Source organism: Papaver somniferum, unplaced genomic scaffold, assembly GCF_003573695.1.
Source record: "Papaver somniferum cultivar HN1 unplaced genomic scaffold, ASM357369v1 unplaced-scaffold_41, whole genome shotgun sequence".
NCBI classification, from domain to species: Eukaryota; Viridiplantae; Streptophyta; class Magnoliopsida; order Ranunculales; family Papaveraceae; genus Papaver; species Papaver somniferum.
Window position 1 is genome coordinate 1,201,681 of NW_020646638.1, and position 72,089 is coordinate 1,273,769.

Consider the following 72,089-nt stretch of genomic DNA (forward strand, 5'->3'; position numbering starts at 1 on the left):
ATTGGTCGATGGAAAGAGGGTCGGCAAGGTATGGGCCCGACCACACCTCATGTGCATGTGGCGGATTTAGAGCGACCTGATTGGTCAGTGGAAAAGAGGAGGGCCGTCAAGCAGCATGGGGGCGTGCCAATCTGCAGGTGGCGCCGACTGGCCTATGGCACGACCACACATCCCTTTGTTGCTGCTCCTATTTTCCGCGACTCCTCTTTTATTCCTTGTTTTCTGATTTTGGGTAGGACTTTGCGCCTACTAATCCATGGCGAATCAATTGCATAGTTTGCCTAGGTTTAGTTTCGACCAGCAGGGTCTGATATACTGCGCGGGGCGCAAAAAACCTATTTTTTTGTAAATTAATTAGATTGGTGTTTGAATCTTGTGAATTATCACAAAATTGATTGAACTCTGCGTGTTGACACATAGTTTTTAGATTTATTGCCAGAGAGCAGCATGCTTTCCGACTGAGTACTTTTATGCAAACCTTAACCTTGATACTTCGGTAAATTCATGCTACTCAGTTGCGAGCGAACACTAATTGTCATGTTATATCAATATAAAGGGTTCAACCGGGGAGCATAGCACAGAAGGTATTTAATGAATTCTATATTAATGAATAATACAAGCAAGGTGTCAAAATTTAAAGATTATCTGGGATTGTTGCTACATGCACCATTCTGGATAAATTTCATGTAAACATATTGAATTGCTCAATTAATGCGCCAATGAAGAGGTTGTGTACTCATCACTTTTACATGGCTCTTTCTCTTTGCAAAATGACAGCATATTAGATGCAGGGTTGTACAATTTTAACCCTGAACTAAAAACCACCATCAATACAACTACTCTTGAAAAAGACTGATCCTGTATTTTCCACCACCTCAATTAATGTATTAAACTTACTAGGAGAAACAAAATTCTTACCACCATCCCCTTGAATATTTAACTTTCTTGCTTTAGGAGCTTTACCTGAGACATCTTTCCAATCATCATTACCTCCAACTTCAGTATGAATATTTGTTAAAACTTGAGCAGTAACAGCTTCATCCAATTTTACTGGTGATGCTGGAACAAAAGTTACACCCACATTAGAATTTAAGTTTGGAATACTAGTACTTACATCAAGTAGTTTCTCCACTGATAAAGTTGGAAATTCCTGAGGAGACTCCAAAATTCCAGTGAAACCACTATTCTTCTCCTTATTAGAATCATTTAGGAAATTAAGTGGTGTAATGTTATTAACAACATCATCCACTTTTATAACTTCAACAATTTGATGTGTATTAGAGCATATATCAAATCTCACTGAATGTTGATGCTGAGCCTTTTTAGGAGTATATCTCCATTGTTGCTGAGGAACTGATTGAGGATTCTCTTTCTGAGTTTGTTCCTTTATCTTAATACGACATTCAGCTACATAATGCCCAATCATATTACAGTGATTACAGAATTTGGAAATCTTATTAAACCGAACTGCTTGCTCAAATTTCCCATACTTAGTTTCAACCCAGATTTTATTCGGAACAGATCAATCTCAACCAGTATACTGTCATAAAATCCTACTTCATTCTTCAGTGTGGTTTCATCAACACGAATAGGTCTCCCAATCCGACTTCCTATTGCCATTAGAATATTTTCTTTCCAATACTTAATACATAATCCTGGAAATATCACCTAAACAAAAGCACTATATGTTTTTTGCAACTCTGATTTGAAATCCCTTTCCCAGAATCGAAGCCTTAAAGTCTGTGACTCAACCTCCCAATAACCTTCATCAATCATCTTCATATCTTCTCCATTTTAAAGCTTGATTATAAAGAAACCCTTCCCAATCGGAATGAATTGAAAATTACCCTTTAACTTCCATTGTTTCCTCGGATTTGATTCAACTACAGGAAATTTAATCTTTACTAGATCTAGTCTACCAATTAAAATGTATCTCAATTCATATAAACTTTCATCAATCACAGCATCAGGAATAAAAACTGAAGTACTAGCATTAATGTTACTAGAAAGGTTTTCCGATCTGAGATTTCGTAAAATCTCAGAATCAGACTGAATATTAGAATTATCCGACATTATTAAGCCAGGTTCAATTACTAAACTAAATCATTGAAATACCTTAAAGAATAAATGCAGAACACTTAACAATCTTCACCTGAATTCAATGGAAATGATGAACACAAGACCATTTTCAAATAATTAAATTCGCCGAGTCAATCTCCCGAGTCGCAGAGCGTAACTCGACCGAGTCCTTTAGGTTTCAATTTTTCATGGTTAGGCTTTTTAAATGGTTTCACTACTTGAGTAATCTGATTAGTATTATGACAGTACATATTACCAAGTATTAATGGGAGAAAGTAGAACAACAGTTAGATGATATTAGCACATGCAATATGGGTTTTTGATTATACAATTTGGGTTCTGTTTAATTTTGTCAAATTTTATCAATTTCTACTCTTTTAATAGTTAGGGTTTTGATTTACAAGGAAGGCCTTTTAGGACTCAGTATGTTTATGGATACTTTGTGATCTACATCGAATGAGGCTAGAGATATATAGGGTTGTTGATTTTGTAGGTTAAGTCTTGATACTACAGTACAAGTGATTTCTGATTCTCCTCCTGGTGCTAGAGTCTTATGTTGTTTCTGTCTTTGATGTTGGTTAATGATTTTATTAAGCACTTCTTTGTTGTCCCTGTTGTTTTTATTAGTGGTAAACTTATTAGTGCCGTGGATAGAGTTATGGCTATTAATAATACTCTTGTTCCTCAACTTAAAGAAGTTGGTGCTCTTTGGCTGATCGGTTCTAGTCTAGAATTGCAGCATATTTGCATATTTTGTTTCTGTTTTTAGTATGATGAGTTATGTTTTCAATTGCAACATGCTAATCACTTGAGTTGCTAAATGGGACATCTACGGGAACATTTTGAGAAACTTGATTCTACAAGAGCAAAGTGTAGGCACTGCTCAAAGGTATATGTTGTTGATGCCAAGCGAAATGCCAACTGATATGAGATTTTATATACAACAATGCCCAATCATTCGAGTAATGAAGCGTAGATTCAACCAAAAAGGGAAAGAGGAATTAAAGGGAGCTTGATATTCATTGTCGCAGTCTCGCATACTTATGGATGCAAGTGGAGTATAACTGTGGAATTGTTACTGTTATTTAGTATTGAACTTTACTGTATTTTAATGTTGAACTTGCATCTTAAGTGCTTTAACTTGTTTTAAACTTGTCTTAAGAACATAAGTGGTTAATGTAGATGAATGTTAGGTTGCAGGTTATGAGTTTGTGACTTCTTGAATGAAGTTGTCAGAATTCTTAGATGAATGCTAGGTTGCAGGTCTTGTACCGGACCGGTCTTACAGGTACATGTACATGTACAGGTCCTCAAAATGAGGTACCGGTAAAATCCAGGTACAGGGACCGGTTCCAACAGAAAATCGGGCCGTACCGGCTCATGTGCAGCCTTAGCATCAGGTCATAGACTTACTAACGATGCATGGAGAATAAATTTTGATATTTCAGTCACGTAACTGGGTCAAAAGCCAGATTGAATGTAAGAACATATCATGGACTAGATTCAATGAAGCAAGGCTCAACATGAATTATCGTTGTTCTCATGTTTAATTTAGTGGCTGCAATATACATAGGACTCGGAACTAGAGTCCCAACACTATAATCAAAAAGTATCAAAAAGAATGAAAGTCCAAGTAATAACGTTCAAGACACAAACTAAGTATAGTTTGATCCAAACCCCATATTGTGCACAATATCTGTCTATTTTTAAAGACATGAGACATGAATGCACTTTTCAACACAATTAAGTTGTATTGAGGTGAGGTAAGGCTCAGTGAGCTCACCAATAGATTCATGCATGATTTTGTCAACATCCATTTTCATTGATCATTTAGATCTAGATATATTCTTTCCATTGGGTTAATCTATTCCCTTAAAATCATGCAAACCTTTAGGAGAAGAAGGAATAACCTTACATACCTTGGATGTGTTTGACTTTTGGGAGAATTGAAGCACATTCGTCAGTCGACTAGCCCTCCGTTGTAGTTTGTTAATATACCTTACCTTTTGTTTGTACTTAAAGCACTGTTTGATTTCGTGACTTTCAGTGGTACAGTAAGGACATGTTAGGTTGGAGAGGGATTCGGGAACATCACCTATTTCTACAGACAGACACAATTGAGATGGTCCTGAAACAATAACAAAGTTTTTATTGATGAGTGAAAAATACATTATTTCCTCAATCGAGTTTGATGAAGGATCATCAAGCAAGTTATAAGGGTTGACGTGACTACTGCCACATAATCAAAATTGATAACTTCAACTATGTTTGAAACATGTTCCTCTCCTGACTTATATTGATCAGATTTTTCATCAAGAGTCGCAGTAAGACCCTTATTGCCAGTGTATCTTCTGCGATTTTGGCATTCATTAGCGAAGTGACCAAACCCTCTATACTTAAGCACCGAGTCATATCCTCATCATCACTATCGTTATCCATATTTTTAGGAGGAACACGATTCTGTGGCTTGTCTGATGATGAGGGGCATTATCTGAAGAACCATTTATTTCTCTTCCTAAGAAGATCTCTAAACTGTCTTGCAATTAGTGATACTGAATTGTCAATATTTTCATCAATTAATTTATCAACAAGACTCTTTTCAGAGGTGCCAACACTTTCACTTTTATCAAGTACTTCGGTGTTTTTAAGTGCTCGAAAGGAAATGGAATTTCCAGCTTTGGTTTGTTGTTCATGATCAAAAATCTTTAACTTTCCGATGAGGTTGTTCCTGGAAAGTGTAGTAAGATCATTTCCTTCAGAGATAGCATGATTCTTGGACTCATATGGAGCTGGTAAAGATCTCATAATTTTTATCACAATATCCCTTTAATTAATAGTCCTTCCTAGCGCATGGCATGCATTTACTATTTCAGACAACTTGTGATTTAATTCCTCAAACGAATCTTTGTCATCCATACAAAGGTTTTACCAGCCAGAAGTTAGGTTTTGAAGCGTTACTTCCTTTTCTGTGGTGTTCCCTTCAAATACGGTTTCTGAGATATCCCAAGCATCCTTCGACGTAGTGCACGTAGATACATGATGTTAAAGGTTTTGGCTTATGCCATGAATGATAGCGTTTAGTCCATCAAAGTTGTGTTTAATATTACTGATTTCATCATCACTATATTCAACTATGTCATTTGCAACAGTTGATGTGCCTCGTGTAACCATTGGAGCATCATACCCCTTTATGACAAGAACCCATATTTTGAAAGCACGAGCTTGTAAGAGGAGCATATAACAATTTTCCACCATAAGTAATTTGTGCCATAGAAGGTTGGTGGTACGTTAATTGAGATTGCACTCTTGTATAAAGATTCAGATAGCCACAAACACATACTTGTCTGAAGGTGTTTACCTGATCTGATATCAATTGAAAAGTAGAGGGTACCAAGCATACCATTAACTTTTTCGTTCAGCAACATGTATGGACAAAACTTAATACAATTGCAAGTAGACCAACTTAATGATCCTTGACAATATGAATATAGAGTTTATATCTCTATCTCTTCTCAATCAGAAAGCCTAGACAGAAGAGTCCGTGAACCTGATGTTAAGAAGAGTACCTGGACGATCTCAAAAAATCAATATCCAACATCAATCTAGTCGTATCCAAATAATCAGATATGGAATTCTGTCAAGTATGAAACTTGTTATCTATCTTTCAAGATAAAATTCTACAAGAATGAGTCTCGTAATTGATTAAAATTAATATGGGCTTATCTACTAGAATTTAATATGTCCTACTTGTGATATTCTTATTATAAAAATAAACAATATAATGCGAAAAAGGAAAATACACAAGACACCATCAGTTTTGTTAACGGGGAAACCACAACTGGAGAAAAACCCCGGGACCTTGTTCAGATTTGAACACCAAATTGTATCAAGCCGATACAGATACTAGCCTACTATCAGACTTCAGGCTGGAATGTAGTTGAGACCGAATTCACCTTCCAAGCAATTCAGATGCAGTCATGCTCCTAACGTCTCTTGAACCTCGCAAGGCTCTACGCAATTGATTCTCTTAGCTGACGTTTGTAATAACTTAAGAGTTTTTTCAGCCTAAGTGATGACTTTTGATACCAATCTGCCTCTAACATATAAGCCTATTTTATTTACCTTTAGATCGAATGGATCAAGGCTTGGAAATGTGTTTACAATAACAAAGCTTGCAAACCTCACAAATCCAGAACACTTACACTCGATTAGTTGAGAACCCTGGATTATTAACCACCACTCAAGAACAATCGTGAACCATCAATTAAAAATAGTTTTCATATATCTATCTTGAGGAATCACAAAGTTTGAGGTGAAACGAACTTTGTAATTTCTATTTATCTTGTTCCTGAAAGAGATTACTAAAACTCCGATAACAAAAAGAACAAGATCATGATACACAAATTATCAAGGTAAACATAGTCGGACCTGGATTCATGAATCCCTAAATGAAGTCTTTCGATGGTAGACCTAATTATGTTTTCTCAGAGGAAACTTAGGCCAATAGAGGACGACTCTAGCGATCAACTAGGACAAAGAAGTGTCATGGACTAAATTTCCCAGTTGAATGAGTATCTCTATCTATAGATATTCAAGACTGACGGTTGCTTAAAATTCAAGCTAAGATAACTTTGGAATAAAGCAAACATTTTCTCTGTTTAGATGAAACTCTAGTGGGGGTTTCAAGTAAGAATGTGAGAAACTTGTCTTGAAATCACATAGAAGAAGATACATTATGGTCCGAGTTCTGGAACCGTGTATAATGATAGTTCTTGGAAAATTTTGCAAGCAATATTGTGTTCATTTAAACAATTAAGACATGAATCATGATGCACATACGCAAGGTGTTTTAGTGATTATAGATGACTTATAGGTGTTTACGAGAGTCATAGCAATGCTAAACATATTTATGAAAATATCCTTTGAGCATCTGCTAATACGTACTCAAAATGTTTGTGAAACGGTTCGTGAATCGTTAGCTAGTTCGTGAATTCAGGGCGCTACGGTTGGTGAACTGTTTAGCAATTCTCGAATGCATATGTTTACGATATGTGAACGGTCGTCTATTTCACCATTTCAGGTTACCATAATTCATGAACTGTCCCTTTCAGACTCCAGGGATCGCGAACTGGGTTTGTGAACCTACCTATATTCCGGAACTTCAGATATCCATGGTTTGTGAGATGGTTCGACAACATACTCTGAATCCATATTTCAGTATTTCTGATATACTCTTTTTTGATGTTGAAACATTCTCATTTTTCATAGATGTAAAATATCATTGCTTAGGAAATTTTCAGATGTCCATATGACACAAAAATAGTTCCTGAACAGTAAATTGTTTCGAACTAAGATTTCTAAGGACCAATGAACATCCATTGCTTAAATCATATTTCGAGATGTTTAACAAGACAAACTTGACTCAAAATTTCTTCTTTGAATATTAAATCTACTAGAAGTTATACGACATAGTCTCATAAAGATAGAATGATATTGCGTATGAGTAAGTAGGATTGTTCTGTCTTCAGATACCTCTTTGTTGATGAAGTTCTCCAAATTTCTTCGTCGATCTTAAGTCTTCAAGGGTTATTTAGTGATGTCTGATACTCAACTACTAACCTCTATACCTAGTCCGAGACTTGACTTTAGTATATTGAAAATAAAGATATAGTTTTGTTCATCTAACATTGACAACAAGATTAAAATAGCAAAGCTTGCAAGTTCGACCGAGCAGTGCTTTAATAGTACCCTCTCATTTTTACTAACTATGTTTTTCACCTTAAGAAGCGCATATATTGTCTGAAGCAGGCACCAAGGCAATGGTTTGCTAAATTTAGTTTATTATTTTTTCTTATGGATTTAACAAAACTGTTATTGATCATCTTTGTTATGTATGTTTCTGATAGGTTGGTTTCATTACTATATGTTGATGATATCATTTTGATTGGGAGTTCAGATTCTTGAATGCATATTTTGATTACCGCTCTTAAATCCGGGTTTGCAATGAACGAGATATGAGATTTTAGTTTTTTTTTTTGGATGGAAGCTGTAAGACACTCATATTTAATAGTATTATATAAAAAGAATACACACTAGAATAATATCTAACCTTGATATTCGTTTTAGAGTGAACTATGTTAGTCAGTTCATGCATGCTCTTACTGATTTCCATGTGCTTCTAGTTAAGAGAATACTAGGACATCTAAAAGGTGTAATTAGTTTGGGAATTACTCTTAGAACTGGTGATCTGACAATGCTCAAAGCATATACCGAATCATATTGGGTTGGTTACCATGACACAAGAAGATCAACTTCGAGTTATGATGTCTTTCTTGGTTCTTCTTTAGTGACTTGGTCCTCCAAGAAGAAGTCTATAGTGTCTAAGTTCATCTGCTGAAAATGGTAATCTTGGATATTGTAGCTACTTTTGTGCTTCAATAGATATCTTATGTTTTAAGAAATTACATATTTCTAACAATTGGTTGTCAGACTTTTGTGTGATAGTGCTAATACCATCTATTTGACTGCTAATGTGTTTCATGCCAGGACAAAGCACATAGAAGTGGACTACTATTACCGGCCTAGTCAGCGACACGCCATGATGGGGCAACACTGCAATAAGTTACCTAGCAAACTAAGCTACATTATCCAACGATGAAGCAACATGATGGCTAAGACGAGAAAGGATATTTGGCATGTGCAACATTAAGTGATAGTGTTTCATATCCTTGATCCAAAGTTATCCCGTCTTAAAGAAGGGATTAAGGATGCAATGAAAGTCATTGAGTGATTTAGGCATTGGACTAAGGCTTGGGCAATGCATATGCAATAGAAGTGTTGCCAAACGCGACATTTTGACTATTGCCAGACAAAAAGAATGCAAGTGATGCATTTACCATAAGGAGCTGAGCCAAGCAGCATACCAAGGCATGAATGGTATGACTTTACTCATATGATGGCATGAAAATGAGTTTAGTGCATGGCCAGGATAATTATAGAGACATGATAGCGGTACACTGGCTCAGGCCAAAACAATTATAGCGCAATGATGATGGTACATAGGCTCAGGATGATAGCTACGAGTTGTATGCCCATCACACGCATGCCAGAGCAAGGAGTTTGATTGGAAAGGTTATAAATAGGTTCTATAACCATGTTTGGAAAATCCTAACCACCAGGTACATGGGTGGCATCAATTGGCATGAAAACACAGAAGTCGGCAGTTAAAAAGCGTATTGGCGGTTAGAGAAACTACCTATGGAAAAATGGTTGTCCATAGGTTGTGCAAACGGTTGCATACGATTTTGTCCTGATCTTTAGCAATATTAGTAGCCTAGAGACTAATAAGTTTGGTGTTGTTCAACTGTGGGAGAACCACTTAATTGTATAGAGAGTTAGTCATTCACCAAAGAGGGTAAATGGCCTGTTTAATCCATGTGATAGACTGTTTTATGTAATCTTCCTTAATGCAATACAAGAGAATGTTATGTTATAACTTTGTGTTTCTTGTGTTACTGTTGTTGTATTTTTATTTAACTATATTAATGCATTGCAAACCCGAATTATAGGAAAAAGAAGAAAGATTTTTGTTGCGTAAGATCTTAACAGTGAAGGCATATGCATCCTTCAATACAAGTGTGCAAGACTGAGCACTTGTGGGTAAAGTTGATCATCGAACCACATAGTATTGCCGGTCATGTTCCAATGAGAATGAAAGCAGCGAATTGGGCGTGTAACAACCACCATAATGTTAAAGAGTTGGAGGTGGCTGGATTCTTGCAGGTGACTCATGTTTACAATGATGAACGGTTAGATGATTGTTCACAAAGGGGCCATGATATCACGTCTTCTCCAAATTTCTTCAACAGTTGCTAGGGACTACTTCTTTTGATTCACTTACTTCTTCAGCTGGTACTTCTGATTCTCCTACTTAGTTGTTTGTTTGTTCTTGTCAGAGAGAGTGTTTTTTGCAGGGTATGATTTTATTTCCTTCTACAATCTGCATGTATCATTTTGCAAGGGTATATTAAGAACAATCAGTCATAGCCAGTCTTCTTTGATTTGACTGTTGGCTTAGTCTTAGTATTTCTTAGCCAACTGTCCTTTTATAAGTTGTACTCGTACTATTTGTATTTTGTCCTAATAGTATCGTAAGAACATAACTATTACTACCGATTCATTTTTATGTTCACCATGAGTCTGTTCTGTATGTAACATTTTTATTACTATTATATATAATTATTTTTTTCGAGAAAAAAAAGAAAGAAATAAAAGGTCCTCCTTTTTCATCTCATCTCATTATGTAATACGAAGTATGTTAATTAATTGTTTTGGAAGGCTCTTAACAATCATCTTCTACGATAATATAGGTAATTCAAGTGAAAGATCAACGATGAAACTAGCCGAATTCGGGGAACAAATTACTACTAATAATGCATTTTAAAAAGATGGTCATCCCCAATTCTGAATCGAGGTTAAACAGAACAATTCAAACATGAACAAATAAGTTGAGCTTTCTAATAAAAATTGTACTAGGGGGTGAGCATGGGTCGATTTTCACCTCAGTCGTATCCAATCCAATTTATTACAGATTTCAAATTTGGCATCCGCATCCAATCCAACATCCAACGAGTTTACATCCAATGGATGTACAGATGAACGTATTTGATACATATAATTCAATTAATTTGTTTTATTTAAACTTTATATAATAATGTAGGATCAGAATCTCGCAACGAAAACGTTTCAGCGAAATTATCAATGACACAACACAACAGCGTCACAGAACAATTTCAGGAATGATAAAATAAATGACGTCAGCAAAGATCACGAGAAAGATATGATAGTTCTGCGAAAATTAGAGAGTTTGCGAAATTAACATTTGTAAGGTTGCGAGAATGTCGCAAACCATACCCGAAAATAAAGGACAGATTAGCTGTCATCCACTATGTATTTCTTTATAAATAGTCGTTCGAGTTGTAAAGAAAGGGAGAGATCTTTTTTGAGTAAGAAACAAGTAAATAGGAGAGAGAAAGTTCAGAGCAGAGATCATTCTTGACTTTTTTATCTTTTCTTGTAAGAACATTCAAAGATTTATCAATAAAATTAAGAGTGTAAACCTAAAAATGAGTTGATCAACAATGAAATCATATGAGGGGTGTAGTGTAGGATTTCCTGCAACTACATAATGGCGCAAGAAACAGGGACTGAAGATCGAAAGTTGAAGATTGTTGTTGAAGATATTCAAATCAAGAAAGCGATTAAATAAATCAGTGAATCGGTTAGAAGAAATATGAATATAATTAATGTAGATGACAAAAGATTGGAGTGTAATATGATAACAAAAACGATGATTAATGAATTCCATGAAAACATCAAAGGAAGAATACATAAACGAAATTTTGAAGGAAGGAAAGTTATGGCGGTAAAAAATACATCACCCTTGAAAGATTGGGAAAAGCAAAAAATTACATTCATGGCGGCAGAAATACCAAAAGAAAATTTGAACCACACATTTCCATTGGTTGTCACAGTGCCAATTGTGCGAAAAAAGAGAGAGACAACGACAAAATCCACAAGAGAATGGATATTGAACAGAACTTTAATCGATACAGGAAGTTCAGTGGATATAATATTTTATCATGTATTCCGGGGAATGGGATTTAAAGATGAAGAAATGTCCAGTTCAACATATTTTTTTCACGGCTTTGGAAAATCCATAACAAAACCTAAAGGAGAGATAGTGGTACGAATTCCACTTGGAGAAATCGAAACACATGTGATGTTGTGCGTGGTGGATATGGAATCGCCATATAATATGTTATTAGGAAGACCATGGATACATGCGATAAAAGCTGTGGTATCAACGTTGCATCAATGTATTAAATTCCCCACACCAAATGGAATAGGTGAAATTAGAGGAGATGTTGACAATGCGAAATTATGTCATCAGATTGAAGTAAAGCATTATGAATGACAAGCAAAAAAGAAACAATTTCGCAGAAAGTTGGCAAAGGAAGCAAAGAAAGAAGAAGAATTTAGAGTATATATGATAAGGGCAAAAGAAGGCAAAGGAATACCCAGCGAAATTTCGGAAGAAGGAGAAGGACCTATGAAAATGATAAAAGAACCAACACCAATGGGAGAACCTAAACCCACTTACACTGCCGCAGAACCAACAAAAGAAATAGACGTTGGGACTATAGAAGAACCTCTAATATTGAGAATTGGAACCAAAATGGATATGGAAGAAGAAGAAAGAACTGGTAACTTGTTGCGAGAATATAAAGATGTTTTCGCAGGAAACATTGATGAGATACTGGGAATAGATCCATCAATTGCATGCCACAAGTTGGAGATTAACAAAAATGTGAGACCATTTAAACAGAGAATAAAAAAAATTGCAACAACTTATCATTCCCAAATAGAAGAAGAATTACAGAAAATGCTTGAGGCGGGAATCATAAGAGAAGCTAAATACCTAGAATGGATAGCGAATATGGTCATTGTCCCAAAAAAAAACAAAGGAATCAGGATTTGCATAGACTTTACTGATTTAAACAAAGCTTGCCCCAAAGATAGTTTTCCGTTACCAGATATTCCTCAAATGGTGGAATCCGCAGCGGGAAATGATAGGGTATCATCTTTAGATGGATACAAAGGGTATAACCAAATCCCTCTCGCTGAAGAAGATCAAGAACATACTGCTTTCTTTGCCCCTAGAGGTTTATATTGTTACACGAAAATGCCATTTTGTTTGCGAAACGCAGGAGCGACATACCAAAGAATGGTAGAGAAGGTGTTCGCAAAATGGATACACAAAACATTAGAAGTATACGTGGATGACATGTTAGTAAAGAGTAAATAAGCTAAAGACCATGTACAAGACCTGAGGGAGATTTTTGAACAAATGCGGTAGTATAACATTAAATTGAATCCTGAGAAGTGTACTATTGGAGTTGCATGGGGAAAATTTTTAGGCTACATTGTATCAAAAGAAGGAATACAGGTTGATCCAGAAAAAGTGCAAGCAGTTCGTGACATGCCAACACCGGCAACAATAAAAGATGTACAGAAGTTGAATAGGATTCTAGCTTCGCTGGGGAGATTCATTTCGCGATCATCAAACAAATGCAAATATTTTTTCGATATACTCAAGAAGGGTGCGAAATTTAAATGGACTGATGAATGTGAAAAAGCTTTTCAAGGAATCAAAGAACATCTTATGAACACAACTATTTTACAAAAAACAGAATCATGAGAAGAATTATTGATCTATCTTGCGACGACGTCGCATGCATTAAGTGTTGTGTTATTGCGAGTAGACGCAGGAGTGGAGAAACCCATTTATTACATTAGCAAAACTTTTAATACTGCTGAGAAGAATTAATCAAAGATTGAAAAGTTAATCTTAGCATTAGTTTATGCATCATTTAAGCTTCGCATATACTTTCAAGCACATAAGATAAAGGTATTAATAAAAGTACCAATTGAATCAGTGATGAAGAATTCTAAAAGATCGGGAAGAGTGGAGAGATGGAATGCACAAGTAGGCCACTTTGATATTAAATATGAAATTTTATCTTCACCAAAATCACAAGTTGTTGCAGATTTCTTGGAAGAATTTCCTTTAGAAGAAGATGAAACAGTAGAAGAAATGATGGATGTAGAAGAAGAACATGGAGATCCAAAAGATTTATTAACAGAACCAAATAGATGGGAGATATTGGTAGATGGATCATCAAATGGAGAAGGAAATGGAGTTGGAATTGTTTTAATTTCTCCAGAAGGAATAAAAATGGCTTTTTCATTCAGATTGGAATTTGTATCCACTAATAATGAAACAGAATATGAAGCTGTGATACATGCATTAAAATTCGCAATAGAAATGAAATTAGAAAATGCCAGGATCACTAGTGATTCGCAGCTAGTTATTCGCCAAATAAAGGGAGAATATACTACAAATGAACCATCCTTGAAGAAATACAAGAAGCTGGTTGAAGAATTGTCAGCGAAAATCCGAAAAATAAAATGGAGGCACATTTTAAGAAAAGATAACAGACTCGCAGATGCTTTTACTTTCATCTCAAGCATGATGACAGATCCAACTGCGAGATGCATAAAAATACAAACACTTCTGTCACCATCAATCAATAAAGAAGAAGAAGACGTGGACGTGATGATAATAGACAATGAAGAAGAACAACAAATGAACAATTTCGCAGACTGGAGAATGGAACTTCATGCATATTTGGCGAAAGGAGAAACACCAAGAAATAGATTGGAAACACACAAGTTAAAAAGCCGTTCGACGAATTATGAATTAAGAGATGGGTTGCTATACCAAAAATCCTTTAATGGACCATCACTCAGATGTTTGACACGAGAGGAAGGAGAAAAGGTGATAAAAATGTTACATAGTGGGGATGCTGGCAATCATAGTGGAGGAAGATCTTTGGCACATAGAGCAAAAATGCAAGGTTATTAATGGCCATATATGCATGAAGATGCAAAACAAATATCAAGACGTTGCGAAGATTTTCAGCGACATGGAAAGAAAATACATGCACCTGGAGCACCATTGTCATCTTCAACTAGTGTATGGCCTTTTGGAAAGTGGGGCTTAGATATTATGGGGCCATTTTTACCAGGATCTGGACAAAGAAGATACTTAATAGTAGCAACAGATTATTTCACGAAATGGACAGAAGTGAAGGCAGTACAGCATATTCGTGACAAAGATATCTTTACATTCATATTCGAAAATATCATTTGCAGATTCGGAATTCCTGCACAGTTGATATCTGATAATGGGAAACAATTTGAAGGACAGAATATAGAAATGCTACTTAATGCATTCAAGATAAAATGTGGAAAATCTACTCCTTTGTATCCACAAGCTAATGGGCAAGTAGAAGCAACAAACAAAACAATTGCAGATATATTAAAGAAGATATTGGAAGGACATCACAGAGCATGGTGCGAACAAGTACATAATGCAGTATGGGCTTATAATACAACTAGAAGAGAAGCTACTGGAATGTCACCTTTTTGTTTAACATACGGAGTTGAAGCGGTGTTACCAACAGAAGTTGTTATTCCGACAACAAAAAGAGAAGCTTGGGAGAAAAATCTTAGTGCGGGCTTGATTTTAAATAAACTTGATGAATTAGAAGAAAGAAGAGAAAAAGCTTTACAACATATTGTAGGATCATAATTTCGCAATGACAATGTTTCAGCGAAGTTATCAATGACACAACATAACAGCGTCGCAGAACAGTTTCAGAAATGATAGAATAAATGACGTCATCTAAGGTCACGAGAAAGATGTGATAGTCTTGCGAAGATTAGAGAGTTTGCGAAATTAACAATTGTAAGGTTGCGAGAATATCACAGATCATATCTGAAAATAAAGGACAGATTAGCTGTCATCCACTATGTATTTTCCTTATAAATAGTCATTCGAGTTGTAAAGAGAGAGAGAGAGATCTTTTTTGAGTAAGAAACAAGTAAATAGGAGAGAGAAAGTTCAGAGCAGAGATCCTTCTTGACTTCTTTATCTTTCTTGTAAGAACATTCACAAATTAATCAATAAAATTAAGAGTGTAAACCTAAAAATGAGCTGATCAACAATGAAATCATATGAGGGGTGTAGTGTAGGATTTCCTGCAACTACATAATGGCGCTAGAAACAGGGACAAGTTGAAGATTATTCTAGAAAAAGCTAAAGATTGATATTGAGATTTGTGAAAATTTAAAGTGATTGATTAAGAATTTTTCATAATTTCTTGCAATACTGTTAGCATTGAAGAAATGGCTAGAAGAAGAAATACATCCGAACAACCGACTACTATTAGAAGAAGCAAAAGAATTGCAGGAAGAGAAAGAAGTGAAATGGGAGAATCTACTAGAATGAGAAATAATAGAGAAAATCAAATTCAATCGCCAATTTAACAAACACTAGTTCAAGAGAGGAATACAGATTATGACAGAGTGAGCGTACACACTTGGCGATCAAATTCAGCAGAAGAAATAGAAGAAGAGCAACAAAATAGAAATTATAAACAGGAAGAGAGAAATCCAGAAGCAGATGAAGGAATAATTCATGGAGGTGAGGAAATTGGAGCGTTAGAAACATTGAGACGAAGAATACATGAAGAAAGAAGAGCTGAGGCAGAAGAACGTGCGAATTTAACAAGGCAAAATCACGAATTAAGGATGGAGAATATAAGATTGCAGAATAGAAGATCGAGAAGTATTACAAAATCATATTCAAGATCGACTAGAAGAGAAATGAGGCGAAATTCACCCACAATCAATGCTGGAAACAATATTCAAGAAGAAGTATCAAATCCTAATGAAGAATATCGTGAAAATAGAGAAAGAACTGATGATCGTTACATTCCACAAAATGAAACTTTTGATGATGGGAAAATTGGAGGAAATCAAGAGAACGGGAAAAATCAGAGACAAAATAACCAAGATGGTGAAGGAAATCAAGAGGAAGGAAGAAGAATTTTACATGTGAGAGAAACTCAAAGAAATCAACAGACAATTAAAGAAGAAATTGAAAGACATAATGCTGAACAAGCACGTTTAATCTGCGAACGTGAAAGATTGAGAGCGGAAATGGAAGAACAAGAGCTTCAGGAGACAATTCGCCAGAACAATCATGACAATCGAGAAAGAAGGCGTATACAAAACCGGAATAACGATAATCTCAATGAGGAGTATGATAGAGTAAAGAGAATGGCTGAAAGACAGCGAATTGAATTGATAGGAAATGAACAAAATTATGGAGGGAAAAATGAACGACATCATCATTTGCGAATTCAAGATAGGGATGAGGAAGAGAATCGCAGAAGAAGACGAGTTGAGGATAATGAAGAAGAGATACAAAATTTCGCGAAAATAGAGAAAGAACTGATGATCGTTACATTCCACAAAATGAAACTTTTGATGATGGGCAAATTGGAGGAAATCAAGAGAACGGGAAAAATCAGAGACAAAATAACCAAGATGGTGAAGGAAATCAAGAGGAAGGAAGAAGAATTTTACATGTGAGAGAAACTCAAATAAATCAACAGACAATTGAAGAAGAAATTGAAAGACATAATGCTGAACAAGCACGTTTAATATGCGAACGTGAAATATTGAGAGTGGAAATGGAAGAACAAGAGCTTCAGGAGACAATTCGCCAGAACAATCATGACAATCAAGAAAGAAGGTGTATACAAAACCAGAATAACGATAATCTCAATGAGGAGTATGATAGAGTAAAGAAAATGGTTGAAAGACAACGAATTGAATTGATAAGAAATGAACAAAATTATGGAGGGGAAAATGAACGACATCATCATTTGCGAATTCAAGATAGGGATGAGGAAGAGAATCGCAGAAGAAGACGAGATGAGGATAATGAATAAGAGATACAAAATTTCGCAAGAGAAGATAGACGTGAACGCAGAAGAAGAGAAGAAAAATTAAAGAGACCAATGGGTCAAGATTCAGGTGTAAATACACAAATCTTGAAAGAATTGGAAGAAATGAGAGGAATGCTAAATAACAGAGGAGAAGTAGGTAGAAGACAATTGGATAAAGCAATAGAAGAAGCTGCGAAAACTCCATTTACAAGGGAAGTACAATTAGGAGGAATACCACCGAAATGCAATTTGCCTGCATTAACCAGCATTTTTGATGGAACAACTTGTGCAATTCAACACATTAAAGCTTATGTGAGGTGCATGTTACAATGGGAAAATCATGATGCGGTATTGTGCAAATATTTCGCATCCAGCTTAACAGGAGAAGCGTTAAAATGGTTTGAAGGATCTCATATTATCATTTATCAATGCTATGTTTGCAACAAACCTGTTGTATGTCCAAATTTTCAGAGTCAAGAATACGATTACAATGACTGAATTGCGAGAACTTCAAGAAGAATACATTGCTCTAGAGGAAAGACAAAATGAAATGGAATCATATCCAGTTGCGAACACCAACTCACAAACAGCGAATGCAAGCTTATTACCCAAGCTAATAAACACAGTGGTGAATACTTCGCAAGTACAACAAGAAAAGGTGACAAGTAACAATCAACAGAAATTGGTAGCTACGGGGAGCCGAGATCAAGAAGAGTATGAAAGAGAAAGAAATTTATACAATCGTGGAGAAAATAACAAGATTCAAAGACTCGATCAACCGCAAGAAACTTATGGAGGTCAAAGACCAAACTTTAATAGAGGACAAGGAGGTCACAAGGTAATATGGGAAGAAATCAAGATGCCACCTCTAAAGGAAAGTGTGGAGAATATATGGGAAGCTATAATTTTGATGGAGAATATACCAACACCATGGAACATGGGAACGGAACCACCTCCAAACCACAGAAGTCATGAATTTTGTTCTTATCATCATTTTCATGGACATACCACAAACGATTGCAGAAATGTAAAGAGAATTATTTTGAGAATGATAGATCAAGGAAAACTACACGACTTTCTGGTAGGGCATCCGCAATCTCAACCATTACCACCACCGCCAGAACATCACAAAGTGAATACAATGAAAAAGAAAGAAACATTCTTCATAGAAGTTGGTGCAAAAGCAAAAAATCTATTCTGTCACTCTATCGTACATTCATATAAGACAATTGAAGATTTTCATGATAATGTTTTGAGTAGAGTGTTCGCAAGAGATAATAATGGAAGAGAAAGTATGAATATTGCGAAAATCTCGCCACTAGAGGAATGGCAGAAACATATTATTTCTTTTACTGCAGAAGAAATTCCCGAAGGAGAAGAGGTGCATGACAATCCATTGGTAATAAAATTAGAAATTAATCCAAAATCGAAAGAAGATGAGGATGATGAAGCTGAAGATTCATGGGCAATCAATAGAATTCTAGTCGATACTGGAAGCTCTGTGAACATCTTATTTTATCATACTTATAAAACCATGGGTGGAAGAGATGATGATCTTATACCATCAACATATAAGATATATGGTTTTAATGGTACTGCTAACAAGCCTAAAGGGGAGGTTACTATGCAAATTCCATTGAAGGGAATATCTTCTAAAATCTCATTTTGTGTCGTTGATGTAGAATCACCCTACAATGCATTAATTGGTCGACCTTGGCTATATGGGATTCTAGGTATAGCTTCAACTTTCCACCAATGCATCAAATTCCCTCACCCCAATGGTATAGGAATCATAAAGGGAGATTGGGTTGAAGGAAAGAGATGTTACGAAACTGAGATCGAATCTTGCGAAGGAAGAGCAAACAAGAAGGAAAACTGGCGACACAAAATCAAAGATATACAAAGAAGTGAGAGGTTGATGGTGGATACAATCGAAAAGAAAGGAGAAGAGATGTTGCGAAATTAATGCTAGCTCAGAATAAAAAGGATGAACAAACCACTAGAAGAGATCCTTCTTGACTTCTTTATCTTTCTTGTAAGAACATTCACAAATTAATCAATAAAATTAAGAGTGTAAACCTAAAAATGAGCTGATCAACAATGAAATCATATGAGGGGTGTAGTATAGGATTTCCTGCAACTACACATATGGAGAATTATCAGCGAAGATTAGCGAAAAAATGGGATGGACCTTACATCATTAAGGAGATAGTTGGAACAGGAGCTTATGGATTAATGGATCAAGAAGGAAGAGATGTTGGTCATAGATTAGACAGACCATGGAACATATTGTACTTAAAAAGATATTATCCGTAAGAAGCTTTGAGAAGTTATGAATTCTGAAAGAATAATTGCAGGATTACTCATATCAAAACAAGATCATGATGTGCGAAATTTCGCATAGATAATCAAAGAACAATGACATAAAAGAAAGGGGCGAACCTTTATGGCGTACACCCTAGTTCGCGAATAAAATTTCGCAAGAGGCAAATGTAAGACCTAAAGTACGTCATATTAGGGGGTACCTGTTACATGGCTCAGGGAAAGGCTACACCGCCACCGGAACCTGAGTCATGGAGATTGGGGTCAATAAAGCCCATCCGGGAGAGGCACCTTGGATTCTCAGCTTAAGCATATGACTTGGGTTGGGCGACTAAGGTAATAAGGACTCTCCCAAGGAGCGCAGATCTGATCAAGGCGCCGAGGTACACGGTTGAGTCAAGAGTGCCAGGGACGTTTGAAGCGTACCTTGCCATTCTTGACAAGTCTTGGCTTATACTGCACTCGTCCTGAAGAAAACCCCACTTAGGGTGCAGTCTCGTAACCATAATCCCTATAGGTAAAAGGGATAAGAGGCTGCGAAAATAACTGGTTGTTGTTAAGACTGGATGGGAGGATCCAACCTTGTATGGTAGAAGTACGCCTCCTTGAAGGGGCAACCAGGGGGAGATAAAGGCGGCACCCTCCATTAGGGAGCTGATAAGTGTCTTAAGACGCAAATGTCATGAGGCTTTCTATTCGCAAGGATATTAAGGCTTGTCATATTTGTGCAACAATCCTGAAGAGGCAATAATACGAAAGAAAAGGATAAGACGAGATCAATGGGTTTTCGCATGAAAGTGCGAAGACGTCCTGCGATTTCGTCGCAAGACGGCAATGTCATGGGACTTTATTTTCGCGAGAATATTTAGGCCTGTCATATTGTCGCAACATTCCTGAAGAGGCCATAATACAAAAGAAAAATTTAAGGCAAGATCAATGGGTTTTTGCATGAAAGTGCAAAGACGTCCTGCGATTTTGTCGCAATGACAAAAGTTGGCATAATAAGACCTTTAATTAGGAAGGAAAAATAAGACCATATGATCAAACAAAATATTTATAAGTATTCGTAACAGATAATTTTTTGCAAGAAAGATAATGAGAGGCAAGTATGGGAATCAGTACACAAGAAGCATTATCTTTCTCATCAACAAAATATTCAAAGGAAAAGTTGACTCCAAAGTTGGTTGAAAAATGTAACTCGCAAAAGTGATAAAAATAAGACAGTTCAAGAAAACAAAGCTAAATAAGAAGCTCAATATTCAGTATTAATTTCAATATCAGGAGATAACAAAAATTCTTCGCCAATATTCTCGCAAGCCTCTCCTTCATTTCGGTTTTGATCTTCGCCTTGACTAGCATCTTGATTATCGCCAACAATTACTTCTTCAGGAGAAATTTCTTTCTCATTCTGATTAACACCAGCAGATGCTTCTTTAGAAGGAATCTCTTCTTCATCTTCTAAGAAATTATCCTCTGCACCGCTTTCGTAATCATAATCACTATCAGCAGGACGAGGAACTTCATCATCATCTACTTCTAAAGGATCAATTGATGTAGGAGGAAGAGAGTTGGACAATAAAATGTCATTTACAAGGATTTCATCCCGGAGATGAACTTGGCGAAGAAGTGCTCTCTGATGATTCATATCTTGGATATCCTTAAAATAAGCAAGATAATCAAGTCTTCTTTCTGCTCGGTCGCGAGAACCAGTAAGGGTAGAGACGAGCAATGCATTTTCTTTGCGAATTTTGGCGTATTTAGCTTCCAAAACAGAAATGGAAGAATGAAGATTCTTCTCAGACTCTGCGAAAGATAGAATACAAAATTTTATTAAGATAAGGAATTCAGAGAGATATGACAAAGAAAAGATAATTAAGGCAGTCAAACTATTATGACTACCTTTCTTTTGCGAAATAAGGTGTTGAATCAAGGATAGACAACTATTCTCCCAACGGTCCATTGCGTCATCAAATTTATCTCCAACTAAACTTTAAGTCAAGACTGAAGATTTTTCTCTTTAGAAATAAGAAAGGCATTTTTCTTCGCAAGAGAAGAATAAGATTCTTCTAATTTGGAATATTGTTCTTTAAGCTGATTCGCCTTTACACTTAAAGCTATTCTACCTTGAATGAGTGTATCTCTTTCAGCGATAGATGACTCTGTTACTTCTTTAAGTTCATTTCTCAAAGAGCGAAGAGATTGCTCTTGGTCATCACATACTTTTTGAAGAATACTAAGTTGTTGCGAAGATATCGCCATCTTGTTTAAATAAGTTCTCTTCTCTTGAGACAAGGTTTTATTCTCATCTGATAAACTTTTCATCCCTAAATTAGCTTTAGTTAAAGAATAAGAAAGACGAGATACTTCATTACTTAATAAATCTTGTCTTTGAATTAATTGGGTATTTTCATTGGTAAGATTATTTATATGATCAAGAGAATATGAATAGAGGTTATCTAATTGGTTATATTGATCCATCAAGATTTCTTTATCAACAAGGGATTCTTCAACAGAAGATTCAAATTGATATCTCTCCATTATTCGTTTCTGGTTTAAAGCTTAACATGCGAAAGAGGGATTTCAAGGATAATTAAATATGGGAAGGATAAAACCATTAAGAAGGAAAATTAAAGACACAGATAAGAAAATTATACCTCTCAATTCATCATTCTTCTTGCGAAGATTATCACGATCCAGTAAAACATTCGAAAGCTTCTGATTTTCGAGACGAAGAGCATTACATTCTTTTTCCAAAGCTGTCTGCGAAACAGCTCTGTCAGAACCCAAATGCTTGCTCAGAATTTCGCAAACATTAGACTTGATATGATCAATAGAAGACTTCTTGACATCATCCAGAACTTCAGATAAAACTTTGAAGGCAATATCTATCCCTTCCACGGTTTCTTTCGAAAGAGGAAGAGACTTAGGTAAAGAACTGGTAGAGATAGAAGGTTGAGAAACATTCTCAATGGGAAGAGAAGAGGTTTCTTTCACAGTAGGATCAACAAGGGGAGTTTCAATCATTGAGAGGTCGAAATGAAGTCTGAGGAAACTTTTTTGCGAATTGGAGATAAAGGTTTATCTTGCGAAGATGTCGCAGAAGATTTAGAAGAGATGAGTAAATGGAAGGGAACAGAAGTTGGAACAGTTTTAAGGTGGCGAGATTTCTTGTTTGGTTTATTAACATCTTTATCACCCTGCGAATTACAATCCAGATAAGAAACAGATGCAACAATATTGTTATTATAAAAGGATAATATTTCTTACTACCTTCTCATTCGCAGACTTTATTTTATGCGCAACAACCTTATGCCGCGACTTGGGAATGTTAGGGTTCTGAACTGTAAATCTAGTGTTGGAAGCGCTTTTGCTGAAATAGCAAGAGTATGGGAATCACATAAACAACATCAAATAAGGCAATAAACAAGTTCAATTTCAGCAAAACTCATAAAGAAGAAAAAAGAAAACTAACCTTGATGAATCCATCGAAGATAATAGCAGGAGATCGTCTCGAAGAAAATTATGAACTATGAAGATTTGCAGAAGAAATAGTATGAAGATGAAGAAGAAATTAAAAAGATTGAAGAAGAAAGAAGAAAAGTTGCAATAATGGAATTCGCAGAAGACCGATGAAGTTGCAGAGAAGATAAAAAGAAAGAAGAAGAGAGTGAAAAGGAATATATATAGAGGGAATTTATCCTCGAGAGAATAAACACGATTAATACGAAAAGATATAAGCGGTTAAAAAGTAACGGTTACAAAAGACGTGTCGAGAAATAAATAGAAGAAAGAATACGTGTGATAAATGCAGAATATGAAAAGATAAGCAGTTGCGGCATTTCTCACATCATTCTCTACTTTGCAGAGAAGATATGAGAAGAGGCAAGATGTAGGATCAGAATCTCGCAACGACAATGTTTCAGCGAAATTATCAATGACACAGCACAACAGCGTCGCGGAACAATTTCAGGAATGATAAAATAAATGACGTCAGCAAAGATCACGAGAAAGATATGATAGTTCTGCGAAAATTAGAGAGTTTGCGAAATTAACATTTGTAAGGTTGTGAGAATGTCGCAAACCATACCCGAAAATAAAGGACAGATTAGCTGTCATCAACTATGTATTTCTTTTTAATAGTCGTTCGAGTTGTAAAGAAATGGAGAGATCTTTTTTGAGTAAGAAACAAGTAAATAGGAGAGAGAAAGTTCAGAGCAGAGATCATTCTTGACTTCTTTATCTTTTCTTGTAAGAACATTCAAAGATTTATCAATAAAATTAAGAGTGTAAACCTAAAAATGAGTTGATCAATAATAAAATCATATGAGGGGTGTAGTGTAGGATTTCCTGCAACTACAAATAAAGAAATAAGGTTAATATAATTGACTACTTATAAAACTCAAAAAAGTGTATATAAATACAAGAAGTTTCGTGGACAACAACCTAAGTAAATACCTTATGAATTCCTAAACTATCTATATGTTATCTGAAAATAATCTAACAAGTATGGATGTCTAACGGAATCTCAAGATTATATTGAGGCCCAATACGTAATCTGTTGTATTTCAAAAAATATCTGATATGTATCTAACCCATCAGCGAGCTGCCTGGGCATCCATCCACAAAAAAAAATACAGGTGATCCGGGTCAAATCTGCGAATAATGGGCCAACTTCTCAGCCAACTAGTACAACTGTAGAATTCCATAGCTGGCTGTTTTACTCTTGAGGAGCCAAGGTCCAACGAATAGAGAAAAAAGACCCACCATCTCATGTTCAACTTGAAAAAACGACTCAACCAACTTGACTACCTATCGCCTGTCGGGTAGTCTAGGACATACAGCCTAGAGGTTTGAACCAGGGCAGCTATGCAAAGCAAGTGGGTTTGGTGAGAGTTACCTTTACCCTCATTTTGCCTTTCTGAATTTGAAAAAGTGTTCAAGGCTTTGTTAAACTTAAATTTATAAAGCTCGCAAAAAGAGATGCAAGTGTTCTATAATCATTCAAACGGCTTATTGTTTGCTTACTAGCAAATATGCTCCATGATTTGCTCACTTTCTTTCCCAATCTAAATTTATTGGGAAAGAGAAAAGAAGACAATTAGGGTCCATTAACTCGATGAATAATTGGACCAGTACCAAAGAAAATGATGATAATGGTATATATCTTCAATAAACTCTGCTTGTTTTAGCCCTTAATGTATCAAGTCATTGCTTTGACAGCAAGATATGTTCAACAAAAGAAGAACCTAAATACATGCAGACCCCTACCACCCACTATGAAAAGAAGATATACATATTTCAGGTGCTGTTTAGACTTCAGACTCCAGACCCAATTCTAGGGTTTACCAAACCTAACTGCTGGATGGATCAGTTACCATGTGTATAGAGTCGATCAAAACTATCCAAATAGACTGATACAATTGTCTTCAAGCTTACTTAGTTTAGTAGTAAACTGAGCATATAATTCCAACACTGCATAATCTAAGTACAGTAATCAATAATCTACATACCTAATCTGGACTTGATATTTTATACATTTTTACAACTAGATTAACTTTTAACTCCATTCTAGAATCCTATTTAGATTCGTAGATACAAAAAAGAGCCACATAATACCCATTGTTAATTAGCAAGTGGTCGGCGGTCTTCCCATTGATACTGGAAAATGTTTCAATATTCAAAGAAAATAAAAAAGGCGCTAGCCGCTATGACCCTCCATAAATCTTATGCTTTAAGCAATCTAATGTGTACCATAATAGGGGTTTAAAATTTGAATCAAGTACCAACACTCTGGAAGTTTCACATCCAGAGTTGTTTACATATTATGCTTGTCATGGTAAGAAATTCATAGCTTCCTAGCTAGACTAGTGCTTTTTTAAACTTGTTCTTAAAAGTTCCATGTGTTTTAGATGATTCTATTTGATTAATCCATACCCGATTCTTATAAGTTTCTTCATTTTCCTAACTATTGATTTCGCAGGGTTTGCATAACTGATATGATTTGCAAGGTTTGCAAGTCATAATATATACATTTTCATAACTGAGTAATGTGTGATGGGTAACAACAACGTATCCGGTTTGCAAGGTTTGTCATAGTGAATTTCATGCTCAATTGTGTGTCAGAATATATACATGTTTAAACAAAAAATACTGTTTCTAGTTCTGTGTTATTGACACTTGATTCAATGCAGAGCAAGAAAAGAATGATGTTGAAGAACCGAACAAGTCACAAGATGTTCAGGGGAAGTATACAGGATTGAATTCCAAGGAAAATTTAGGAGAAAGTGATTCTGAGAAACAAGAATCAGATCTTAGTGGTTAGTACTGTCTCTACACGGAAATCCTGTTAAGCATAACATCTCTATCGTATCAAACAGAATGTTTTTGCTCCTGATATCAAATTATAACTACTAATCTCAATATCCAAGTGACTGCCTCTAAATTTTTATTATACTTGTCTGACACAATGGATATGCAGCATGACCCGTATAATACCCTTTTTATCTCTCAAATTGATCTTTATTTGGTTACTATGCATTTCCAGAGCCAAATGAAGCGAAAATAGAAGATCCCACCAGATTGGCGAATGTTCCATTGGTTTCAATGGATACAGATCCAGGGATGGAGATCTATCCATCAGCAGCAAGAACCGACAACCCTATTCAGAATAAAACATCAATCCAAGAAGGTGATATTTTGTTTCCACTATTTACAGAGTTTACCTTCAGGCATATAATTGATATAATTCATGCTTTCTAGAAGTATTAGGATATCCTTAAGATGGTTTTATTCACTTTGCTGCGAAACTATATTCATTGGTAAGGGGTAGAATTGCACCTATAGAGACAGAGAAGAAATTTTTCGAGCATCAGATTGATTTCTCAAGTGGTTGTAACAGAGGCAGAAGAGTGGATGGAATCACCTGCAGATACAGAAACTAGTAGTCAAGAAGCAGAATCTACCGAAGCAGAATCTACCGAATCAGAATTTAGTCCTGTTAAACCAACTACAGAGGATGGTAACAAGCTGGAACTTGGACGCAATGAGCGAGCCACAGAATCTCATGTCATAGCAATGAATGAACAAATACTACATGGTTTGTTCAGTACAAATTCTGAAGTAGAGAAAAGTCAAGACCAATCACTAATAAAGGAAGATATGGAACTGCAAAAAGGAAATGATGAAGTGAACATGAAAGGAGGTGAGGTGGAAGAAACAGTTATTATACTGAATGACATTGAAGAAAGCAACGGAGAACACCAACCCATGGGACTGAACCCATTTGGAAAGGAATCCGAGGAGACGCAAACAAAATCTGCTTCACTGACTGGATCAGTCCAATTGTTTCATGTAAAAGCTTCAGAATCCAATCGCGAAACAGAAACTGAAGAGACAAAGGTGATTGAGAATAGAATAAAGATTGAAGGCAGTGAAATCATCGATAAGACACTTCAAAGTAGGGAAAGTTCAGTTGAAGTGTCAGAGGTGGAAAGAATGGATAAATATGAGTTAACGAAAACAAGCACTGGTCATAAAGAAGCTGAAGAAATCGAAGATGAGGAATCATTAAGTCATGGGATCAAAGGAGAATCGCAAATTGATGGCTCTAATGTAACCGAGAATGGTCACCATGTTGAGAATGTCACCAAGGAAAACAGTACTATTGAACTAGAGAATGATAGCGAGATTTTTTTCGATTTCTATACTCCCTCAGCTGCAGTTATAGATGCCAAAGTTGATCAAGAAGGAGAAAAGGTTCCAATATCAGACATCACCACTGAGGCAGGCAACTATGATGGCCCAGAGTTCTTAAGCATAGAAACTACAAAGCAGCTCGAGGATTTCTGTGTTTCTATACTCACCTCTCAGGTAAATCAATTAACAAACAATCTAACAGACTCCAAAATTGGTGAAACAGAATTTCAGAAACCCACTACTGAATCATACCAAGAAGCGCTCACCACCAGCACTGATGTAACAACAGAATCGAGCTTCCGTGCTGAGAATCCAATTGCAAACACAGAAGATCTATTAGTGGTTTCAAGTAAACAAGATTCCGAACACGGCGCATTCCAGCATCGGATAGAGAGCACTGAAGCAAGCAAAAATATTGAGAGTTACATTAGTGAATCAACTTCAGACGATGTAAAAATCAACACTGAAGTTACTAAAGTTTCCAGCTGCAAATTGCTCCAAAGTGATTCAGAAAATGGAGACTTTGATGGAATACCACTGCTACATCAGGAGGTAACTCAAAAAGCTAATACTAATATAAGACACCCATCTACAGAGAAAGAAGTTGAAGAAGTTGAAATACAAGAAAAATCAGTAGAGAAACAAGTCATTGCATTGGAAAGAACAAGTACAGAGACGTTAAAAGCTCCATTGCTAAACTACATGAAAGAAGAAAATCATGCAATTGAATCCCCAAAGAAACAAGAGAAACATAAACCTAAGTACTCCTTCTTCGGCAACTGCATGTGTTGTACACCAGTTTCACAGTAAGTAAAAGGTTTTCTTTCTAAATTTCAGTACCAAATGAAATTTCAGATATTTATTTGATTTGTTGGAGAGGGAGAGAGAATTTGTGATTGTGATAATGCGTTTGAAGATTTTTGAGAGAAGAAAAAATACATGAGAGGTTGTATGACTCTGAATTTGTGAGATTTCATTTCATACAATGTATTGTTTCTTTAATGTCAGAGTTGATTTCAGTTTGATATAATTACCTTATGATTCTTTTGCAGTACAAGCAAAAGCTTCAGTAGATATATTTACATCACAGAGCATAATCGCTAGAAGTAGTTGCATAAGATATGAGTGATTTTGCTAATCAATACCTTGGTCTATATATAGTTCCCCAAAAAGCTACCCATCAAACAATCAAACACACAATAAAAAACCTCAAAAATAGCAGAAATCATTCATTAATCAATAAAAGAAAGAACAAAGCATATTTCCCATTAAAAACTGAGTCAGTAGTAATTCAAAGCTTCAACTATATACTCTTGAACAATAATATTTCAGTTGAATCTACTATAGTATTTTTCACCATAACCAAGGGGAAAAAAATCAAAATCAAAATCAAAATTAAACTAAGAAGAACCTGAGTTGTTGATTCTCTATAACCATCTCGCTTACTTTTTCTCTTGAACTACTATCTATACATCTTCTTCTTCCCTCTTCTTCGGCTTCCTGTAATTCTCTTCGATGTGTTTAGCCATTACCATCCCAGTATTTACAAGCTTTTTGATGTTTGGAACATTGTAATTCTGAGCAATATAAATCCCAAATCCCGTAGAAAGTATGAATTGAAATCCACTCCTAATTATCCCCATTTTCGTTCCTGCAAATTCTTATCTGATTAAACTAGGGTTTTCAACGAAACAAACCAAACAAAACTAGGGTTTTCGGTTCCTTCCAGACAGCAGTAGACAGAGGGACGATGAAAAAAATTATTACGGGGATTTAGGGGATCGGATACCCACGGGGTTAAAAGGAAAAACAAAATCGCCGACTAAGGGGATCGAACCCTTGACCACGGGATTAAAAGTCACGCGCTCTACCACTGAGCTAAGTCGGCGTTGTTGCTTGATAGTTTTACTTTACCTCCTTGAATATTAGAGCTATTGTTGGCCCTCCAGATTTGCAACAGACGGATGGAAAATGTGCCAAGGACTCGGGACTGTTAAGAAACAAATGCTAATCTGTGTCAACTATACGTGTGCCTTCAAAATCATGTGTAGTGTGTGAGCTTTTGTAACTTCCAGGTGACAGCTTCATTATGGGTAGCAACTTGTTGTAGCCGGTCATTTATTTTCAGGAGGTTTAAATAGTCAACATTAGAGTCTGTGTCTGTAATGAAAACAAAAACTCTGAAATTGAATCTGTAAGAAATGAAAGATTGTCTCACGACATATTATCTTCTAACACGGTATCAGATACCGTCTTCTTACCCTAATTTTCAATTCAAATTTTCAAACCAAATTTATGTTTTGTATCATCTTCTTCAATGGTGAAATCCGATAAACATATACCATTAACATGCAAACCCCCTTCAAAATTATCTGCAACCAATTATACTCTCTGGAAATCTCAGATTGCTCCGTTACTACGTAGCTACAATCTCCTTCGATTTGTTGATGGTTCGTTTCATTGTCTTGTGAAGTATGTTCGTCGCACATCTGCTACTGGTATTTCTATTGTAAGTGCTTCTGATTTTGTTGATAATGACCCTGAAAATGAATTTGTCTTCAATTCGGCATATGATTATTGGATAAATCGGGATTCTGCTTTTTTGTCATGGTTGTTTTCTGCTTGCACCGAGGAAATTCACTCACAAGTTATTGATTGCACTTTGTCTCATGAGATCTGGAATAGATTAGAACAAAAATATAATTCATGCACTAAATCTCGACTATTACAGCTTAAAACTGAGTTGATTGGTTTACAAAAGAGCTCTGACTCCATGTTAGTCTACTTTAACAAGGCACGTTCTATTTCACATCAATTAACTCAAATTGATAGGGTTGTCTCTGATGAATATCTAGTAATTCACATTCTTCATGGTTTACCTTCTGAGTTTAATGCTTTTAAAACCTCCATTTGTGCTCAACAAATCAAGAATGACAACCTTATTACATCCTCTGAATTACTAGGCTTATTGCTATCTGAAGAAGTTAGAGTCACTGCTGAATCCAAACTTGATATTACCACTGCTTCTGCTAATGTGACACAACCACAAAAACCCTCTCATACTTCACATCAGTTTGCACATCAAAATTCAGCATCTAATACTTATCCTACAAATACTCAGCCCTACAATGCTTATCCACACCAATCCTGGCATAATTCTTCTCCTAATACCAATTATGGAAGAGGTGGTAACTATGCCTTTAGAGGAAATAGGAATGCTGGCAGATTCAGAGGAGGTTTTAGAGGTGGCAGGAATGGTGCCAGATTTGGTCAACAAGGAAATTATAATAATTTCTTTCTTCCTCAAAGATACAACAACAACTATATTGAATGCCAACTCTGCAAGAAACCTGGTCATCAAGCTACTGAATGTAGGTACAGATATGTACCTAGTGACAACTCAATGATGAAGGCTTATTACACTCCTTCTGATACTTATGGAGATGCATTTGATGATTATTGGTATCCTGAACCTGAGGCCTTTGTTGTTTATCATGATGATTCTGGTTCTTCTTCTTCTTCTCCTTCTTCTGGTTGGATACCTGACTCAGGAGCCACACATCATATCACTTCATATTTGTTTAATCTCAACTTACACTCTGAGTATCAAGGTTTTGATCAAGTAAAAGTTTGGAATGGCTCAGGTTTGACTATAACTCATGTTGGCTCTTCTACATTACATCATGATTCTGTCAAGTTTACTATTTCAAATGTACTTCATGTGCCATCTATTACCAAGAATTTAATCTATGTGATTCAATTTACTAAAGAGAATAATTGTTACTTTGAATTTTACTCTGACAAATTTCTTATCAAGGATTTGGTCACCAACAAGGTTATTCTTACTGGTCCTGTTAGAGATGGACTGTATCACATGGAGTTCACTAAGGATCAACTGAAGCAAGCTTTCTCTTCTGGCATCTTTTCTTCAAATAGTTGGCACAATACACTTGGGCACCCAGCATACAAGACTCTAAGGCATGTTCTTTCATCAGTGAATGAAATTATTGATTCTCATTTAGATTCCACTATTTGCTCTTCTTGTCAGTCTACTAAGATTCATGCTCTTCCTTATCCAACTCACTCACCAAATAATATGTATGGACCTCTGGATTTAGTCTATTATGATGTATGGGTTTCTCCTTTATGTTATGTGAATGGATATAAATATTATGTGTCATTTATTGATTCCTTTAGCAGATTTACTTGGTTATATCCAATTGTTTACAAATCTGAAGTACTTCCTACTTTTATTAAATTCAAGAATTTAGTAGAAAAACAACTTAATAGGAAGATAAAACTCATTCAGTCTGATTGAGGATGTGAGTATAGAAATGTGTATGTTTTTCTTGATTCTTGTGGTATAGGACATAGGGTCTCTTGCCCTCATGCTCATGCTCAAAATGGCACGGCAGAGAGGAAACACAGGCATATAGTTGAAACTGGCTTGGCCTTGCTTAATCATGCCTCTTTTCCCTTGTCCTTCTGGTCATATGCTTTTGAAACTGCAAATTTTTTAATTAACAGACTACCAACACCTACACTGCATCAGTTATCTCCATTAGAATGCCTTTTTCAGCTCACACCTGATTACCACTTTCTACATACTTTTGGGTGTGCTTGTTATCCTTGCTTAAGAAGTTTCAATCATCACAAGTTGGAACCCAGATCTGTGCAGTGCATCTTTCTATGATACAGTGCAATGCACAAAGGGTATAGGTGCTTCAATCCTAATACCAACAAAATCATAATTTCTAGAGATGTTAGGATTGATGAGGGTAAATTTCCATATGCTTCATTATTTACTACTGAGCCTGTTGGAGCTGCTTTACCTACAATGTATGTTCTACCATCTTCTTCAACTGCACTTGTGCCTGTTATTTCCAATGAAGTAGATGAGTCATCTATTATTGCCAATGCTCCTCCCACTGCAACAGATACTACTTCAGTTCCTTCACCTACTCCCACTGTGGTAACCAATGATCATCCTATGACCACCAGAGATAAAATGGGTATTACCAAACCCAATGCAAGGATTTATGCTTCTGAAGTCCAGTCAGTTTGTGAGGATATTACAATACCTACATGTTACACTGAGGCCTGCAAGGATCCCAACTGGAGAGCAGCTATGGATGAAGATATAAATGCATTGTTACAAAATGGTACTTGGAAATTGGTTGTTGCTGATGCAGGCTACAATGTCATAGGCTGTAAATGGATATTTAGAATTAAGAGAAGAGCTGATGGGTCTATTGAGAGGTACAAATCCAGACTGGTGGCTAAGGGGTACAACCAAGTGGAAGGTATTGATTATCAAGATACCTTTAGTCTTGTTGTTAATCCTACAACTGTCAGAATTGTTCTTTCAATTTCTCTTCACAAGAACTGGCAGATCAGACAATTAGATGTGAAGAATGCCTTCCTTCATGGATATCTTTCTGAAGATGTTTACATGGTGCAACCCCCAGGCTATACTGACAAGCTACTTCCCAATCATGTATGTCAACTAAAGAGATCTTTATATGACCTCAAGCAAGCCCCTAGAGCTTGGTTTGAGAGATTGAGTCAATTCTTGTTCAAGAATGGATTTTCTGCTTCCAAGACTGATACTTCTCTATTTTTCAGAGTTACTTCCACTTCAATCATTTATATTTTGATCTATGTTGATGACATTTTGGTCACAGGAAGCTCATCATCTGATGTGGACTTTCTCATTGCTGCTTTGAGTAAGGAATTTGCCATCAAAGACTTAGGATAATTGCATTTCTTTCTTGGAATTCAAGCTATTAAAAATATTGCAGGTGTGCTTTTATCTCAAGAACAATACATCACCAACTTTCTTACCAAGACAAAAATGCTTAATGCAAAGAGTTCTGCCACTCCATTCAATTCTTCCACTACTGCTGAGTCAAGTCCTTTTGAAGATCATGTTCTTTACAGAAGCACAGTTGGTGCATTGCAATATGCCACCATCACTAGACCTGACATTGCATTTGCAGTTAACAAAGCTTGTCAGAAGATGCAACTTCCCTCCATTGCTGATTGGTCAGCTGTTAAACGAATTTTGAGATACTTAGTTGGCACTATCTCTTATGGATTGCAGTTTAAAAGATTCATTTCACTTCAGTTACAAGCATACTCTGATGCTGATTGGGAAGATGATATAAATGACAGAAGGTCCACTGGTGGTTTAGCAATTTTTCTTGGTCCAAATCTGATTTCTTGGTATTCTAGAAAACAAAAGACAGTCTCCAGATCAAGCACTGAAGCTGAGTATCGTGCTTTGGCAGATGCAACCTCTGAATTGGTATGGATTCAATCTCTCCAATATGAACTACACTTTCCATCTCCAAGGGTACCTGTGTTTTGGTGTGACAATATGGGAGCTACATATCTCACTGCAAATCCCATATTTCACAACAGAATGAAGCGTATTGAGATAGCCTTCCATTTTGTGCGAGAATTGGTTGCTTCAAAATCCTTAGTTGTGCGTTTCTTATCTACTCAAGATCAAATAGCAGATATCTTCACAAAGGGTTTGTCCAGTACACGTTTTGCTACTCTTAGACTCAAGCTCAGCGTATCTGCTCCTGCATAGACTCTGATCTTGCGGGGGGTGTTAAGAAACAAATGTTAATCTGTGTCAACTGTACGTGTGCGTTCAAAATCATGTGTAGTGTGTGAGCTTTTGTAACTGCCAGGTGACAGCTTCTGTATGGGTAACAACCTGTTGTAACCGGTCATTTATTTTCAGGAGGTTTAAATAGTCAACATTAGAGTTTGTGTCTGTAGTGAAAAACAAAAACTCTGAAATTGAATCTGTAAGAAATGAAATGAAGATTGTCTCACGACATATTATCTTCTAACAGGGACATAGCCAAATTATCTTGCGCAATACATCAGCAGCGGATCTCTGTCATGTTGGGAATTCAGAACTGACTTATCCGCACTGGTGAGGTGAGCATATATTTGTCATCCGAGCAACAAAAAAATTGGTTTTGTCGTGTTTCCCTTGTTGGACGACCAAAGGGAGTCCCTATGTGATGAAAAATAACCAATGTTGTCCGTCACAACAAATGTGCAGAGAAATTGAAATTGGTTTTTTGATTTTGCAATTTCATCAAATTTACATTCGAATTGAGATAATCAACTAAATTGATTGCGAATTACATTCAAGTCTTACCAAAGAAACAGAGTTACAGTTTAAGATTTCTTAAGATATCCATTACATCGATCAGAATTGATCAATCAGGAAATCAAAATCACTTTTCCAATTTTCCAATTTTTGTTAAATCGATCATATTATGATAGTTCAAACAACTATACTTCATTCATTTTCAAAACCCACATTTACAAGTGAATTAATAGTGAAGGAATCACTGGTTTATACCACTGAAAACGCTACATATGAAGAAATTATGTACGATCAGAGTTGATCATCTATCACAAAAAAACAGAGTTGTTCTTCAGCTTTCGGATTAACAGGTTGGAGTTGCGGTTCGGATACAGTCGTGGTTCGGTTAAAACCCGAAACCCATAAACCACTTTTTATACTTCTTTATACTTTCTCTTTTGCTAGCAGTACTCAGAAGAATTTCAATTACAACGAACACAACTCAAAACGACAATTTTTTTCTTCTTATGTTGAGCTAAATCTAGGCAAAGGTATGGGGTTGTTAACCAAAATCCTTCCTGATTTCTGTTACTATGAACAGTGGAAATGTAATTTGTATCCTAATTTTAAGTGAATGGGTGATTTTGAGAAGTCGGTGTGTTAAGGTTTTAACTAACATGGAACTAATGTGTCAATTTGACTAATACAGATTTTGTATCTCTTCTATCACTTTTTATGACTCCTTCTAATCAAATTTTCTCTATGTGCCAAAAAAATAGGAACAAAACAGTATTATCCAACCTGTTTGATAAAATGCCTCACAAAAAAATTTATCACGGACATGTACAAGTATCGCTTGTTACCTTTTAATTTTTTTTTGTTTTTTTTTATTTGGTCGTCCCTCTACTGCTCCAGCCGTGATATAGTTTTTTTAGCTAAAATCAATAAGAAGGACCAAAAGTCAAGTATCCTATCGAATCCTCCGTCACAACCAAGTCCAGTTCAATATCCACTACTTAAATGGTAACGTAATAAGCTGGCTCACCATTGACACTTGAAGAAGTCCTTTTTTGCAATATTCAATTGGGCACATCGAAGGCGTGTTAGCGACTAATAATCGACGAATGAATTTTGAAATGCTGATAAATGAAAATACTTAGTCGTAGTATGATTTAAGCAACAGGTGTGTCTTATTAGTTGTTTCGATTTCAACCAATAAATTATTCAAACTCTGCTGGAATTAACAAACTCAGGTTGGTTGTCCACCAATTATCATTTTCAGGTTCAAGTAACTTCTTAAACTGGACAAGTTTTTTTTTTTTTTTGTCAGAACATATTCTTTCTAAGGGTCCATTCCAGATATATTGGTGCACATATCTTGATTCATCTTCTTAGCTTTCATTGTTATAATCGTTTCTTCTGTTTTCTTCATTGATAGCCCAGGGTTTTTAACAACTGATTCAATCGTAACGACGCCATGGGTAACGAGCAATCAGGTTTGTGGTGTTTAAATTTATACATATGTTCAGAGATTTTATCTTTTTTGGTTGAAAATTTTAAGCTCAACAGTTATTTTTTAAAAAATTTCTTTTGCCAAGATTAAAAGATTGTTTGCGTTTGTGTAATAAGGATTGATCTTGTGCAGGGCATCATAAGAATGGAGCTGAAAAACTGAAAAAGCACGACAAGAACAAAGAAATGAAACCCGAGGAAACATCAGGAGTAAGCGCTGTTGTGAAACAAGAATTAGAAGATACCAAAGGTTAGTAAACGTTTATTATACGAGCAGAATGATTTTGTTGGTGGCAAATGATCCTAAATACATGTTTTTGCATCTAAGGGTGGTATACCTGACTTGGTATACGAAGTCGAATATGGGTTTTAACTTTTGACATTACAGATCACATGGTATATTGTTGTGTGCATGATTATTTAGTCAAGACAGGAAAAATCTGCACCTAATTCTCTATGTTATCTGATATTGGTCCTTGGTAATTCCAGAGCCAGATGCTACTACGGCTGAAGCATCCGTTGGATTGGCAAGTGTTTTACAGGTTCCAACTGATACGAGCTCCGAGATAAGCACTGCGGAGACAGTAGCTAGCAACCAAGTTCAGATTGAAATACCTGTGGAAAAAGGTAACGTTCTGCTAACAAAGAAATAGAATTTCTTTTTGGTAGAACTGTAAATTGATTGGTCGAGTTATTGTTTCAGAAATACCCGTGGATACAAGAACTGGTACCCACGAACATAAAGCTGAACAACCGAAGCCAGCAGAGCTTACAAAAGTCGAAACCTTCTTTTATGAATGTAAACAAGAAGAGCCTGCTGCCACAACAATTGACGTGATACCAGAATCAAGTTCTGCTGTCGAGAAACCAATCGCAAAGACAGAACCAAGCGTTGCGGTCGAGAAACCAATCGCAAAAACAGAACCTAGCGTTGCGGTCGAGAAACCAGTTTCAAAAGCAGAACCAAACGTTGCTATTGAGAAACCTGTTGCAAAAGCAGAAACAAACGTTGTTGTCGAGAAACCAATCGCAAAAACAGAACCAAGTGTTGTTGCTGAGAAACCAATTGCAAAAACTGAAGACACATCGAAGGACCTGGAGAAACCAGTTCTCTTACAAAGCCTGTTAGATTTGGAAGGCAACACTAGACAACGAATCGTAGAATCCAGTCGAACAGTTGACTCAACCATCGGGCAATCCGGTCGAACCCCATTGCTAAATCAGGAGGAAACTGTAGAGCCACAGAAAAAATTGTCAGATAAACAGGTAACTGAATTGGAACGAGTTAGTACAGACACGGTAAATGCTCCGTTGTTAACCGTCATGAAGGATGATGGTCCAGAATCACCAAGGAAAGAAATAGTGGGGAAAGAGAATCTCAAACGGAATAAGTCTTTCATAAGCAGCTTTCTGTGCTGTACAGCACCGCAGTGAAGATTTCTTTCCTCAGTTTCAGTACATCAAAAACAGAATTGTACACTTTTATTTATGTGTATATGTTTTTTTTTTCCACTAAGGTTGATTCTTTTGTTTGTGGATGTTGGTGAATGCGAGATTTTGTATTGGTTCTTTTTAATTGCATCAATAAAATTGTGAGTTTGGTTTGAATTGGTTGATGATTTTACTGACTCATAAGAACAAACTTTATCTTGCCGATACTGAAATGTTTCAAATTAGAAGGGGAAAAAAAAAGTTGCGCCGACTAAGGGGATCGAACCCTTGACCACGGGATTAAAAGTCACGCGCTCTACCACTGAGCCAAGTCGGCTTGGCATGCACATTGGCGTTTCGTTAAAGGATTTGACAAATTTGAGCGATACTGGCCCAGCCCATGTAGCGCCAGCACACCGAGTCCTCGCGTCAAACACATGGTGACATCATCACACACTATTATAAAATGCATGTATGATTGTACGTTAATAATGTCTCAATTTTTGCGTATATATTATTCATTGGTAGGTACAGTAGAACCTCTATACAAGAATATTCTAAAATCATAAAAAATTATTCTTATATAGAGGCTATTCTTATATGGAGGTCTACCTTCGAAAGACCAAAAGGAATTGTTATACACGTACCTAAAAAAAATACATACATAATCAAAGGAAACACCAAAATGTAATATAAATGTTGTTTAGTTTACAAATATGGATATATGAAGTTTGGTATGCACCACAATTCCCTCCAACCAGGACATGGGAAATGTGCAAAACTAAGTCTCAAATCCACTTAGAAGTAAAAGGATCTAGCAAAATGGTTACAAGAATCTCTTCATCTTAAAATGTGATGTATGACAAGACCTATAGTATTTATATTTTAATGTCAATTATTCTTTTATGGAGGTAAGTTCCTTAAGACGGGATCGAAAAAAAATATGACTTATTCCAATATGGAGTTTATTCTTAAATATAATTGGCCCAAGTCGGAGCCATAAATTTTTATTCTTATATGGAGGTTATTCCTATATGGAGTATTCTTATATATAGGTTCTACTGTATATGCTTATTTTTACATACATCTGTTATTTATTAGCATTGGTAGAGAAATTATATTCGTAGCATACGCATTTCAATGGACATGTCACTAATTTTTTAACGTGTCAGTGTCCTAGTTTTCGAGAAGTTAATTATGTCCCCGCCCGCATCAGAACTACCGACCCCTAAATTTTTTGGGACATAATAAAAGTTATAATCTATTTTAACTACCCAACAAATTTTCCTAAACTTTTTAGTAAAACTTTCATTTTAGTCCCATGCCATCTCAATCTGTTCAACCTGTTACTATTTAATCCTACTAGCAATCACAGGATCAAGACTATTATTTATTTTAACATAAAGCCAATTTCCAAAGTCGACCATAATTAACAATGTCATTGTAATGCCAACTACTTTGAATACCAAAAACAGGAATCCAACTATCCAAAGCTAAATTAGCATTCATATCATAACCAATTTTCCGGATGCAAATTTTCTTCACTATTTCCTGCTCCTTCCTAATACTAGAAAAAATCCAAGATGAATAATATATTCGAAGCTTATGAAAATGATGTTTTATGTGGAAGTATTTCCATACGAGGATAAGAACCCAAAAAGCAATCGGTTTTTACAACATTTTCTAGGCAGTTTTGCTAATAGAGAGATTTATTTCGTGGGGTTTCTAATGCCTAACTCCACCACTACACTTTGGAGTACAAAATTTACTTCAAGCTTTGGTATACGTAGCTTTTTGTTGTTATCCTTATTCCACATAAAGTCTATTTGGACTTTGTCAAATTCATGAAGGTTTTTTTTAGGTTATACAAAGCATTGCATTTAATGATTAGGGTAATTAAACACAGTCGATTTAATTAGAACTGTCCTACCATCTTGATTTAAGAGTTTAATTTCTCGTTCATGGAAAGACTTATAAGATTTTTCCAATAAGGCTCAAAATTAAGAGATTCAACTCCATTAGGGAAAAAAAAAGGAATTTCCAGATACTTGTCATCCTTGGAAATCCTCTTAACCTTGATCATTTCAGCCATCTATTTACAGTGTTTATTATGTACTTTTATACTAAAATAGACCCCAAATTTGTGGTAGTTAGCAATATATATTAGAGCACTGCTCGGTTGAACTCGCAAGTTTTGTCATCTCAAGCTTGTTGTCAATGTTAGATGCACAAAACTATATATTGATTTCTAGTCTACTTAAGTCAAGTCTCGGACTAGGATTAGAGTTTGGTAGTTGAGTATCAGACATCACTAAATAACCCCCGAAGATTGAAAACTGATGATCAAATGAAAACACTTGGAGAAGTTTATTGACAAAGAGGTATGTGCAGACTGAACCATTCTATTCACTCACAATATTACCATTCTATCGATATGAGACTATGTCGTATGACTTCTAGTAGATATAATATTACAAAGAAAAAGTTTCGAGTGAAGCTTGTCTTGTTAAACATCTCGAATGTAATTCAAGCAATGTACATTCATAGGTCCTTAGCAATCTTAGTTTGAAACAATTTATTGTTCAAGAACTATTCTTTTTCAAATGGATCACTTGGAAATTGCCCAAGTAATGATATTTATATCTATGGTGATTGGGAATATTTCAAAACATCAAAAGAGAGTTTTCAGAACTACTGAATTCTGGACTCAGGGTAGGTATGCATACCTAGTACGCGTGCCCTAGATATATGATGTTCTGAAACATAGGTAGGTACAATACCCAGTATGTGTACCATGAAGTTCTGAATTCGTGAATGGGGGATTGGGGGTACACATACCCAGTACGCGTACCTTAAGGGCCTGAGTTCGTGAATATCCTAAGGGTTTGCATACCCAGAACGCGTACCTTGGCTATCTGAATTCACGGACTGGTTCATAGGTATGCATACCTACCCAGTACGAATTAAGCAGATGCTCATGAACTATTTTCACAAAATACGTTTAACATCACTATAAATCTCATGAATACCTCTAAGACATCTCTGATCACTAAAACACCCTGTGTATATTCATCATGATTTAAGTTTTAAGTGTTTAAATGAACACGATATTGCTCATTAGTTCTAAAAGCATACTTGTCATGAACTATCATTATACAAGGTTCTGGCACCCGGACCATATTGTATATTCTTCTATGTAATTTCAAGACAAACTTATCACATGCTTACACGAACTCCTAACAAGAGTTTCATCTAAATAGATAAAGTGTTTGCTTGAATCTCAAAGTTATCTTAGTTCGAATTCTAAGCAACCCTACTCTTGAAAATCTACAAATAGAGAGAATCAAATTCAATCCCTTCTAGTTTTTCTATGAAAAACATAATTAGGTTAACGACTTAAAGACTTCACTTAGGGATTCGTGAATCCAGGTCCGACCTTCTTTACCTTGATAGTTTATGTATCTTAATCTTGTTCTTTCTGTTGTCGAGGTTATCGTTAATCTCCTTCAGGAACGAGATAGGTAGAAATCGCGAAGTTCTCTTCATCTTAGACATTATGATTCCTCAAGATAGATATATATCTAAAACTCTTCTTTATTGGTCGGTTTAAGATTGTTCTTGAGAGATGGTTAATAATCCAGGCTTCTCAGCTAACTAAGTGTAAGTGTTCCAGATTTGTGAGGTTTTCTAGCTTTGTCTTTTGCAAACAGATTTACTAGCCTTGATCTATTAAATCTAAAGGGAAATCAAATAGGCTTATCTATTAGGAGAAAATTGGTATGAAAAGTCTTCAATTGCGTAGAGCCTCGCGAGGTTCAAAAGATATAAGGAGCACTACTATAACTATTGCTTGGAGGGTGAATTCAGTCTCAACTACATTCCAGTCCAAAGTCTGATAGTAGGCTTAATAAAGTTTGGTATCCAAATCTGGACGAGGTCCGGGGTTTTTATGCAGGTACAAATTTCCTCGTTAATAAAACTTATGTCTTATGTTTTCTGTTTTTAGCATTATACTGTTTTATCTTTATAATAGGACTAGCACAAGTAGTATGTAATAAATCTTAGTAGATAAGTCCATACTAAATGCGAACTATTGTAAGACTCATTCTTGTAGAGTTCATATCTTCAAAGATAGATAACAAGTTTCATACTTGGCAGAATTCAGATCCTCTCTTTATTTGGATATGACTAGATTGCTCTTGAGTATTGATTTTTTAGATCGTCCAAGTATTCTTTTATACAATCAGGCTCATGGACTTTATTGTATTGACTTTCTGATTGTGAAAAGAAATAGATATAAGCTATATATACATATTGTTCAAGGATCTTTAATAAGATCCACATGCAATTTTATCAGGTTTTGTCCATACAGGCTGCCGAATAAAAAAATTGGTGGTGTACTTGGTACCCTCTCATTTTCAATATCAACTTCACATAAAATGAAACAATCATATATAAAGAGAATATGACTAATACTTGGACAATTTTTATTTATTTTAACACCATCAAAATGGTTACTACCCTTGATATGCAAACACAACCCAGACAAACCTTCAGGAACAATGATAAACAAATAAGGAGATAAAAGGTCTCCTTTTCTGAAAACCATTGAAGGATGAGGAGTATACCTAGGACTCCATTTAATAATACGGTAGATTAAACAAATATCGAAAATTAATTCACACAATTTTGTACTAAAGCAAAACCTTTAAATAATTCTAGTTTAAAAGGCAAGTATCCTTTTTTAGACTTATTAATTTTCAAGTTGTTTTTGAGTGAGCCTATTGTTCTTGCCATAGATTACTGAAACAAAATTGTTTTGTCATTGAGAATCGTCACAACTCTTAGGAAGTTGCTTGGTTTATTTGTGTTTTTTTCTCCTTGGATTGTCATGGAAAGAATCATCTTTAAAATAAGGATTTGTCCCGGTATACTTTCCTAGCGAACTGTTAGCTTTTATATTACCTTGATATCCCTTTTCATTCTGCTGGTGAGATTTTTGCATTCTGCTACAATGTTATCCATCTGCGTAGTTTCTTTTGGGAATATTTTTGGTCATTTTTTTGTTCCACATGGTGCTTTATTGCGATTATGTTTATCCACTTCCAAGTGTGTTTCGAAACTATTGACCTTGTCATCCAATCATTCTCTCCAAACTTTATGATTGGGGTTGTTGCGACAACTTTATGACAAATAGATTTTTGGTTAACTCTGAGTTATCTATCCTTTCTCCAATATGGAACATCAAATCTTGTTTTCAACTTACAAAGTTGTTTCTTGCTATGATTCTGATGATTATGAAAAAACTTTGTATAACACTTACATGCAAATCTTGTTCTATCATACATCATGATAATTTTGTTTCCTAAATGTTAGACATATTATAACCTGAATTGTCAAGGGAAGCAGTTTACTTCTTGATGTAAGTTTAACCACTTCTTTTGACACCCAACTTAGTGTATCTTGAATCTCATTGGCTTTCTTATTCCATTTACGAAACATGCATCCCCTCAAGTGACTTTTATTTCCATAATAAAAATATTGTTTTGTAACATAAGGAATCTGATACTTATTGTTATCTTGACGTAGATGCACTTTCTTTGGAGCTTGATGGATCTTGTTGTTTCCATCATTGATCGAATGTGCTGGATTTGCACCTTTGACATTTGTGGGTGATTTTTATTTAATGATTACCTTTAAAGCCTTTGGTTGGATAAGATTTTTGGTCTCGACAAACTTTACCTATATAGCTCTATGCTAGTACTAGAACCATATATATTCTTTCATAACCCAATCCTCAAGTATAACTGTGATTTATGTTTGCTCCCAATATAAAGATAAGTTTGCACGAGCTATTTTTTTGAATCTTTGCAATTTCCCACCTTTTCTTCTTCGAACTTTTTGTTTTTTTGAAGAGCAACAACTAGTTGTTCGCTCAGTTATTTTTCTCGAGAAAGACTTGCACTTGCTTTGTCTTCAAGGTTTAGCATTCATTGATAATCATTACCTACTTCTATTATAAAAAGCTTTTCTTTTAACTTTTCGAGATCTTGATAATTTTTTTCACATTCAAGAGTCTTTGAATTTAATATTTTTATACTTTTTTTACAAATCTTTTCACGAAATAAAGCTTATTTGTCTAGTCTTTCTCTGATGGTAATATCTCTAATGTGGCGTCTATTTAAAATACCATCGACTTTCTTTTTCAAGATATTTTTTTCAAGAGAAAGCATTATCATTTGCTTGATATAACATGTTATATCTTGAATTGCTACTCTTGCAGCTTCAGATTCCAAATCACCGGATTCATAAAATAAAATAATAAAAATTCAACTTGACAAACTCATCCAGTCTAATATGCTCATACTAGATCTTTTCAAAGATTTTTTCTGACCTTGGTAATAACGAGGAGGCTTCTCCGGGGTTTAATTCTAGACTTCCAACAAAATCATGTCTATTGTGTTCCATATCCTAACTTGAAAAGAAAAAGGTGTCGACCACACCAGCAATTCTTTTTTGATGCAGTCAAGATTAAATAGACAAGGTGACCTTGATTATAATCTATATTCAACAAGGAATGGATTATGGAATCCACCAAGGTGTTATTAACGCGCAAGTATATTAATTAATTATAATAAAATAAATATAATATAAAGACAAACTAAAAGGCACAAAACACAAGATTTTGTTAACGAGGAAAACTGCATGATAGAAAAATCTCGGGACCTAGACTAGTTTTGGATGTTCTCAGGATTAAGCCGCTATATTCTTTTCAACAAAGAAACCTCTTCTAGTTGAGACCAAATAATCTAACCCATAGTTACTCAGTTTTCTGAATATCTTTGCGCGTACAATCAAGATGACCAACACATACGAATCTTTTAACATGAGTTTGTTACTGTCAAGTATTGCTTCATATTCCCTCGTAATTGTTAGAGCATTGCTCATCCAAACTCACAAGTGTTGCTATATCAAGCTTGTTGTCAAAAACAATATCTTGATTTCTAGTCTACAATTAGTTAAGCCTCAGTCTAGGATAGTGGAGTTTCGAAACGAACCAGTCATTATTTGCGTTATACCTTTTGAAGGCGAAGATCAACCGAAGCTTTTGGGGAACTTCATCAACAAAAGGTAAGTGAAGACTGAACCACCTATTTCTCAAGTTATATTCACTTTTATATCTTGAGACGATTGTCGCACAACTAATTAGACTAGCTTGCATATACAAGAATTTCGAGTCGAGAATTAATTATTTAGTTTACGAATTTCTCGAAATATAATGACTAAGCTTAATGAACATTTGTTCATACTTGATCAAATTCGATGGAGAACAATTTATTGTTCGGAACCAAATCATGACTCAAGTTTATCATTTGGAAATAGCCTGGAACAATGAATGTGTCATTGATGTTATTCAGGAATGTTTCGAATCGATTTAGAGAAATATAGAATTATTATATCCGGAATTTTTCTGAAGCCGTATTACATGTATTTATACATGTATCGGAGTAGCTATATATCGACTTTCAGATTTGTGTGATATGCATACTCGTATGGATATCATGGGAAAATCTGTTTGTTTCGTGATACGGATAGGTATGTATATTCGTATACAAATCATTGTGAAACTGTGGTAAGGGAACCAAATTAAAATAATCAAACCGGTATGCGAGCCAAAACAATTCTATGTTCTAGAACCAGTTTAGTACCCAAACCGGTACGTAAACTGAACGTTATGTGAACTCCGGAACCGGCAAAGGTCCAAAGTTTGCAAACCGGTACGTGAACTAAAATGTTCTGTAGACTCCGGAACTTTGAATTAGTTCAAATTTTGCAAACCGGTACGTGAACTGAAAAGTTCTGTAAGAGTCCGGAACTCGGTAATTTCATAAGTGTGGAAACCGGTTTATGAACTGAGAAGTTCTGTTGACGCTGGAACTCGATCATTGCATATAAGTTTGCAAACCGGTCCATGTACTATAACTCAGACGATTCACGAACAATTCAAGTACTTGTACTCTGTACATTTACAAACTATGTCGATTGTGATTCAATTGCGATTAAATTATTTCCTTGAAGTAATTTACATTTGATCAACTCTCTAATTAACACTAGCCTCATTTGATTACATAATTGTGACTCTAATGTCTTGTGAACATGAAAATGAATGTTAAGCTTTAAGTTCAAATAGGCTAGTTTCGTCTAACCATATTGAACATAGTCTTTATACACGGTTCAGTTACGGTTTACCTAACCATAGTGTATCTTGTATATGTGAATAAGATTGGAAGATTTCATCTAACGTTGAATATTGATTGATTGGTTCCAAAGCTATGTTAGCTTAATTAAACCTAAAGCAACCTAGGCTTTGAAGTCTATATAAGAGGAACTCTTGGCAACTGGGACCTTTGAATCTTGACACTACTTTTTGGTGTGTCCTAGTTGTATCTAGAGTCGTCCTCTCCAAAAACCCTTTTTAGGGTTTAGCGACTACAAATACTTCACTGGGATTCGTGAAACCAGGTTTAGTTATCTTTTATCTTGATAACTTGAGTATCCTGATCTTGATTGTTTGTAGAGCCTTGCTCCATAAATCAAGATAGATAGTAAACAACAAAGTCTCTTCGTCTCATACTTTGTTAATTGCGCAAGTTTTATACTTGTGAGGTGAATAATAATCAAGGTTGCACTTCGGGTTGCATAAGTCCAGATTTTGAGGATAGCCAGACTTTTGTCTAAGTTGCTATGGATTTCCATCACCTGGATCTATCATTTGATCCGATCATCCCTTTAGATCGTAAGTAGGCTTAATCTGTGGGAGGCAGATTTGGTTTAAAGTCTTCAATTGAGTTGAAGCAACTCTTAGTTGGTGTGAGACCGTCTAAAGGAATCAATTGCGCAACGTCTTGTTGGGATTCAAGAGGTGTAAGGAGCGTGACTGTACCTGAATCAGTGGGGGACTGAGTTCAGGCTCAACTACATTCCAGACCGAAGTTAATTGGTAGTAGGCTAGTGTTTGTAGCTGCTTAATACAGTTTGTTGTGTAATCTGGACTAGGTCCTGGGGGTTTTCTGCATTTGCGGTTTCCTCGTTAACAAAACTTCTGGTGTCTGTGTTGTTCCTTTTTCCGCATTATATTGTTTATCTTTATAATTAAAATATCACAGGTTGTGCGTTGATCAATCACAGTAGCTAGGTCCAACCTTGTTAGTTTGATAAGACATTATTGATCCTTGGACATTGGTCTTTGGTACCGTCCAAGAACTCTCTTTGTAGTTAGGTTCACTGAATTCAATTTTGTAAACGTTTTAACAAAAAGAGAGAGAGAGAAATATAACTTTAGGCACTTTCCTTGATTGAGTTTTTACTCACGGAGCTGTGTTGAGTTTGTCCATACAGATTGCCTAAGAAAAAGTTGGTGGTGTATTTTGGTACCCCCGGCGTTTTCAGTTGGTATCAGAGCAGGCAAACACGTTAAAACCTAACAAGTCTGTGTTTGAAGCAGTCTGATTATATGGACAGAGATGAAATCTCTAATAAACGCTGCACCAGTTTAAATGAAACTCTTTCAATGGATCTTGTAAAAGAGTCTGACTTGTCAAACTCTTCTAGAGACGAACACTGTGATTCCATAACACAGTCGGATATTGATAAGTGTCGTCCCCCCGTTATACAGATGAGTCTGACTCAGAAGTAGAACGGGAAGTATCAAAAGGAAAGCTCTGAGATTTTCAAGACAAGGTTATCTCGTGAATATAATTCCTTGAAGATCGCTCAACGAACGAGTAAGATTTCTGCTCTGAGTTGCGATAGTGAATCCAAAGAAACTACCATGATGACAACTTTTGTACAAGGCGATGAACTATAGAAAGTAAGAACAGATTCTGTTCATGATTCAAGAAAAATCGCAATCAAAAACTAATGATCAAAGCACTGCTTTGATAGGAAATGATCAGTTGAATTCCTCTGATAAAACTATGTCTCCAAGAAGGAAAAGTTCTTTACGAAACAAAACTGTCAAGACTATACATTCTGATTTCATTCAAACTCAGAAAGTGTGCTTCTTTTGTAATACTAAAGGTCATGTTCAAAGAAAGTATAAACTGAGGTTGAAAAGCTTTCAATTTGACTGTTTTCAAGACACCTTGGAATTTATTCTAAAAGGTGTTACTGATATTCGGATGTCTGAACCTCTTGAGGTAAGACCACATGCAAGCAATTATGCCTCCAGAAATTCCAGCACTTTATTGTCCACGAATATTCGAACAAACCAAAAGGGTAGTGTGCAAAATATGTTCAAAAAAGAATCTTGTGAAACCTTCTCAAATATGGGTTCGAAAGAATACCTATATACCTCCGAAAAGGGTAGAAACGTTTGAAACAACTCAACAAGCTAACCTGAATTTGATTATTATAGGATAAAAATACCTTATCTACAAGATGTCCGTTTCAAGACAAGGAACGTCTGGTAAGAGCTCTAATCATATTTCTTATTTTGATGATAGTAATTTCTATGATCACTTTTCGCGTTTCAAAAGAAAGAGCAAAATAAAAAACAATATTTTTCCAGTGGTGAGTATACAACTCACCCTTGTGCAAACTAGGCACAGGTCTTGGAGCCGTATCCATAAAAATCCTGCTGGATAAGGATCTCTGTGTAAAAGGTATACTATTTGCCTCAAGTAGTATTTTTTTTGATAAGCAACAATCCTTTCATATTGCAACGTCTTATAAGTTGAGTCAGATCTGAACATTAGAATTATTAAGGTGACATTCTCTGTTAAAATATTCTCATGATTATTGTTTTCTTGTACTCTAAACTTATGTTTGTTGATCTAAGAATACATTCATACTCAAGGAAGTGTATTGTCATCCCAAAGAAGAATGATTGCGGTTTAGATAAATTGTCGTGTGCTCTTTATGTTTTTTACCCTCATATATTTTTTTTGTTTGTTTTTCCAAAACCCCTTGGTTCGACCGGTCCCGCACCTTCAAAAGGTACACGTATCTTTCTATTGACTGTGCGAAACCCTAATACCTAACCAAGGTCACGAACCGTCGTTCATCCCAAGGAATATTCTTTCCTTTATATACCATTACCTTGATTGAGAAAATCTCTTCCTAGGTTCCTCAACCAAGCATGTATCCTATTCTCGAATTCTTGAAAGCATGGAGAAATCTCTTAATCGCGACGGTATTGAAACAAGAGGAAAGAAGATAACACTGGTTGATGACGAAGTTATTGATTCATCCGAGACTCCGCCTGATGTGAACTGCTACTTTTCTTATGATCATCAAGATATTGAATGGTAAGAGATGATTTTTGCTAATGTTGTTTATGATTTCCTTTTGAAGAAGCTAAACTAGAACTTGTTGAAACACTAAAGAGTTTGGACATGTTAAAAACTGAGTTGAAAAAGGTTTCAGCTAGCCTTGTTCTCATGAAATCTCATGTTTGTGAACTACTCAATGAGGATATTTTCTCTGAAGAGCTTGTGGATACAGTTTATGACAAATTCAGGGGTCTCAAAACCGATGAAGAATCTGGAAAAATCTAGTTTGTTTTGTTTCTTTTTTATTTTGTTTAATATCTAGGAAACTACCTTTGAGAATTTTATTCTTGAGAAGGATAACTAGGGTTTCGTATAACAAAGATTGTGATTACACATATCTATTTCCAACGTTTTTCATCTTGAATGCTTTTAGATTTATTTATTTAAATTCTAGAATTGTTGGAAGATGAACTTGCGGTATGTAATCATTATTGGTTTAATTATTGCAAAAATTCTTATGAAATATCTGTGTCTTTACGTTCTCGTGAATCAAGCTAATATTTCATATATGCTCAAAAGTAAAATCTATTATGTTTTTATTAACGGAAAATAGAACACAAACTCTTTGAGATTTTTTTTCGCAGTATTTATCTTTTTGTGATCACACTTTTGTGTTTTGCTGCTTGACACACTCCGTAAGATTCTCTTATGTTGAGTAAAATCGAGTAAAATTGTCTCGTTGTTCGTAACCGTCCTTGAGATTAATTTATGTTGATACTATGGATACAAATACTTGTGATTTGTTAATGTCCAAAATCCTTCTTTTTCACGAAAGAAAGGTCACTCATGTTATTCTTTCGAGAGTGACATTTTTTTGGGGGAGATTTCTTAAATATACTTGTGCTTAATTGCTATATCTTTGTGGGGAGTGTGGATGTGGAATTATAAAGGGGATGCTTGTATCTTTTGAATCTCCTAGGATGAGCCCTAAGTATTTATTACTATGTGATATCATCTAAATAAGTTTATATGAGGAGTTGCATTTTAACTATATTATTATGTAGTATCTCCATCTTCCTTAAAACTTGAGATATCTTTTGGTTGTATTCATTACGATCCCGCGATTTTCGTACCTTTGTTAATTTTATTGACAAAAAGCAGGAGAATTATTTAGTAGTTTCATACTACATACTGAAAATGCGGTGGTCTAACAACCACACCCAACAATTCGTTTGGCAATCTGAGAGGACTTACTCTAATAAACTTTCTAGAGAATCAACTAGACAGACAAACTCAATCTAGAATAAAGTATATCAAAGAGTTTAATATATCTAACTATTAATTCAATCCGTAATCAGCAAATAGAAATCTGCGAGCCCGATTGAATATAACAGGAGTTACTTGAACGGTAACAAAGACCAATGTTCAAGTGTCAATCAATGTAAATCAACAACCCAAGGTTGGATATTCTAATTGATTGATCTTAACGCACAACCTGTGATATTTCAATTATATAACAAAATATAATGCGAAAAAGAAATAACACAGACACCAGAATTTTGTTAACGAGGAAACCGCAAATGCAGAAAAACCCCGGGACCTAATCCAGATTGAACACCACACTGTATTAAGCCGCTACAGACACTAGCCTACTACCAATTAACTTCAGACTGGACTGTAGTTGAACCCTAATCAATCTCACACTGATTCAAGGTACAGTTGCGCTCCTTATGTCTATGATCCCAGCAGGATACTACGCACTTGATTCCTTTAGTTGATCTCACCCACAACCAAGAGTTGCTACGACCCAAAGTCGAAGACTTGATAAACAAATTTGTCTCACACAGAAAAGTCTATAGGATTGAATAAATCTGTCTTTCATAGAAATACCCAAGAGTTTTTGTTCCGTCTTTTGATAAATCAAGGTGAACAGGAACCAATTGATAAACCGGTCTTATATTTCCGAATAACAACCTAGTATTATCAATCACCTCAAAATAATCTAAAACATATGATGGCGAAACTAGATATTATGGAATCACAAACGATGAGACGAAGATGTTTGTGATTACTTTTTTATCTTGCCTATCGGAGAAACCTCAAGCCAATTTTATAATTTTACTCGTACGATAGATACAACAAGAGCAGATCACTTAACTACAAGAAAAATAGTTCGGTCTGTCTTCACAATCCCAATGAAGTCTTTAAGTCGTTAACCTACAGGGTCTCAAGAAGAAACCTAAGGTTAAAGGAGAATCAACTCTAGTTATGCAACTAGTATCACACAGGAGGTGTGGGGATTAGGTTTCCCAGTTGCTAGAGTTCTCCTTTATATAGTTTTCAAATCAGGGCTTGCAATCCAAGTTACCTTGGTAACAAAGCATTCAATAATCACCGTTAGATGAAAAATATGATTCAACCAAGCTAATATCTTTCAACCGTTAGATCGAACTTAGCTTGTTACACACAAATGAAATGTACCCTCATTTAGGTTTATGTAACCGTACCCCAACGTGTACACCATGTTGGTTCACAAATAGTTAACCGAGGTTAGCCATATGATTACTCTCATATCAACCTTATTCATCTTAACCATAACTACTTCAAATGACTCAAATGAAACTAGTTAAAGAGTTGTTCAATTGTATGGAAAACACAATTGAAACAAAATCGGTTTGATTCACTTGAATCAATCATGAACATTATAGCCACGGTTTGCAAAGATTGCATTCCTTCTGATTTAAATATTTAAGTTCATGAACTGACCGATTTGATAAAGTAACCATCTTAAGTATGCGTACGGGTATGCGTACTTAAGCAACCAGATTTGAGCTTGTTTAGTTTCCAAACTCAGCAGAAATTTTCGGTTCGAGAACTTCCGCCAGTATATGTACGGATACGCATACTTAAGGTGACTAGTTAAGAGTTTGTCAATTCCCAAACTTGGCAGAATTTTTCGGTTCGAAAACTTCCGCCAGTTTGTGTACGGGTACGCATACTTAACCTGTCTCCTTCACCAATTTAGTATACACACATATGCATACACTTGGCTCCCGGTTTATGGATTTATACACTAATGTGCGAACACACTATATATGCTTATATCCAAAGATGGTTACATAATCTCAACTCTTCATTTCAATCATTGAAACTTTCTTAGAGGATGTCAATAGCCGTTTTCACACACTATTAACATCAAATAAATTTTCAAGTTATTGAAATGATCATTATCGAAACATTCCAAGTCTACACCAAATGATTGTATTACACAAACCATGTAAGATGTTACTCGGAAATTTTCTCATGATATAAGATGAACTTGGTCGAAGCGAAAGCTTGCCAACACATATTTCGAGAAATATGTAAGCGAGATATACTCAGCTCGAAATCTCAAATATGTATATAGAAAACTATATCGTAACACGACTTATGTATCACTATAGGATATATAAAAGAAATAGACTTTCCTAGTGATAGATGAGTTTAAGTCTCCACATACCTTTTGTCGATGAAGTTCCACAAGCTCCCCTTAGTAGTTCTTCGTCTTTAAATGATGAACGTCGTGAAATCTAAGATCAACTACACAATCTATTTCCTAGTCCGAGACATCTATAAATAGGCTAGAAATCAAGACTTATAGTTTTGATCACTAACATTGACAAACATGCTTGAGATAGAAACGCATGCGAGTTCGACCGAGCAATGCTCTAACAATCTCCCCCTTTGTCAATTTTAGAGACAAAACTATCAATACATATGGATTACAAAATAAATAAAAATTGTAGCTTCTCCTCCAAATGCTTTATCTCCTTGGCATCTTCAACATGACTCAAAATCTTCGTCACTTCCAAGTACTCCAATGATTCTAAAGGTTGTAAGTTTAGCATCATCGTTGTTGAGGATCCGTAGCGATAACAATGAGAAAACAAATGCTCTCAATCATTGTTTAATATACAGTGTCATAGTATTATTACACAGCATCAAAGTTCAATTGTATCACAACTTTGACAAGAATACTATGGTGATATGTATCACTCCCCCTTAGTCAATACTTCATCTCAACATGAAAACCACCCACCCCCTATATAATGATCCGAAAACCATATGTATTTGTAGTGTGAACTACACATTAATTCTCCCCCTTTTTTTCAATAAAATTGGCAAAGGTATGAAAATTAGTGGGATCCTAATGAAATTTTCATAGAGATAAGTCATGACCAAAAGCGAATAACATACCAACAAATTTAGATGCAATCATATAGCCGAAGTTAAATGCATTCATCAAGGAGTTTATAAAGATACAAGCTAACCCCTAAAATATTCCACAGCCGCATTCCCGACAAAGAGATGGAAATTAAGCACAAGTTCAAAAGAACTCTCCCCCATAAAATGTAATTTCCGAAAGAACAACAAAGGCGACCTTGCTTTTACAAGAAAAGAAGGATTTCTAACGAACACTAGGATACTTGACAAAAACTTCTACTAGAAACAAATGCAAACATGAAACAATACTACTCAAGGAATTCCAAACACAATTGCCTAATTAGATCAAGATAAAAGCTGGGGAAAGAGTTATGGAAAACTAATGAACTAGAAAAACACCAATAGACTTCCGTAGGTGCTGAAAAGTGGCAGTGTCTAACAGTTTGGTAAGAATATCAGTCAATTGTTGTTCAGAAGGCACAAACTCCATAGTAATGATACCATTTTCATAAATATCTCGAATAAAATGGTATCTTATGTCTATGTGCTTAGTCCTTGAGTGCTCAACAGGATTCTCAGTGATTCGAATCGCACTTGAGTTATCAAAAAAGATCTTCATTTTTCCTGAATCAATTCCACAACATTTGTTTCATCCATAGGATTTAAGTACAACATGATCCGACAACAATGTATTCTGCTTCACATGTTGAGAGAGATTGTGAATTTTGTTTCTTGCTATGCCAAGCTACAAGATTCATCCCTACATAGTAGAATCCCCCTGATGTATTTTTTCTGTCTTCTACATATCCTGCCCAATCAACGTCTGAATAGGCAGTAAGATCAGTGTTAGTATCAAAAGTGTAAGAAAGACCATACCCGACAGTGTGATTGATGTAGCGTATGATCCTCTTTGTGGCAGCAAGATGAGATTCCTTTGGATTTGCCTGAAACCTAGCACAACAACCAACACTAAACGCAATGTCAGGTCTCGTGGAAGTGAGATACAAAAGACTTCCAATGATATATCGATAAAGTTTTTGATCCACATTTACTCCTTTCTCATCTCTATGTAGTTTACCCGTGGTAGGCATAGGAGTCAGTTTTGAAGTTGACTTATCAAGCCCAAATCTTGAAACAAGATTTTTAGCATATTTTTCTTGTAATAAGTAAATTCCATCCTTGTGTTGTTGAATTTATAAACCCATAAAGAATTTTAATTCACCAACATTGCTCATTTCAAACTCCTTGCCAAGAGAAACTTGAAAATCTTTTGCGAGTTTCTCCGATGTTGATCCGTAGATGATATCATCTACATAAACTTGAGAAAATACAACATCTTTCCCACTCCATTTGGTAAACAATGTTTTATTAGCTCCACCTCTTGAAAAACCTTTCCTAAGAAGGGAAGTAGTTAGTTTTTCAAACCAGGCACGAGGTGCTTGTTTCAACCCGTACAATGCCTTGTTAAGCTTAAGGACATGATCGGGAAAGTCAGGATTTTCAAATCCCTTAGGTTGAGCGACATAGACCTCTTCCTTTAAGTTTCCATTTAGGAAGGTGGATTTAATGTCCATTTAAAACAGCTTAACCTTAAGATAAAAGTATGAGCTAATAATAATCTAATGGACTCAAGGCGTGCCGCAGGAGCAAAGGTTTCGTCAAAGTCGATTCCTTCGATTTGTGAATATCCTTGAGCGACATGTCTTGCTTTGTTCCTGAAAATGGTGCCGAACTCATCAGGCTTGTTCTTAAATATCCATTTAGTACCAACAATATTGACATTGGGAGGACAAGGTACAAGTTTCCATACATCTTATCTTTGAAATTGATTTAACTCTTCATGCATCGCATTCACCCATACGGGATCGCTAAGAGCTTCGTCAATATTTCTTGGTTCTACTTGTGAAAGATAACAACCAAAATTGCACATATTTTGAAGTTGTCCTCTTGTCTTTGCAGTAGTTACTCTTCCTCCAATGATACTGTTGGGATCATGATTCCTTTGAACCCAGAGGTGTCGTGGAGGGACACGTTATTTTTCAACAGGAGCAGCCTGATCAGTGCTCTTCTCCTCGCGACTAGAAAAATCAGGATCATTAACAGTAGGAATAACTTCAACTGATTCTGGGATTTCTTTGACTTTACCAGTTGTCTCGGTTGGAGGCAACTCAGCAGGAGGAATATCATGGTGAAAATTACTAATATCATCAATGATAACATTAAAAGATTCCATCATAACTTGGATTCTGAGATTGAACACTCGGAAACCACGAATATCAGAAGCATATCCAAGAAAAATACCTTCATCACTTTTCGAATCAAATTTCCCTTTCTGTCCACGATCCTTTAGAATGTAGCACTTACTGCCGAATACTCTGAGATAGTGTAAGTTGGGTTTCTTACCGTACCACAACTCATTGGGAGTGTTTCGGGTCTTTGACCGCAGATAAACAAGATTGATCAAATAGCAAGCTGTAAAGACAGCTTCACCCCAAAACCTTAATGGTAATTTTTTGTTATGGAGCATTACTCTTGCCATTTCCTAAATATTTCTATTCTTTCTTTCTGCAACTCCATTTGCTTGTGGAGTGATAGGTGGAGAATATTGTTGAATAATTCCCAGAGAGTCACGGTATTCAAATACTTTGGTGTCTTTGAACTCTGTGCCACGATCACTTCTAATTTTCTTTAGTTTGCGACCTTGTTCATTCAGGATTCTATTAAAAATAATCTTGAACTCACTGAGCATCTCATTCTTGTAAGCCAAAAATGCCACCCAACTGAATCTGGTGTAATCATCTACCATAACCAAGGCATACTTCTTTCCAGCCACTGTGGATTGTTGAATTGGGCCGAAAAGATCCATATGAATTAAATCAAGTGGAGCTTTGGTGAGAATATTTAGGGATGATTTGTGTGGAACTTTCTTTTGTTTACCCTTTTGACAGGCACCACATACACCTTCAACCTTAGCATTAATTTTGGGAACGCCTCTAACAAGTTCTTTGTTAATGATCTTAGTTAGAAGACGATAATTGATGTGAACAAAACGCTCATGCCAAAGATGTGTAGATTCCACTTTAGTCAAATTGCAACAATTGTTGAACTGAGAATCTACAAGATAACAATTATTTTTGCCACGTGATCCTTGAAAAATCACCTTTCTGGATTTATCAACAATGTCACATCCTTTATCATTGAAGACAACCTTATGGCCTTTGTCACAGATTTGACTAACACAAAGAAGATTAGCAGTCATACCTTTTACGTATACGACATCATGTATTTCAGGAACGCCTGGTAATTTTATTGTCCCCTTCTTTCTTATGCAGCAACGACTTCCATCTCCAAACGTCACTGGTCCACCATCAAAATCGCTTGAGTTGATAAACCAAGAGAGATCTCCTGTCATGTGTCTGCTACATCCACTATCAAAGAACCATTGAAAAGGTGATGTTGACTTTAGAGCAAAGGCTCCCATACTAGCACTACTAACCATATTTGGTTTTCTTGTTAGTATTGAGTGTCTTTTAAGAGAAGGTAAAAGTTGTACAACTTTCTTATGAAGATTACCCCCAACTTTTAATCTTTTCTTGAAAGAACCACATGCATGTTGAAAGTGATTATGAGCACCAGAAAACAAGCATGTTCCAACATCCTCATCCTTGTTCGAAAAGATCTGAGCACTATCAGGTTTCACACATCCTAGATCTCTCTTGTTACCTGATTTATGGAAATTCTTCAAGGAAGAATCAAAGGAGTTATTTAAAACCATTGAAGATGACTTTACAGATTTCAAATCCTTAAGCTTTGCAATTTCTGCAGCAAGATCAGAATTAATACGGATTTGTTCATCTAACTTCTTCTGGAGATCAACTACCTCTTCAGAATGTTCTCAAAGCACATATTTTTTGATATATACTTCGCAATGAAGACCATCAAATTTTCTTGTCAAACGATGTTTTTCGAGACAAAGAAAATTGATGAGTTTTTTTGAATCAGGATTCTCAACCTTATTGATGGTTTCTAGAATATGCTCAATGTTGAGTTTATCCATTTCTGGTGAAGCTTTTTCAGAGACAGTATCGTCCATACTAAGATCGCTACAAACACAGATTTATAAGGTTTTTAACGTGTTTTCATGCTCTGATACCAATTGAAAATACGGAGGTATAACAACCACACCCAACAATTCGTTTGGCAATCTGAGAGGACTTACTCCAATACACTTTCTAGAAAATCAACTAGACAGTCAGACTCAATCTAGAATAAAGTATATCAAAGAGTTTAATATCTCTAACTCTTAATTCAATCCGCAATCAGCAAATAGAAATCTGCGAGCCCGATTGAATATAAGAGGAGTTACTTGAACGGTACCAAAGACCAATGTTCAAGTGTCAACCAATGTAAATCAACAACCCAAGGTTGGATATTCTAATTGATTGATCTTAACGCACAACCTGTGATATTTCAATTATATAACAAAATATAATGCGGAAAAGAAATGACACAGACACCAGAATTTTGTTAACGAGGAAACCGCAAATGCAGAAAAACCCCGGGACCTAATCCATATGGAACACCACACTGTATTAAGCCACTACAGACACTAGCCTACTACCAATTAACTTCAGAATGGACTGTAGTTGAACCCTAATCAATCTCACACTGATTCAAGGTACAGTTGCGCTCCTTACATCTCTGATCCCAGCAGGATACTACGCACTTGATTCCTTTAGTTGATCTCACCCATAACCAAGAGTTGCTACGACCCAAAGTCGAAGACTTGATAAACAAATTTTTCTCACATAGAAAAGTCTATAGGATTGAATAAATCTGTCTCTCACAGAAATACCCAAGAGTTTTTGTTCCGTCTTTTGATAAATCAAGGTGAACAGGAACCAATTGATAAACTGGCTTATATTCCTGAAGAACAACCTAGTATTATCAATCACCTCACAATAATCTAAAAAGTATGATGGAGAAACTAGATATTATGGAATCACAAACGATGAGACGAAGATGTTTGTGATTACTTTTTTATCTTGCTTATCGAAGAAATAAATCTCAAGCCAATTTTACACTTGTACTCGTACGATAGATACAACAAGATCAGATCACTTAACTACAAGAAAAGTAGTTCGGTCTGGCTTCACAATCCCAATGAAGTCTTTAAGTCGTTAACCCACAGGGTCTCAAGAAGAAACCTAAGGTTAAAGGAGAATCGACTCTAGTTATGCCACTAGTATCACACAGGACGTGTGGGGATTAGGTTTCCCAGTTGCTAGAGTTCTCCTTTATATAGTTTTCAAATCAGGGTTTGGAATCCAAGTTACCTTGGTAACAAAGCATTCAATAATCACCGTTAGATGAAAAATCTGATTCAACCAAGCTAATATCTTTCAACCGTTAGATTGAACTTAGCTTGTTACACAAATGAATTGTACCCTCATTTAGGTTTATGTAACCGTACCCAAATGTGTACACCATGTTGGTTCACAAATAGTTAACCGAGGTTAGACATATGATTACTCTCATATCAACCTTATTCATCTTAACCATAACTAGTTCAAATGACTCAAATGAAACTAGTTAAAGAGTTGTTCAATTGTATGGAAAACACAATTGAAACAAAATCGGTTTGATTTACTTGAATCAATCATAAACATTATAGCCACGGTTTGCAAAGATTGCATTCCTTATGATTTAAATGTTTAAGTTCATGAACTGTTCGATTTGATAAAGTAACCAGCTTAAGTATGCGTGCGGGTATGCGTTTGAGTTTGTTTAGTTTCCAAACTCAGCAGAAATTTTCGGTTCGAGAACTTCCGCCAGTATGTGTACGGGTACGCATACTTAAGGCGACTAGTTAAGAGTTTGTCAATTCCCAAACTCAGCAGAATTTTTCGGTTCGAAAACTTCCGCCAGTATGCGTACGGGTACACATACTTAACCTGTCTCCTTCACCAATTTCGTATACACACATATGCATACACTTGGCTCCCGGTTTATGGATTTATACATTAATGTGCGAACACACTATATATGCTTATATCCAAAGATAGTTACATAATCTCAACTCTTCATTTCAATCGTTGAAACTTTATTAGATGATGACAATAGCCGTTTTCACACACTATTAGCATCAAAGCAATTTTTAATTTATTGAAATGATCATTATCGAAACATTCCAAGTCTACACCAAATGATTGTATCACACAAACCACGTAAGAATTTACTGGGAAATTTTCTCATGATATAAGATGAACTTGGTCGAAGCGAAAGCTTTCCAGCACATATTTCGGGAAATATGTAAGTGAGATATACTCATCTCGAAATCTCAAATGTGTATATAGAAAACTATATCGTAATACGACTTATGTCTCAATATAGGAGATATAGTGGAAATAGACTTTCCTAGTGATATATGAGTTTAAGTCTCCACATACCTTTTGTCGATGAAGTTACACAAGCTCCCCTTAGTAGTTCTTCGTCTTCAAATGATGAACGCCGTGAAATCTAAGCTCAACTACACAATCTATGTCCTAGTCCGAGACATCTATAAATAGGTTACAAATCAAGACTTATTGTTTTGATCACTAACATTGACAAACATGATTGAGATAGCAACGCATGCGAGTTCGACCGAGCAATGCTATAACACATACATATGTTTTACGGGTCATTATGTAAGGGGGAATGAATCATTTAAGCAATAGGTTTACCTAAGTAACTATTGATTAAGGGGGAGAAACATATCACCGTAGTATTACTTCAGAGTTGAGATACAATTGAACTTTGGAGATAAGATAATAATAATATGTTTTTGTATAACAACGATTGAGAATATTTGTTTTCAAAATGTTGTTATCCCTATGGAATGTGTTCTTAAACAACAACGATGCTAAGTTGAACAAGTTCAAAATCATTGCAACTTGAAATAACGAAGAGTTCAAGGAGAGTTGGAGAAACCAAGGAAATCAAGAAGACATGGTGGATCGAGGAGTTTTTTTTCAAAACTTTATTTTTGTTATCCATATGTATTAAATAGTTTTGTCACTAAAATTGACAAAGGGGGAGATTTTTAGAGCATTGCTCGGTCGAAATCACAAGTGTTTCTATATCAAGCTTGTTGTCAAATTTAGTTGTTAAAACTGTTAGAGCACTGCTCGGTCGAACTCGCAATCGTTGCTATCTCAAGCTTGTTTGTCAAGTTTAGTTGATCAAATCTATATACTTGATTTCTAGTCTACTTATAGCTATGTCTCGAATTAGGATAGAATTCTGTAGTTGAGCTTTAGACTTCACAGCGTTCACTACTTCAAGAAGAAGATCTAGTCAGGAGATTGGATGAACTTCATCAACAAAAGGTATGTGGAGACTAAAACTTATGTATCACTCAGAAGTCTATTTTATTCTTTCTTCTAATGAAACTAAGTCGTATAGTTGTATAGACTTTTACATTATACACATTTGATATTTTGCGATGAGTTTATCTTGCTTATCTATTTCTCGAAATATGCGTTGGAAGCTATTTGCTTTAGCTATGTTCATCGTATTCTTGACGAGTTTCGTTGGAAACAATTTATTTATTGGAAACTAAAGATTAAGTCAAAAGATGATCATGTGAAAATTACCTTGAACATCTTATATGATTTGTGTGAGACAGTCATTTAATGTTAGCTCGGAAATTTTTGCATTGATCATTCGATCACTTGAAGCTAACGGTATGTGTGAGATTACCATTGTCCTCTTCTAAGGATGTTTCGATGATTGAAATGAGAGTTTAGAACAATTACCCATTTCTGGATACAACACGATATGCATACCCAGTATGCGAACTGTATTGTGATGATTCAGGTCCGGAACTCTTATTTGTGTACCTAGTATGTGAACGGGTTTACTGGAGTTGGGTCCGGAACAGTTGTTCGCTTAAACGGGTTAGCGAACGGCTTGACTAGGCTAAGGTCCGGAGCTGTTGTTCGTGTACCCAGTTTGCGAACACAGTGGTTAAGTTCTAAAATCGTTAATGCATGATTCTCATACTCATGAACTAACACATTTATGATTTAAGGAATGCGAATTAACTTTGCAAACGGTGGCTTAATGTTCATGAATTGATTCTTGTATAATTATTTTGTACGATTACGAATCAAACCGATTTCGTTTCAATTTTGTAGATGGGGAAAAACTATTTGCTGGTTTTTAAGGAATTGAGAAGACGACCGTACGGAGGAGACTCCTCGAACCGAGCGAAATGTTAAACCTCACACAGATGCACCGCTGCAAAGGGGGTGCTTTAGATTCGAGAGATAAATCTGTAGTAATCCGTCCTAAATCAAGACAATCAAAGATTGTGGGTATGTGAATTCTGAATATGATAAGCTCTGAATGATTGAAACTGCTCAATTGAGAGTAGTTGCTCAATTGATGAGTTGATGATCTCGTGTTGTCGATGAGACGTGAGATTGATGATACTGCCGATGCTGATTATTCAATCATGATTTAGAGACTTATTTATATTGCTGGAATTTTAGAAACCATGATCCCATGAAGTGTGACAATTGATGGAATCAAGGAGTGGGGAAGTGGAGATCGTGTTTGAAACCAGTTGCTCAACGTGTGGAGACTTGGTCGATTTTCCACCCACTACCTCGTGAATTCTTTCAACTGATTGCACGACTTGCTCACATTCCATCGTGTGTTTGAACACACGTGTCGTAGACCGCCAGACCAAAACCCTAAGTGATATCCCCCCAAAGTGACACGATTGACGTCTCGTGGTATGTTAGTCAATTGATGACTTCGTGGTTTGATGGGACGATGAGTCCATGTAGTTGCTGAGTTGAACATGATGTTCTGAAACTCATGAGTTGAACATGTCATGAGACAAAGGTATAGTTCTTACGATGAAGTGAGAAAGTATTGATCATTCGATGGATCGTTGAATATTGATTGTTGAACCAATATTCCTTGGTTTGAGCAAATATTTATCATCTGAGCAAGTGTTTCTCATGTGACGAATTGTTGAATATTTGATCGTCTGAGCATGTGTTGCTCATCTGATGGATTATTGGCAGCGTACCAAAAATATTAATTAGAATACTGGTCGTTGAACCGAGCATAATTAATAAAATTAATGACCACGAGGTCGTCGTAAAATTATTAAGGTTGGAATCTGGAATGATGATCCTTGGATTCAGAAACCCTAATTTGATCAATTGATGATCAATTCATGGTTCGTCAGAAGTTTAACCATGGGACGAAGGAGGGAGCGACTACATGGGACCGTGGATCAACCATGTAGTGTCCATATGCTCACGTGAGCAAATACGAAGAACTCCTGAAGAGTTGACGATTTGTTGGTGGAAGAATGATTAAATGCTGGCTTAATCATTTATTCAAAATGCTCGTCTGAGCCTTAGGTGAGAAAACCTAATTAATTATGACGAGGCGAGGGACCGACCATGGAGTCATGAAACCGGCCCTGGGTTGTCACGTGACCGCCTGACGATCACTTCATGAAAATCCAAAGTGTTTGGAAGAGTTTTGGACCTAATACGAGCAATTGTGCAAATTAGGTCAAAACTGTGAAAATTGATGGGACCGGCTTCCGTGAGCCAAAGAGCCAATCTTGGTCGGTCAAGATAGCGTGCTCGTGTCCCCAAGGCGTCCGCGTCTCAGTCCTGAGAATTTTGATATTTTCTGGCGTGCAATTGAGCATCCATTCGAGAAAATATGCCAAAATTAGGGTTTCGACGAAACTGAGGAAAACACCATGAGATGATGAAAAATAATTATAAAATAAGGAATGAGGAGGCGTGGGACCGCCGTGGTCAAGGCATGGTCGGCCGGTCGTGACCACGGTCCCGTGGTGCCTTTTCCTTAATTTTATAATATTTTGATGATTTTATGAAAAATTCATGAATTTTGAGAAATTTGATGAATTTAGGGAGTTTCCATGAATTGAAGGAGTTTTCATGAGTTCAGGAAGCAAAAATATTAAAATAATAAAAACAAGGGCGTGTGGGACCATGGAGGCATGGCCGGCCGGCTATGGCCCGGTCCCACGAGTTTTTCATAATTTTTTAATATTTTTAGGTATTTTTGATGATTTGAGGGAATTTTTCCTAATTTGAGAGAAATACCATAAAATCAAGGAATTTGATGAATTCAAGGAAAATAATAATAAAATAATAAACAAAGGGCGTGTGGGACCGGCTAGGGCATGGCCGGCCGGCTAGGCCCGGTCCCACAAGTTTTCATAATTATTTTTTTATTATTATTGATGATTTGTGCAAAAATACCATGAAATCAAGGAGTTTTTCATGAAATTAGGAAATAATAATAATAAATAAAATAATAAGGAACCGTGGGTGTGGGGCCGGCTGGGACCAAGGCATGGCCGGTTGGCCAATGGTCACCCCCCACCTTTCCTTAATTTTATATTATTTTTTATGGATTTATGGAAGTACCATGAAACCGAGGAGTTTCCTCGAGACGAAGGAGATTTGATAAATGAGAGAATTTTCATCAAATCATGGAAAATAATAAAAATGCATTAAAATATAAAACTGGCGGGATTGACCACGACACGGTCGGTCGGTCGTGTGTCCGTGTTCCCAGCCCTGGTCATATTTTTAATTATTTATTATTTTCTTCTCTATTTTGCATAGGTTCATCGTTTCGTTGTATTTTGAAATACTCGTTCGTGGTGACTGTTAGTGTATCGTCGTTGAATACACCTTCACCATTTGAATCGGGGCTTACTTAGAGGTAGCTCAGACGCCCGGTTGTTGATTATTTATTACTAATTGTGGAATTCGGTGGAGAATAATTCACAAAACTGAGCAATAAGATGTTTATCATTAATTCATAGGATCAGCTGAGGATTCGACTACGAATTCAGAATAATAAAGTGAGCATTACCATTCCATGGGATCGTAGATTCGACCATAGAATCAGAGTAGTTAAGATTTATCTATTACCATTTATGAGACCAGTTGTGGATTCGATCATGAAATCGGAGTAATGAGATAATATAGTTATTGCTATTTTATGAGATCAAGCCGTGGGTTCGATCATAGAATCAGAACAATTGTTATTGTTATTCCATGGGACCAGTCGTGGATTCGACCATGGAATAGGAGAAATTGTTATTTCCATTTCATGGGACCAGTCGTGGATTCGACCATGGAATAGGAGCAATAATAGATTATTCTGGGAATTTAGTAGTGAATGTCACGACAGAATTAATCTTAATTAGGAATAATTAACTTTGTGGCTCTATACTAGCAGAGCAAGCTGTCTAGGAGCATTAATTATCCCGATATGAGCTTGTCGGTAAGTCATATCCTTTATATAGTCAGGGTAAACTCATTGTTTGTTCCTAAAGACGTTATCGCTCTATACTAGCAGAGCAAGCTGTCTAGGATCCGTCCGTCTCGTGATACTATATAGAAATAATCACTAAAAGTGTTCATTATTCATGAGATATGCCGTTGTCCAGTCGTGAGACTACATATCTACATGTACTCTGAGAGAAAGTACTCTCCGTTGAGAATTCGATGAGAGACCCATGTCTCAATACTCACGTCTGATTGCTGGATCAGAGCTTCGTATAATTATGAGTTTACGATTTTAGCCCTTGTCGAAAACCATCTACATTAAGTCCTCTGCTTACTGAGGAAAGTTGTGTTCCTCAGTCAGCATTAAATGGTGATTTTCCGGGAATAAATAACAATACCAGTAATTGAACTTAGTCGTAAGTTGAGACGTTACCGGATTTAGAGAGCATGAGCAAACCACGACTTGATGAAGGCTTCAATGTCATGATTGGAGCGTCGTTTGATGAGCATAAATTGGTGTTGAACCGCTGGTTTGGACGACGAGTCCGTGGTTGGTCAGGATTCGCGGACGGGCCCATGAAAACAAATCCTTGTTTTATGAATAGACGCTCGTTCGTTCGTTAGTTTAAGGAACAAACAAAATAGACCTGAGTCTAATGATATAAAATTCGTCTATGAGCTTTCACGAAAACCGGAATTTTATATTTTAAATATGTGAGATTTCACAAAGTGGAATAAACTCTCGTTTCAAAGGTGGATGCTCGTACGAGAGAAAAGTTTTAATTTTTTTTTATAGACGTGCGTCTGTTAGTAATAAAATTTTGTTTATGAGCCTTCATGAAAATTTTTATCTTCGAGCTTTCGGAAAATCTTTGAAAATATACTCTCGCTTCAAAGACAGATGCTCGTGCGAGGGAGCAAAAATATATAGATATATTTTTCAAATTTACGTGAGTTTCACGTTGAATATATACATATTTTGTAAAATCAATGTTTTGATTTGAACAACTGTTGAAAGTAGACAATTATACATGGTGAAATAATGTCTATATGTGAGTTTTCACAATCGTAGAATGGACGTCTGTCCAGATTTTGAGAAACCAGTGAATGTTCACATTGTAAAATTTACGTGGGTTGTTCACGGTTTTGTGAAAATCATGTCAGAATTTTGCTCGTCTTAGCAGGTTTGAAGGAACGAGCAAGATTTGAAGTATTAACTCATGTACTGTTAGTGGAATCGTAAACAGGTAAGAGTTGAAAGTCACCATTTTTGCAGACGCTGATGTAAGCATCTTTATTCCATGATTCGTTGTTTTGCTGAATCCTGCGCTTTGTATAAATGATGCGTTGAATGTTATGCATCTGTCACAGCCACTTTGCAAGAATGGATGACTCCCATGATGACACTTTCAAAGACGATGTTTCCAGGGATGACATCTCCGCGGGTGTAACTTCAAGAAATGGTACTTCTGGGACCTCTGAGTGATGGTGAGAGATCCTTCATACTGAGTTGTACTCCTGGTTATTTCATCAACTATACCACATGATGATCATGTAGTGAGGTTTCAGATCAATGTAGACTCCTTGGAAATGGAAGAAAGTCTTCGGGGCGGAGCACCCAGAAGTAAGGACTACAGGATGTTAGCAAATGACGTGCAGTCCCCAACCGTTTCTTTGGTGAGTTGTTAGCGCTCCTTGTGTCATGACTTTTTCCTGCCCGTGCAATTAGGATCACGAGACCAAGGTTTTGTTATTTCTTTTTATACCTTTTGTCCATCGATTGACGGTCTTCAACTTGTTCCCAGGCGAACAATTCAGGAATCCAGTACTGATGAAGAAGTCGATGTTAATATCTCTTTCATGCAGGTGATCGCGGCATCTCCTTGAATGAAATAATAATAATTTTTGTTGATGAATCCAGGAAGAAATAATTGTAGATAAGAATCATGTTGATGAAGCGCACTCTTCTTTGGGAGATGGGAATATGGAGAATTCCCGAAATCCCGAACCGAATGGAGATAGCGGTGTCGTCAACGGAGATTCTGGCATCGTCGAGCCTTCAAATGATTTAGAGACTCCCTTAGTAAGTATATCTCCTGTAATTTCTTCAAAGAAGTATGATATCTATGATTCGTGAATGAATAAATGAAAATCCATGTGAATTTATGGATAACTTTGCCGAAATACGTCACCGGAAAATTTTAGACTTCAGATTTTACTAGAAACGCTGTAGAATCTTCGTCCGAAGTCGGATTTTCGCGGTTTGCATATGTATATTCAAGCCCAGGAAATTTCCAATCTTTTTTAAAGAATATCTTTGAAGTTTGAGAATGTTTAGGGTCTGCAAAAGGCGAAATAGTGAACTTCCAGGAGACCTTCAGAACTTTTTCAGATGGCATGTTGCTCCATGTTTTAGCCACATCTCTTTGCTCGTTAATCGGATTGTCATGCAATTTTGATACGTTGTAGAGGACATCCATACGAATAGAATGGTATATAACCCATCTTCATATTCCTTGTAGATTTCTCCCAGTTCGTCTTTTAGTACAGGGCAGAGTACAGTTTCTTCAGACGAGGTTACCGTAAAACGTATTTTCATGACTTTCATGCTATTTGCTCGTGCCTTGAGTGTATAATGATTAATATTGATAATGTTGGATTGCTTGTATGATGTATTTTATGATCTCATTTGGTTTCAAGCTTAAATGACTCTAACCTCATGTAATCTTCGTATTAGGTGCCAAATACCGAAGTTGAGGATATTGAAACCAATGAGGATAACTCAAACTGCCCTGGAGTTATTGATGAAGAGACAACCATCTATGCACTTCAAGGCCATGAGAAGGTTGTCATTGAAGTCTTGGAAACTCAGATTGTTGCTGCTTCAGTGATAGAAGAAACCGAAACACCAGTAAAGAATACTGAAGAAACTGTTTCCCTGGAGGCTGCTCCAGTAATTGAGAACCGTATAGTGGTGCATGAATATCCAAGTGAAGGAGTTGCTTTTGATCCTCCGTTCGATGATTCACTCCCGTATCATGAACTAGTTGGCGGATTCAGCGTTCCCATTGGATATGCAGGATTGTATGAGAAACCGTGGAAGATGTATGGGCACATCGTCGTTACCAAGGATCCAGAGCATAGTTATTTCTTGACGAGGCAAGTAGAAGTCATATTGCGTGTTATAAATGATATCCGCATCACAACTGGAAATACTGTCACCTGGGATGTACTCTTTGATTGGGAGTACAACTTGAAGAAAGCTGAAGAACTTGGCTTCAATTTGAAGTGGCTTCGTTAAAAGATTGATGCTATAAGGAAAGCGGTGGAAGGTGACACTTCTTTCACCACCAGTGATGCCGTGTTGAAGAAGATGGATGAAGAAAAGCAGAAATCTTATTTTGCTGACTTTCTTTAGTTTTCTTTCCATGATATCTTGAACATTGGACTTCTGAGAGATGTGAGGTTTTACTCTGGTCTTGATTTCTTGATTGGTTTTGGATTGTGAAATCGATCGTCTTGACAAGTGGACCGTCGGTCCCCAGTATTTTGTTAAGTCTCTCCCTTTCGTTTTCCCTTCTTCTGGTGAGACCTAGATAGAGGACCCAGGTAGAAAAATTGATGTAAAGACCTGGGTGGTCGAAGTTGGAGGTACCTTGATGAAGGACTTAGCGAAGAGACCTGGTGGACACCGATCGACTGTGGAAGTCATGAATCCCGTCCACGAATCTCTGGTTGCGCGTTGTATGCTCTGGAACCTGTAGAAACCTCATACGACGTCGGAATTCGATGCTTGACCCCAACTTTTGAAGCTAAGAGATTGAGTTATCAAATAAGAAAAGAATCACTCAATTTGGAGTTGTAGAAGTCATCCAAAGAGGTGTGCACATTTGTAATTTGTAATCCCGTACAGATTTTTCAGATCTCGTAGACCTGACAGTAAAGGCCATATCTTTTAGCTCGTATGTCCGATTGATGCGCCCTTTTGGTATGTTGTAGAAGAGACATAGACGAACATCTTTTGTTGAGAAAGTATTGTCCTATTCCTCACTCATTGGTACGTTTTTGTAAACCCTTGGGCTGAAGTATGTTGTACTTTATCTTGTAGAAGACTTTGGCTTGTGACCGTCCACCACGCAAGCTTTCGGAAGATGCTCATGCTAACGTGTTCTCACGTCTAGATTCCTTGATATGAATCATTAATGCTTGGAGAAGCCCGCTTCATGTGTAACACTTCAGAGAACGGTTAGTTGATGAAGCCATGTCATGAGGATGTTTCTCCCGTTGTTGATGCTAAGATCACGATTGAGTTTTCTCCATATATTCTTATTGATGCTGAGACCATGGAAGGATTTCCACCAGATATCCTTGCTGATGTCGATGCTATGGTTAGAGCTGCTCCAGAGATCGAAAAAGGCTGGAACCATGATTATTCGTTGCTCCTCCATTCAGTGAGCATTTATATTGACGAACTAGTTAGTGAGTTGAGAATCCGGTATACCGGGATTTCAACCTGAGTGCTCTTGAAGGCATGACTGTATCGTGAAGTGGCTTTGTAAGTGAATCCACATTGTTGTGGAAGATAGCAGCATAAATCTCCATTCTGGATCGGTGAAGGGAAGAAGTTCCTCAGTCATGCAGGGTTTTGTGATGTAGAGAAGTCCCCGTTGATGACGTTTCACGGAATCACCTCAGGTTGTCCAGTGTATGTTGAAGGAGTTAATGCCATCCATGTATGAATGATGTTGCATCTGCTTCATAAGTATTATCATGGGATAATGAAGACTTATCGATTGTAGTTTAGTAATACTTTGATCGTGCTGGTGTTGAATCAGTGTAGAGATATTTTTGTTGAAGCCAGAGGCGCCATTATCGAAGGTGTACTCTTTGATTGGGAGTACAATTTGAAGGCTTCTTAGATGCTTGATTGTTGAAACATCATATCCCTTAAGCATCAAATATCGTAGATTTGATCATCTAGGCCCTGAGTATCTTCTGTTGATGCAACATTCTTCTCGTTGCGGTAGTAAGATTCAACACTTGTGCAACCATCAGAGTTTTCTGATTTTGTGGCACACAAGGACGCTTCTGCAAAGCTATGGAGAAACGCCCAAAGTATTCTTTGCCATGCTTGGACATCATCTCGGTAATGAATGTTCGATGTTCGATTTGGAGAGGCTACCATTCACAACGTCTTGTAGAGTTTCTAGCAGAATTCAGTCCCCATGCTAGGATAGCATGTGAAGAAATAAATGACGTAGACATGGGAGGAATGAGACTTTCCTGAGTGTGGAACCTCTTGATGAATGTCTATGCATATTTTGCAGGTTCTTGCTTCAATCTCGTCAAAGTTCGAAATTCCTCCAAGTGCTCTGATGATGGTATGTCCGTAAAATCTTCTGGATCAGAAATTTCTTCGTTGGAGAGATGTGTAACCAGAGGCGCTTTGTAGGTACCCATCCTTTCAGCATGGATCCACGTTCTTCTGAAGGACATGTCATGTCCTGGATCTTCCTGTTTATGTGAAACATGGTTTCTCCCCAGTTTGGATTTATGTTCATTTTGAGAGTGATGTAGCCAGAAGTATTTCCGAGCGCTCCTTCAAGGTCTCTGAGACGGGAGCATGAGCGGCTTCTTGTCGAGTGATGCCTGCGGATCTGATGGTTTTCAGTGGAATGTTGTTGATGGCGGTGCCAGCATCGATCAACGTTCTTGCAAATTCGTTTCTTATGAGATTGACTGTGGTAAGCAGTCCCCGGTCGTGCATCTCCTTGTCTGTGGATGAAGGTTTCAAGGAGTTTTACAGGATGGAAAGAGGTCTGACACAATATAATTCGGTGTTGTGAACATGTCTTTTCTTTGTGCCTTTGATGAATAGAGCAATTCATAAATATGCTCGATCAACGATTGAACTGCTTATTCGACTGGTTGTTCGGAGAGTGTAAAGGTTCCGATTGAGAAAGGATTCTTGTGTACTCCTTCAGTCCCCAGTTGAAGGCATGGTGGATCCACCTTATATGTTGCAGTTACTTGTTGGATTATTGATGAGTCTATGAAGACGGCGGTACCTGGGATTCTCCATTTTTCCTTCAGTTGGCCCTCTAAGATGAACAATAGACTGCATCATCTTAAACCCAGAATTCCAGTAACTCGATCACTTCTTCAGTTGGAAGATGGCAGTTTGAGTCCTCGATCATTTCCCCGTTCTTTGATGTCGGGTCGAGGTTTGTGCATTTCAAGGTTGGTTATCTTTTGCGCCTTTAGAGAAGTCTGGGATGTTGGAGAAGCGATATGATGCCGTTTCTAGGATTTCCTTTCACTTCTTTCAGCAACAATGTTTGTCGAAGGCTGGAGATTGCACTGATTGCTGACTAGGCGTCGGCTGATTCGAGGTTCTTCGATCTTGCAGACTGTGCTTTTCAGGAAAGCAGGTGCAGTAGTCGCGGATCATTTGGATGCTTCATAAAACTCTGAGAAAGCATGGAACCAGAGGTTTTCCAGTAAGGCTCTGTAGACCGGGATCATTCTGTTGATGCACAAGTCTACTAGTTGCTGTGATGTGACGTTGGGTCGTGGCAGTCCAAGGCTTGAACTCTGAACCTTTTCACATAATCATCAAGATGTTCGTTGCTCCTCTGAAATATCCTTCCTAGATCATAGAGAGTGACTTGCTCTGACACGAATAATTATTTTGTGTATAAACCATTAATCATCTCTCCTAAATCGGTGATACTTCCTGGTGCGATGTTGTTGTACCAGGTGTATGCTCTGTCTGTCAGAGACTTTGAAAATTCCTTCAGACGGACGACATGGTTGTGCTCGTGTTCGCCCAATAATTCCAGAAATCGAGAAATATGTTTTTGAGTATTGGCAACAGGATATGGAGGTTGGCGAAGATGGACAGATGATGTCTTGTCTTTTCCTCGATCCTCAAAAGAGTGCTCCAGGTCTTCACGAGTGATGAAACTTGCAGGTTCCATTGCTGGAGAGTCATTTGCAGCGTTGCAGAATTCTTCATCATGTACAACATGGCTGGGAGAGATTTCAGGATCAGCAGTTGAAGATGTTTCTTTAACTTTTCCTTTCTCGCGCTGAGACTGATTTCGTTCAGACGCAAGCTTGTCTGTGAGAGTTTTGAGATACGTACACAACTCTTTCTGTGCTGCAGCCACGTCAGTCTGAACCTTCATGAGATCAACAATGGTAGGCTGATTTTCTCTGGTTTCTTCAGGAGATCAACCAAAGAGTAGATTGTTGATGGCGCCAGTGTCGTCGGTTGTAGGGTGATCACTGAAGCACCAGTTCTCGGAGGAGTAGTAGTTGCATGTTAAGTCGGAGAAGTGGTGTTAGCTGTACCACTAGAGCTTGCGATATTAGGATCGGGTTTTAAACCCGGATTGGCGGACCTAAGACCATCCATCCTTGTGAGAATTGAGATTGCAACCGAGAGAATGATCTCCCACTGTGGTCACCAATCTGTAGATGGGGAAAAACGATTTGCTGGTTTTTGAGGAATTGAGAAGACGACCGTACGGAGGAGACTCCTCGAACCGAGCGAAATGTTAAACCTCACACAGATGCACCGCTGCAAAGGGTGTGCTTTAGATTCGAGATATCAATCTGTAGTAATCCGGCCTAAATCAAGACAATGACCGTTCCAGAGTAAATTCGGTCACAAGAGAGGATGGGT

General features: G+C 36.5%; 3 protein-coding genes and 2 non-coding genes across 9 annotated transcripts; 2 read left to right on the forward strand and 3 right to left on the reverse strand.

Annotated features, from left to right (window-relative positions):
• The first annotated feature begins 25,592 nt into the window (after positions 1-25,592).
• Positions 25,593-28,540, forward strand: LOC113342397. 2 transcript variants are annotated; one of them, XM_026586958.1, is made up of 5 exons: positions 25,593-25,659; positions 25,804-25,908; positions 26,015-26,140; positions 26,368-26,511; positions 26,722-28,540. In XM_026586958.1, the coding sequence occupies exons 2-5, from the start codon at positions 25,878-25,880 to the stop codon at positions 28,326-28,328; spliced, it is 1,908 nt and encodes a 635-aa protein (XP_026442743.1). In that variant the 5' UTR covers positions 25,593-25,659; positions 25,804-25,877; the 3' UTR covers positions 28,329-28,540. The 2 variants fall into 2 exon arrangements, with proteins under 2 accessions (XP_026442743.1, XP_026442744.1); XM_026586959.1 differs by lacking the exon at positions 25,593-25,659 and having other exon boundaries at positions 25,666-25,908.
• Positions 27,790-29,273, reverse strand: LOC113342398. Of its 2 annotated transcripts, XR_003356646.1 has the most exons (2): positions 28,930-29,273; positions 27,790-27,915 (listed from the first exon to the last, which is right to left on the reverse strand). XR_003356646.1 is itself a non-coding variant. In XM_026586960.1 (1 exon), exon 1 carries the CDS (start codon positions 29,159-29,161, stop codon positions 28,985-28,987), a length of 177 nt encoding a protein of 58 aa, XP_026442745.1. In that variant the 5' UTR covers positions 29,162-29,273; the 3' UTR covers positions 28,735-28,984. The 2 variants fall into 2 exon arrangements, 1 of the variants encoding a protein (XP_026442745.1); XM_026586960.1 differs by lacking the exon at positions 27,790-27,915 and having other exon boundaries at positions 28,735-29,273.
• A 61-nt stretch (positions 29,274-29,334) lies between these two features.
• On the reverse strand, positions 29,335-29,406 carry TRNAK-UUU. The gene has a single exon. It is a non-coding gene; the product is annotated as a tRNA-Lys (tRNA).
• A 6,405-nt stretch (positions 29,407-35,811) lies between these two features.
• Positions 35,812-37,752, forward strand: LOC113342395 (nucleolar protein dao-5-like). 3 transcript variants are annotated; one of them, XM_026586956.1, is made up of 5 exons: positions 35,812-35,885; positions 36,071-36,128; positions 36,278-36,394; positions 36,634-36,771; positions 36,848-37,752. In XM_026586956.1, exons 2-5 carry the CDS (start codon positions 36,110-36,112, stop codon positions 37,576-37,578), a joined length of 1,005 nt encoding a protein of 334 aa, XP_026442741.1. In that variant the 5' UTR covers positions 35,812-35,885; positions 36,071-36,109; the 3' UTR covers positions 37,579-37,752. The 3 variants fall into 3 exon arrangements, with proteins under 3 accessions (XP_026442741.1, XP_026442742.1, XP_026442740.1); XM_026586957.1 differs by lacking the exon at positions 35,812-35,885 and adding an exon at positions 35,897-35,914; XM_026586955.1 differs by lacking the exon at positions 35,812-35,885 and having other exon boundaries at positions 35,971-36,128.
• An 88-nt stretch (positions 37,753-37,840) lies between these two features.
• Positions 37,841-37,912, reverse strand: TRNAK-UUU. Its single transcript has one exon. It is a non-coding gene; the product is annotated as a tRNA-Lys (tRNA).
• Positions 37,913-72,089: the final 34,177 nt, after the last annotated feature.

Bases quoted from the DNA above. Each gene is read 5' to 3' on its own strand.
- LOC113342395 (XM_026586956.1), top strand. The intron at 36,395-36,633 runs GTTAGTAAACGT...TGGTAATTCCAG, and splicing joins AGAATTAGAAGATACCAAAG to AGCCAGATGCTACTACGGCT. The intron at 36,772-36,847 runs GTAACGTTCTGC...TTATTGTTTCAG, and splicing joins TGAAATACCTGTGGAAAAAG to AAATACCCGTGGATACAAGA.
- LOC113342398 (XM_026586960.1), bottom strand. From the start codon at position 29,161: ATGGGGATAATTAGGAGTGGATTTCAATTCATACTTTCTACGGGATTT.
- LOC113342397 (XM_026586958.1), top strand. From the start codon at position 25,878: ATGGGTAACAACAACGTATCCGGTTTGCAAG. The intron at 25,909-26,014 runs GTTTGTCATAGT...GATTCAATGCAG, and splicing joins CAACGTATCCGGTTTGCAAG to AGCAAGAAAAGAATGATGTT. The intron at 26,141-26,367 runs GTTAGTACTGTC...ATGCATTTCCAG, and splicing joins ACAAGAATCAGATCTTAGTG to AGCCAAATGAAGCGAAAATA.